The 72,089-nt window shown below is 37.5% G+C and overlaps 3 protein-coding genes across 3 annotated transcripts in view; all 3 read right to left on the bottom strand.

The window, feature by feature from the left end:
- The window catches only part of LOC127430211 (transmembrane 4 L6 family member 1), a 7,254-nt gene extending 2,178 nt beyond the window's left edge, over positions 1 to 5,076 (bottom strand). Inside the window, exons 1-3 of the mRNA XM_051679806.1 lie at positions 4,900 to 5,076; positions 4,153 to 4,221; positions 3,815 to 3,969 (exon numbers count right to left, since the gene is read on the bottom strand). Of these exons, the coding sequence (XP_051535766.1) occupies positions 3,815 to 3,969; positions 4,153 to 4,221; positions 4,900 to 5,076 (401 nt within the window). The remainder of the gene's footprint in view (positions 1 to 3,814; positions 3,970 to 4,152; positions 4,222 to 4,899) is intronic.
- A 13,303-nt stretch (positions 5,077 to 18,379) lies between these two features.
- On the bottom strand, positions 18,380 to 33,324 carry rnf168 (ring finger protein 168). The gene is made up of 7 exons (XM_051679775.1): positions 33,260 to 33,324; positions 32,031 to 32,439; positions 31,691 to 31,761; positions 28,069 to 28,239; positions 21,402 to 21,496; positions 21,197 to 21,272; positions 18,380 to 19,441 (listed from the first exon to the last, which is right to left on the bottom strand). Exons 2-7 carry the CDS (start codon positions 32,365 to 32,367, stop codon positions 18,743 to 18,745), a joined length of 1,449 nt encoding a protein of 482 aa, XP_051535735.1. The 5' UTR covers positions 32,368 to 32,439; positions 33,260 to 33,324; the 3' UTR covers positions 18,380 to 18,742.
- Positions 33,325 to 36,860: 3,536 nt separating this feature from the next.
- ano7 (anoctamin 7) lies at positions 36,861 to 68,835 on the bottom strand. The gene is made up of 24 exons (XM_051679770.1): positions 68,685 to 68,835; positions 61,024 to 61,193; positions 60,655 to 60,712; positions 56,763 to 56,911; positions 55,949 to 56,056; positions 55,699 to 55,835; positions 55,142 to 55,199; positions 54,904 to 55,014; positions 52,457 to 52,622; positions 48,663 to 48,753; positions 48,134 to 48,230; positions 47,764 to 47,907; positions 47,241 to 47,378; positions 47,024 to 47,122; positions 46,129 to 46,231; positions 45,937 to 46,048; positions 45,804 to 45,858; positions 44,921 to 45,018; positions 44,667 to 44,821; positions 42,076 to 42,281; positions 41,799 to 41,935; positions 40,215 to 40,305; positions 38,970 to 39,089; positions 36,861 to 38,567 (listed from the first exon to the last, which is right to left on the bottom strand). Exons 2-24 carry the CDS (start codon positions 61,108 to 61,110, stop codon positions 38,433 to 38,435), a joined length of 2,655 nt encoding a protein of 884 aa, XP_051535730.1. The 5' UTR covers positions 61,111 to 61,193; positions 68,685 to 68,835; the 3' UTR covers positions 36,861 to 38,432.
- Positions 68,836 to 72,089: the final 3,254 nt, after the last annotated feature.

The raw sequence follows: 72,089 nt of genomic DNA, 5'->3' as shown, positions 1-72,089 counted from the left end.
CCAAAATGTGGAGCTGCACTTTTCCTAACCAAAGGAATACACTATCCTTTCTTTCTCTTTAAATAAATAAATGCTTGACCGCATAAAATGCTCAAGGAAAATCATGCATGAACCCATATACTCAACAGCCAGATTTATCTGAGGATGTGAAGCATGTCTTCTCATTTCTGGTTTCTTTGACCAAAGACTTAAGACATGGAGAACTTCACAACAATAGTTAAAGCACTCACATAGCCCTTTTCCACCTAAATTGCGATAGTTCTCGTGCCAAGCCTGTGCTTCGCTGGTTCACGGCCGGGGCAATCTGGAGCCTATAGTAAACTGGCCATGCTTTTCCACTGACCTGAGAGCTGAACGGTAACTGTTCAGAACGGGTTGCTGTCTACGTGATAGTTTCACGTGAATACCTCAAACATAAACAAACATGGTGCATCACAGTGAGTTTGTATAGAGCTTTTACTCTTGTTTTTGAGAACATATTTAAACATAAGGATTAATGCAATCCATCGATATTTCATTGCTCAACAAGATTGTCAGAGACGACATCTACGCTAAAGACGACAGGTAATGTGATTACATTATGTTGTATGAACTATGGCTTAACTTGCTAAGTTCTGTAAACTGTTACAGTGGAATCATTATTAACATTGGTGTAGAAGATGATTATATTTGGATTTTTGCCATAGCATATAATATTATTGATTGAGAATCCCACCGTTTTACTTAACAGATAGCTGCGACCTTCCAAACTTAGTGAGTAGCTGGTCAAAAATCCCCTTACAGAACAAAGCAATGCACAAAATAAGACGACAACAGTGTAAGTAAAGCGAACAAAGTTGGCAAATACAACAACTTACTGAGATCAGCTGCAGAGAACACTGAGCGTTATTGGCTGAATTCAATGCCCCTGTTAGTTAGCAGGCTAGTCTAGAGTCTAAAACGTTGTTGCTCTGTCCACTGTCGCTTTTGCTTATGTCCTTCTTATGGTCCCTGTACTCCCTTAAGTGTTTTTCAATTAGTTTATGATTTGGTCAACTGTCCGATTGAAGGCGGCGTGCATCATTTCGTGCTGTATCTTCATTTTTGTAGAGTATTTTTTTCCTTCGCTATCTGTCTAGTTTATCTCGGATCTTCATAAATACCATATCGCAAGTAGAGCGTTTCGTCATATTACCTGAATGCTTTTGATGTCTGATAATTTTGTGGGTTTTTTATTGTTGTTATAGAGCGAAGAAGTACTCCTTGCTGCAGACGGAAGCTACTGTTGTTGTTTGGGAAAACTTTATTATGGTGACGAAACATTATCCCGCCCTCTGTCCCCTTACGTAATCAGTTCCTGCGTAGAGACCAGCAGGCTTTTGGGGCCGGTGCGGAACCGGTTTTCGGCCCCGGAACAGCCTTTTCTGTGGTGGAAATGCACAGAACAGTTTGAGAATTCTCACCGGACCAGGAACCCACACCCGAACCCGAAAAGGGTTCAAAGAATGCGCAGATTCTGGCTTTTTACCAGCATGTCAATTCGCAGTGGACTACCTTTACCTGGGTTGTTTTTCTTAAGGGCATTGTATAAGATAAAAGACGCTGTAAGACAGTGCATTAACGCGCAGTCTGGTAAAAAGTCTGGAAAAAATACTAATGCTCATTTTGGACGGGATTAAAAGAGTAGCTCTGGTAATTATTACACTGCCCCACATTCCTGTATAAAACGAATCTCATCTGAACAGGGTTTATGATATCACATGGCTCATTGATTCAGGGTTGCGATTTTACTGACAGTATGTCAGAGGATGTATATTATAGAAAGGTAATGCATTTTTGATATTTTGATAACCTTGACCTGTGCTGTTCGACTGTTATCATCCCTCCCTCCCTGGTTTTTGGCTTCTAGGAGGTGAGTAAACTTTTCTTAGGATGACAGACAGCAGCAGAGGTGGGAGGGGGTGATAATTAAAGGAGAAAGTTTAGTACAGTGGAAAAAGCCCCGCTGATTCTGAGACTGCGAGAATAAACGATTTTCTCATTATCTGTAGCAAGTTTCTCATTACAGAAAAAGCATGAAGCACAGCAATGATCATTTTCTTAAAATATTAGGCTAAGACTGATTATTGGGACAAAAGGCATCCTGACTGAAACTCAGTGCGGGTCACAGCTTGTAAATCAGGACTGTCCTGGTTTTATTGGGATGTCTGATCACCCTGAACTCGCTCCTCGTTTGGACTTGTTTTTTTAATAACGCAGCATCAATTGTGATTAGACATGCCGGTGTTATGGACGTCGCCATCTTTGATATTTACGTTAGCCACTGTCTGTCACTGTGGTTACAACTGTTAGAATACAGTTGTGACTTCGGTTGTTTGTTCATGCAGACAGTATTCAAACTGCTATTGTAAACAGTTGTATGAACAGGACATTTAAAGACTTAAAACTTTTAGCAAATATGGTTGTCAATCCCAAACACTGACTGTGTGAACGTAGCCTAAATTTCTCTCGTCATCAGACGGACATCAGATCCCTCCCAGCTAAAAAAGTGCTTCTCTCTCCTGCACCCTGTATTACATTCGCTTACGTGGTTTTACTTTCAGTTCTCGCAGATTCAACTAGTAATCGCATTTTAGAGCTCCTTGTGTGCATTGAAGTGATTTCCAAGTGTATGCCCTCATTACGTAGGCGTAGGACGTCGCGCGTAGTAGATACAGATGCTTTAAAAAAAAATCCAATCTCCATGATACATAAGTCCTCTATTGTTAAGTTATTTATTAAAATAGTTCCTGTCTCTAAAATCTGAATGGATGATCCACATTCACTCTTCAATGTAGTTGTAAAAAAGAGTGAAAAGTGTGTTTTATGATATTGCCATTATTGCAGTTTCCTTAACTTGGGGAATGCTTTACAATGGTTCCATTTGTTAACATTAGTTACCAACATTAGTTAATATGAACTAACAATAAACAATACTTGTACAGAATTTATAAATCTTGGTTAATGTTCATTTCAACCTATACTAATGAGATTTTTAAATCAAAGGTTGTAAGACCCACTTTATATTAGGTGGCCTTAACTACTATGTAATTAACCATTTGATACAATTTACTTATTATGTACATACATGTTGTTGCATTGTAACTACATTTAAAGTACTTGAATTTAATTACATTTGTAGTTACATTGTTAACTTTTCCCCTAACCCAACCTAACTCCAATCCCTAATCCTAACCCTAACCTACCCTTACTCCTAAACCTAACTGTACCTCATCCTCAGTAAAAGCAAATGTGGGAATTTTGCAGAACAACATGTAGTTACACAGTAAATACATAGTCTTGTATGTATTTAATGTAAGTTCATTGTAGTTAAGGCCACCTAATATAAAATGTGACCATTGTATTTGTTATCAATAGTTAATGCACTATGAACTGACAATGAACAATTGTATTTTTATTAACTAAAATGAACTAAGAATAATATATGCTGTAAAAAATACATTGATTGTTTTTTCCTGATACCAAATGCATTGACTTATGTTAACGAATGGAATTGTAAAGTGTTACCAAAACCTGACTTCATGTTGCCTGACAACATCCCTTAACCATGGTTAAATCACTGTAACAGCCTCTCATTGGCTTATTGCTTTAACATGTACTGTAATTGGGGAATTCACGAAAAATTCATGGACACACCATGTTAAGTTTAATGTCTGATTTGTTTGTCTGTAAACCAAAACTAGCAATATTAATGTTTACAATTTTGCCCACTTAGGATAGTTAGTATTGTCTTTGTAAACAGTGGAAGCCTTTGAGAATCAGAGGTATCACTCACCCACTTTTAACTTGTTTTAATGGCCGTTCCCACTTAAGGCCCTCGGTGCCATTGTGCAGACAGAGGGGCCCCTGTGCCAGTCCGGTCCCGCTGACCATGAAACAAAATCCAGCTGCCACCAGAGCCAAACATGTGTACCACAACTTACACAACATCTGAACAAAAGACAAAGAACATTATTAGTGAAAGTTTCCACAAAATTTTGTCCAGCAGTTTGATACTATTAAGAATATTTGTGCAGAGTTTACTTTGTTGCTGAATCAGTTTTTGGTCAGATGAAATAATGGGTAAAAGTACAATAAATAAACACAAACACATACACAAAACAATAGTCTTACCTCAGCTCTAAAATAACAGCATCCTTTCTTTTCAGATTGTGATGTGAACCCTCGAGCAGATATGAGCACCTGATGGAAAACATTTTATCCATTCAGCATGACTATTACTTGAGTCTGTTATGATGAAAATACACTGACACTGTCACATGACAATTGCATCATGTGCAATGAAACCACTACAGATGACTTTATATGGTGGAAGGCGTTTGTGAAACTGAAAGACAACTTAATTTATCTATGCAACCCTTTTTAGGCTAGTGCTTAACCTGTTTCTGTACTGCAGTCCAATAAGGAGGCAAAATGTCATGTAAAACAGTTTAATTTGCTGGACTTTTCATTAGTTAGCAAACTCAAAGTTGCAATTGCATAATTTTTGTTACAACAATAAAATGACAGTGAAAAAGTCAACCTACAAAAATTAAAAACTTAAATTTAATAGTTGCCTTAATTTTCACAGTAAAATTTAAGTGGGGCCACAGTTACAAGCTGCTTCACCACTTTGAATTGAACTGCTGATAAAGAGAATCAAGTTGACATCCTCATAAAATTTAGAAGAAATGAAAATAAAAAATACATAAATGAATGGAAACAACGATGTTTTAATATTTATAATAGTTATTATTTTTTAAAGCATACAGAGAGTGATAGCTTGTTATACATTTTGAAATGTAGTCTCAGATATAATTAGTATTGGATCTCCTACAAACCAATAAAAGATAATAAAGAAAACGTACAATGAGAACTCACCAGAAACCCTGAAGCCCATATACCAGAGCACCACACAGCCTCCTTGGTTACATTGTTCTCCATCAGATAGTGATATTTCATGTCAGGAAATAACAGCAACACATTTGCCACCATGCACATGCTTGCAATGGGAATCAGGGCTATTCCCACACACCTGGAGCACTGAGCGACACACATCTCAAGGAACCCTACAGACACATCAGATTTCACATTGAACTCAGTTTGTGATTGCCATATCTGCATTAAGATTTATTAGACAACATTTCTTGAGTTATCCAATAGCTATATGTAATGTTGTCTAGTGTCCATATACAGTAGAGTAACATCAGAGAACAGACTAGCCACCCTAGAACACTGTTGTTATTTCAATACAGCAACTAATTGGTGCAACTTTGACTGTATATTTAACGGTTCCTACGATATAAGTGTACTGTGTGAAGTCAGTTCTCTTGAAGTTCAGACAAGTGTCCTAGCAGATTAACCATGGGTAGTTCATTACATTATCTATGGGCACGTTCCACTAATGTTTGACAACCAGAAAATACATTTTTGTCTTAATTTTGAATAGTATCTCTATTGTTTTATGATTGAAAACCTAAGCGTTTTCTTGTGAAATGTTTACATTAAAGTGTCCTTGTGCTGTCTCTCTTTAAAATGAAGTGCAACATATTTTAATAATTTTTTCAACAAATGAAATTATATTCATACATTATTGATTGTGTAAAATACATTAAATTAGTGAAAAAAAAAAAAAAAAAACCTACCTGTGCAAAGACTGTTGACTATAGTAGACTGATGACGATGTTTGCAGGAAAAGAAAACTGGTGTTGCCTTCACTAGAATGCACAGGAAGTGATCAAGCTACCAGAGTATTCCAAGATGAGGAACTTTAAATGGACATGGCTTAAATATTCATTGCCTACCCACATTTCTGTGACACATGCATCCAAACAAGGATCTTGAAACAAAAACTCTCATATTGTATGAATGAGAATGCACTTCTTGGCAGAATTCACATGCCACAACGTTATACTTCCCAATGGTCGTCTTATATTGTCAGATGCTTCTTTCACGGAAATTATCTGTTCACTCTCAAACATATCAATGACAGTCACCACAAAATCTGAGCACATTAAAACTGCCTACAGCTGATCCGTCATTTTTGTATAGAAAAAGTATATACACTTTACAAGTTTCTATACATTCATATGTCATTTACTAACAATCAACAACTACAGTATTTTTACAGCATTTATTAATCTCGTATAATGTTAATTTATTAATATAATTTTGTTTATTGTTAGTTCATAATGCTATGTTAGGAATGTTAATGTATGATAGATAGATAGATAGACAGATAGATAGATAGATAGATACCACAGGTCTGTTGAATGCTTGATTCTGATTGGTTGACGGACATTCTAAGGTGTGCAATTATTTTTCAAGTAAACGCACAGCTATGAAGTAGTTCCAGGTCTTGACCACATAACGGTTCCATATCACTTAGCCAAATTATTTCAGTTATACAGGCTACCACAACAAAATAACCAATTAAAACAAAGACATTGGTTAAGTACATTGGATAAGAATGAAAAACAATGTCTATAATATCCTAAATGTATTTAAATTTCGATTGAAAAGCATCCTTGGGCTCCCTCTCTTTCTCTCCCTCTCTTTCGCTCTCATCTCACATGCACGCACACACACACTCACACACACACACCGTCCATGCTACCACAGCAAAATAACCATATAAACAAAGACATTGGTTAAAGTAAATCGGTTAAGAATGTCAAAAAATGTCTATAATATTACATTTATTTCAATTTCGGTTGAAAAGCTCCCTCGTCTCCCCCGCACTTACACACGCTCACACACATACATACGCACGCACGCACACACACACACACACACACATACACACACACATTGAGACTCGTGTCGTGACCAACAAATAGAACCACACTCCCGCAACTTGTATTTCACCCTAATCAGCCTCACATAGCTAGAGTGGAAAGCACCGCGCTAACCCTCCCACTCTTTTTCACTCGTGCACACACACATACACACAACTTTGTTACTCCAATGCTGAAAAGCAGCGCATTCTCCGTTGCTAGTTCTAAAGTGATGTTTTTGAACTAGCAACGAAGACTTGAGCTGTATCAGAGCTAGATTCACTTGATCAATACAACAGTTTCTATATTATCTGAAATATCTGTGGGAAACACCCTTGCGCTCCACCTCCCCCTCTCTTAAGCTCTCTCTCACACACACAACATACATGTATGTGGACACACATACATATAAGTATTACGCACACACTTACTCGAGAATGAAAAATAGAGCCGTCATGTCAGCGCACACCTGCATCTCAATAGGGCTGAAAACAGTTGTTAAGGTTTACATCAGAAATATGGCGACACTCGCTGCTGCTGAAAAGTGCTTAAACATACATATTGGCGATTTTGAAGCGATGTTACTTCTGATGAGAGCTGCAACAAATAAAGGTAATCCAACAGGCAATCTCTCTCAGTTTCTGAGCTTCTCTCTTTCGATCCCTCAAAAACAAACTAACACACACACGCACAAACAACTTGTTACTCCAGTAAGTGCTCCAGTAAAGCAGCGCAAGCCTCACAATCCTCCGTTGCTAGTTCTAAAGTAAGGTGACCAGATTTCTTAAATGAAAAACAGGTACATTTCTAGTTTAGTGGTAAATATATCATTGAAATTTCATGTTACTATCTATTATTTAAAAAAGGAGGACAATTCGGATGTTATGTATTTTGACCATGGTGAATGTAATAATGTGATGAACTATTGTATATCATATTCTGTTGAATATGTCTCAGTTAAATTCTGATATGCAGGTAAAGTTGATCATTTTTAGTCGAGTCTTCTGTTACATATGAGTTCATTCTTTTATACACTGTATACAATAGATGACATAGTGGCATAAAAGTGAACTAAACAAACATTTATAAACAATGATTGAATATAGGAACTGTTGCAGCTGACTCAACAGCACAGGGACACCTGCCCTTGGTCACATTCTTTGCATCACACTTACTCTTACATCTTACTCTCTTCTAAAATTCATTCTCTTCTCCTCTCTTCCTTATCTTTACCTGGCACTTTCCTAAAAAGGAAGACGGTAGGCTACTAATTTGCTTGCTGGCAAACTGGAAGAGGAATTTCAAAAGAAATTAGCTCACTTGACTACCATTTCCCTCAGCGTTACAACTGAAATCAAATGAAACACTTACACTACGTATTATATCAGGGCCTGAAATTCATTTCTGATTTGCCCCCCTTAGATGCCTCAATTTGTTGGATTTTTTCCACTTTGTAGTCATAACACAAAGATATTTAATACTGTATAATTATTATTATTATTATTATTACACTATTTCACCTAACTGTTTCTATCAGTTATCTCATATGGACCTGTTTTTCTTAATTATACCTTTTATTTTGATCAACACTTATGCATGATGATGCTTCTTTTCAGTCACTTCTTTCCCAGCAAAGCGCAATGTAATCTATGCTGTAATGTGATGTCTTAAATTTATTGTTGTTCTTTGCAGATACTTTATTATACATTTCATTTATTTCTATGTTATTAATGTTGTATTCTTATTTTAAATGCATTAATTTTATATAAGACATAATAATATAACTTCTTTATAACATAACTAGTCTGTGCCTCACCTCAAAGCTGTTAACGATGATGATGTTTCTTTTCAATAGACCTTTTTCACAGACTATGATGCACGTTTCCGCCTTATTTATCAGCGTAAATCTCTCGTTTTTTTTATTATATTATACTTTTAAAAAATATTGAGTGTAAATTTATTACATCATGCTTTGTGTTATATTACCCTGGAATTAGTTTTAAAAAATGAATTACCACAGCTGTGAGGGGGTTTCAATTACAGCTTGTGAGAGAGTGACAGTAAATTTGGCATCTTCTCCCATCTGACTGTCTTAATCCACTGCTCTCTATTTTTTAACTCTTCTGGAAAGTCATTCAAACGTAATATTGGATTTTTTCTTTTGGTCTTGGAGCAAATGGGTAAATGAAAATAATATGTGCTGTGATCTTCCATTCACTCCCATTCACCGCTGTCAAAGTTTACCCTGCAAAGTTTACTTCCTGATCCTGTTCTTAATGGCAAAACTGGCACAAACAAGTAATCAGTAAAGGAAGACAAATTACTTAAAGCTGCTATAGCGAGCAGCCCCCTCTGTTGGTCAAAATAAACAGCACACAATTAACCTTGTTGTCGATAGGCTTCAATAGGGGCTTTCTTGCCATGTTTTTTCACTTAGCAGACTGTTTTGAACACGCAGTAAAAACGGAGCATTTCTGGGGACAGCTCCAGTTGGCGACACACCGTCAAAAACCGGGACTGTCCCCAGAAAACAGGGACATCTGGTCACTCTAAAGTGACGTTTCCGAACTAGCAACGAAAGCTTGATCTGTATCAGAGCAAGACGCTGAATCCGTGGCGGAAGAAAGTAGTTCCACACACAAGGGACCAACGTGACGTCACATTAGAGCAGAAATGAAAACCAATCACTTTGAGACACTGTTTTAGATTAATAGAAATATAAGAAAGAGGAGTGGGTGGACTTTTAACATTTTAGGGTGGTTTTGTACACACACTGCCGACTCACATTTATGTACAAACACCATGTAAAAGTGAATTTTGCATAATAGGTCTCCTTTAAAAAAAAAATTCAAAAACCACACATAAACGTTATTTTCTCAAAAATACAAACATGTACATACATGTTGTTCACATATTATTGTAGCCCAGTTTGTGCTGAATACAGTGTTATCAGACTTTAGCCATTAATATGTTTTTAAGCAACTGAAAAAAGCACAAATGTCAAGGCATGTCAAAACTTCTCCAGAGCCCAAAACACCCTCAGACCCCAGAGGGTTAAGGAATAATGTGAATGAAAAGATACAACCCCAATTCCAAAAAAGTTGGGACAGTATGAAAATGCTAATTAAAACAAAAAGGAGTGATTTGTAAATTATATTCACCCTTTGCTAGATTGAAAGCACTACAACTAAACATTATATGAAGTTTTTCATTTTCACAAGAATTTAATTGTTTTTTGAAAATGTACAGTAATTTCAAATCAGATGATTGCAACACACTCTAAAAAATTTGAGACGGGGAAATTTAAGACATAACAATTTGATGAGTTGAAATAACAAGGCGATGTGAAACAGGAGATGTGAAAGGTGAGGCAATCGTGTCATAGTATATAAGGCGCCTCCAAAAACAGCCTAGTCCTTCAAGAGCAAGAATCATTCGAGACTTGTCAATTTGCCAACAGATGCTTCAGCAAATAATCCAGCACTTTGAGAACAATGTTCCTCAAAACAAATTGGAAGGATTTTGGGCATTTCACCCTCTACAGTGCACAATATAGTTAAAACATTCAAGGAATCTGGTCAAATCTTGGTGCGTAAAGGGCACGAAGAAAACCATTTCTGAATGCACGTGATCTCTGATCCCTGAATTCAATTGAATGAGAGAATGTGTGGCGCATTATGAAGCACACCATACGATAATAAAGACCCCGTACAATTGTGCATCTAAAGTGGAAAATTCCACTTTCTAAACTTAACAATATTGTCTTCAGTGCCCAAATGCTTAATAAGTGTTATTAGAAGAAATGGTGATGTTTCACAGTGGTAAACACTCAACTGTTCCAGCTTTTTTGGAGCATGTTGCAATCATCTGATTTCAAATTACTGTACACTTTCAAAACCAATTAAATTCACAAGGTAAAACATCATATAATGTTTAGTTGAAGTGCTTTCAATATGACAAAAGGTGATTATAATTTACAAATCACTCCTTTTTGTTTTTATTAGCATTTTTCAGAATTGGGGTTGTACTTATATAATTTGGTGTAAGCCCCATCCTACAGTTCAGTGCTCCGATGCCGCTTGAACCGTCAGATCCTGCCGGAGGCGATGACGGCAGGGGAGCAGAGCTTACCCACCCAGTACGAGACCTAAACTGGTGGAGATGGGGGGTGAAAACACAGAAGTATGTGAACAATGAAAGGCAGCTGGCAGGCTAATAAAGCGGAGGCTGTGAATGAATCCCGAGCTATTCCTGCTAGAACTACACTTACTGTACACGTACATTTCATGTTAATTATTGGCTTAATGGAAGTTAAAGGTGGAGTAAGCGATTCCTGAGAAAGACTGTTGATATTTGAACTCAACAGCCAAACAAACACACCCCTCCCTTCAGTGCTCCTTCAGAAGCTCCGCCCCCCAAATTCATGCACACGCAATAGTGTTGTGTGGTTCGATCCAATCCACTTTGTTTATTTCCCCATTAACAGAGCCAGGGCTGTGTACAAACACCAGATTTGTTTCAGCGCACACACAGAACGGACAGCTAACGGACCGTGAAGATGTATTAAAATGACTTACTCCACCTTTAACAAATACAACCTTATCATAAAGTCTAACCAAAAAACATGTTTTTGTACAGCTCTTGTTTATAGTGTGTAAAAACATTCGTTTTTACACTGAATTGCCATACACTGTAAAAAGAGGTAACTTCAGTTGTTACCTTAAGAGGTATTTCTGATCTACTCCTTAAAGTTACTTTTTGTGTGTGTAACCTAATGTATTCAGGTTAAATAATATTTTTGATTTGAATCAAACCAGTTAATGTTGATGTTACCACATAAAGCACACTTTTTAGGTCAACAATTTTTTTCAGTGTACACTGTAAGTATTTACAAAAAAATTGCTTCTCGTGGTAACATCTAAATTAATTAGTTAAATGCTCAAGAAAACATTTTTATTTAATATGATTAAATCAATGTGACTAATTAGTTTAAACCAACAAAAATAATTTTTATGGGTTAGATCAGGGGTTCTCAAATTTTTTTTGATGAGCGCCCCCTGCTTCATTCCCTTACCCCAGCCGTTGAAGCTGAAGTAGTGATAATGTTTATTATCAGTCTATTTCTGCCTAAAGTATTGTTAGTGTTACTATAGTAAATTCAAGCATGGTGATGTAGAATTCTGTGCCAAATTCAAATGGTTTCCGCTTCTCGCGCCTTACTTCTCACTGATTCTCACAAAGCTGCGAGTTTAAGAGCTTGAGCTTTAAGAGCTTTGCGCTCGCGCTGCTCTTTCCATTGTAGTGTTGAAAACAGAAGCTTGATGTAACAATCGCAGGTTAACACTTTTATCAGTGTATCCAAATCTGCACCCATCTTACAATCTCGATAATTTATAGTTTGCATTAGGGATGTGACGGTATCAAATTTTCATATCACGATAATTTTATAAATTGCTGAAGCATTAATCACGGTATACGGTATTATCACGGTATCATATTGAATTACAAAACAGGTTGAAAGATAAATAAACTTTATTGTTCTTAATTACAAGATTTAGTTACTTGTTTTGTACTTTTTAAATTATAAGATCACAACGAAAGTAACTTTGCAAAGATCAAACTATATAAGATTCAAAGAGACATGGTGGCTTTCAAAAGTCTGAGTCTAATGCTTCTATTTTGCATTTATCTAATGTATTATGGTTTATTTTAATTAATTTAAATGTAACAACTATGGTATCATTAAAAAAAATTAAAATGAATTTTAGAGTTTCCTAGTAATTTGGTATGTGTTCCTATTACTGAGTTAGTGTGTTGGGAATTTTGATTTATTGATGGAAATGCAACAGTGTATTCAGAAAAATGTAAACAATTTGGTTAATAGACTATCTATAAATTTTCACTGAATATTAAAGTGCTCACAATAACAATATTGTGTATGATAATTATCACGGTATAGCTTATTATTGAATAATGGCAAATGTCTTTTGCATCCATCAAATCACTGGTTGGCAATGAATTCCTTCAATAAACCATTGTATTACTAAACCTTGCACAGGTAACAGCAGAGTCATACCCAAGATAAAAGATACAATGTGATAAAGATAACTTGGCATATTATCGTACTTGTCTGAGCTACTTTTACACCTACTTATGTCTGCATAACAGCTGCGCTTTAGTCCGTTTTAAACTTTATAATTATTGTATGTACAGTAGAATGTGTGACAGTAGCATGAACTTCTCGATTTTGATACTAAGAAATTGCTAGTGTTAGAGTTCACCAGTCTTAATAAGCATTAAGGGGAATAAAACTTTGACACATATTGAAAGAGTTTAGGCATTTCCTCATACTGTTATTAGCTAGCTATTTTAGTTAGAACAGTAATCTTAATGGCTAGTAATATAAGTAGGGTAACCACACGTCCTCATTTTCCCGGACATGTCCTCTTTTTCGGACCTTAAAAAAGCGTCCGGCCGGGATTTCTAAATTTGCGCAAATGTCCGGGATTCGGCTTCAGTTGCATTATGATGTGCATCTGGTCTAATACTTAATAATTAATAATAAGTCCCGCCTTCTCGCACACCAATTGGTCGATTATTAGAGGCTTACAGCAACTATTGGCCAAATTCTCTCCGTGAATGCGTGAAGCGCTGTTGTGTTCGACATCAAACAGTTGTTTGACAAAAGTAGCAAATGACAGCTGAGTGGAAACAATGCCCAAACGAAAGTGCAAATTTACAGAAGATTTGTACAAAAAAATTCCCATGCTTTCGTCCAGGTCGAGATCCGTGGGAAGCGGAATATATGACATGTAAAGCTGGCACTTATGTGTCAGTTGCTAATAATCTCTGTGAAGCATAAAGGGTCAGCAAAAGGTGAAAGTTCATCAGGTAAATTAACGGACTACTTTTTGCAACCAGGTTAATTTGTTATCACATTGCTTCATTTTCCATGGCCATTCAAAATAATAGTAATAGTAAATGAAGGTACACTCATGGCATCAAATATTTTATTTTAGTACATGGACATTCAAAAGAATGTTGGAAATGTTTATTTATTTATATATATTTATGTTATGCTAATAGAGTGTATTTTTCACTGTATTAAAGTTTGCATTCATAGTAACACTGTTTTGAACCCTATTATTCCACCTCACCCCAATCTCCTCTTTTTGGAAAACCAGAATATGGTCACCCTAAATATAAGAGATGGATCATGAGTTGACATGCCTTAAATGAAGAATTTATGCTCAATTTAACATCAGTGACCTTGCAACCTACATTCCTGGTGATAGTTAAGATTCAGTATTTCATCAGAGACGAAGTGAGATTTATTTATAAAAAAAAAATTAAAAAAAAGCTATAAGATATGCAATGGGCATACTGAAATGAAGAACCATTGGCACACTGAAATGTGCTATCTTCCTTGTTCAGTGTTCTTGCTCTGACTTCTATAATGAATTAATAAATAACAATTGTCATTTTTTATTAGGCCTAAAGAATATTAGCATACAGCATTGATTTCAAAGCACTTATAATTATCAGATCATGCACCAATAAAAGAACATTATAGTAATTTAAGATGATAGCCTAAATGTTTAGGGCTTGGGGTGTAAATAATTTTTTGTTTAATCTCATGTAAAGATTGACCCAGAAACTGGACAGAAAATGTGATGTCTGATTCAAATTAATATTGAGCAAGGCACTTAATTTCAGATTGCAACTATTTTTTTCCATACAGCTATTCTAAGATCAGTCCATATTTCAGCTAATGCTCTTACACTGAGATGACTAGATAAATGAGCCACAGATTCTCTCTGTGACTGGCTGAGAAGCAGGAAGCCAAATGATGATGCAGCTCAGTTCTCATGTTAAGAACGAGTCAAATGATCAGATCTCAGTCACTGTTAGCGGCTTCACAAGTTCATGAATCAGGCTGCCGCAGGGGAATTTTTGTGCATGCCACTTAACCTCGTAAGTAGCGAATAAATCATTTTGAAGGGCCTCTTAAAGGGATAGTTCACCCAAAAAATTATCTCATCATTTACTCACCCTCATGCCATCCCAGATGTTTATAACTTTCTTTCTTCTGCTGAACACAAATTAAGATCTTTAGATTTTCAAATCTGTAGGTCCATACAATGCACGTGAATGGTGTTCAGACCTTTGTAGCTCCAAAATCACATAAAGGAAACATTAAATTAACCCATATGTCTCCAGTGGTTTAATCCATATCTTCAGAAGTGATATAATAGGTGTGTGTGGGGAAAAAATTTATATATATATATATATATATATATATATATATATATATATATATATATATTAAGTCCTTTTTACTCTAAATCTCCTCTTTAACTTTCACTTTCAGATGTTAAAGTGTAACTAAACAGGCACCACATGTGACTTTCAGATGTAAAAGTGGAGCTTTTGAGTAAAAAAGATTTTATATATATATATATATGTTGATAAACCCTGTCACAGTGTGTTTGGTATTCATATAATTTGAATAGATAACCGTAAAGGAGTAAATTCTGGTAGTATCGTTTAGTTTATTTATTTCTTTCTTTTTGCCTTGCAATATATCACACTTTATCATAAAATAATTACATGACATTTTTCTTTCAAAACATATTCTGAACAACATCCACTCAACCCTGCTACATTCAAAATGTTTCAGGGTTGAACATTATATGTCAGTTAAAAATAGGCCAACATGCTTAAAAATGAAGTGTGCAATTTTTCTTTTGTTTAAAACACTCCTATTTCAATTTAATATACAAACATGTTTGTTTGGGGTGAGACTGTTTGTGCGAGATCTGTTTGTCTTATGGAAAAACTCTTTGAAAACAAATTATATTTGCAGTTCTATTTGGTGACACTAGAGTCACCTATATTCAGTCACATTAAACTAGCAAATATCATTGCACTACACACTATATTATAAAAACCATATAAAACACCCATATATAGAAAATAGAAATCTGCTTGGTTTCATCTAATGTCAAGCTTTTCTTTGAAAGCAGTGGAGGAATTTTTTTATTTATTTTTTGTCTTAAGGAATCAGCAGGTGTTCAGAAGTGAGGAATATTACTCATGCTGTGTAGAGACAGAGGCACGAGACAGAACTGAGAAGTGCTGCAACAAACTTAAAACCACAAATATAGGAAATACTAAAAGAAGACCATACTAGGTATGAGTTTGGACAAAAGGAAGGAACTATGTGACTTGGAGTTGTTATTACACTAAAATAGTGAAATATGATGAGGCAAGCCAAGTCCAAACTTCAGTAAGTTTCCTGGTCATCTGATAGACTTCTCTTTCTCAGAGTTCACATGACATTTCTCAGGGTAATACTTCTTAACATGCAATGTTTTGCCCTCATTGCAAAACAGGTGTGTGCCTTTCTAAATTATGTCCAATCTAAATATGAATTTATCACAGGTGGACTCCAAACAAAGTGTAGAAACATCTCAAAGATGATCCAGAGAAATGGGATGCAACTGAGCTAAATTTCAAGTGTCAGTAAAGGGTCTGAATACTTATGTTAATGTGATATTTCAGTTTTTTATTATTAATACATTTGCAAAGTTATCAAAAATCTGTCAATTTTTGCTTTGTCATTATGGGGCATGGAATGTAGACTGATGTGAAAAAAATAATAATTTAGCATAAGGCTGCAACATAACAAAATGTGAAAAAATGAAGGGGTCTGAACACTTTCTGAATGCACTGTATTTGAACCAGATTGGCCCTATTAACGTCATCAGAGTAAATTACACAAAAGTGCATACTTCCACTCAAAGGAATCACATCAGGTATGCACAACCAGAAGTACATAAATATACTGTAAATGTATATAAGTATACTAAATATACTGCCTAGAAATAGTCCCACCATTAAAAAGACAGTTTAGACCATTTTACAGCTCAAATAGTACACATTTTTGTATAAAAGAACTAATGTAAGCGCTTTTGCAAAAATACATGCATCACAATTCGGGTTTTAAACCCTCCGGAATACTGTCGCATAGACTTCCATTATAAGTGCATTACTGTAAACGCAATTTTTGCTGCTTTTGTTTTTTTAACTGAAGAGACCAGGTGAAATTATAGTCTGTAGTAATAATGAATTGAACTGTTCTGGTTCCTTAACTGTTCCATTAACAAAAACTTTTTCAAAACATTTCAGGAAGAAATTCATGGATTTATTGTCCTCAGCAGCCTATTACCAAACGAAGAGATGTTTTTTGGGTTTCAATTCTTGGAAAAGGTGTGTATACAGACTTTTAATTATTTAATCAATATGTTTTTATAAACATACCACTAATTACAAAAAAAACTCATTATGTATATCTTTTACACATTGTCACATCAACAACCACCCAGTATTTACTATGATATAAGTCTCACAAGCTTTAAGGACCAGTACACGTAACAAAAAGCTCTTGGTTTATTTCAAGTCGGACATGACAAAATGGGTGGCCTGCGGTTCATTAAGTTTTTCATTCACTAAAAAGAACCAATTAATAGGAGTCATTTGTTTAAGAATCGGCCTACACTGGTCGTGATGTATTTCACACTGTAGACTCAAAAGAAACAACTCCTAAGAGTAATTCATTTGGAAAATGCATCACACTAGTCGCACTGTGTGTTTTGCACTATAGTTTCAAAATTACTGGCTCAATTAAGTCATTTGTCCAGGAATCAGACTACACTTGTCGCACAGAAAATTCAAAAGAAATGGTTCATGAGAGTCATTTGTTTGAGAATCCGACTACATTGGTCGTGCATAAAGTTCAAAAGAAATGGTTCATGAGAGTCATTTGTTTGAGAATCGGACTATGTTGGTCGAGCTGTATATTTTGCACAACAGATTCAAAAGAACCGATTCCAGGAATCGGACTGCACTGGTTGCGCTGTAGATTCCAAAGAACCGGATCATAACAGTCCTTTGCTCGAGATTCAAACTATAAGGGTCACACTATTGATTCAATAGAACCGGCTGATAAGAGTCATTAGTCCAGGAGTTGGATTACACTGGTCACGCTGTATGTTTCAAGGTGTAGATTCAAAAGAACCAGCTCATAAAGAGTCATTCATCCCGGAATCGGATTACACTGGTCGCACTGAATGTTCTGTGCTGTAGATTAATAAGGTCCTGTTCATAAGAGTCATTTGTCTGGGAATTGGACTACACTAGTTGCGCAGTAGATTCAAAAGAACCGGTTCATAAGATTCATTGGTTCAGAACTCATTATACAATGGTCGCTGTGTATGTTTCACACTGCTGATTTAGTAGCGGTGTTGCTGAATGGTAGAGCAGGAAACACTGACAAGAGTATTTTAGTATGGTGATCTGTCCACATTGTCCACCAGATTGTATGTTCGAGAACCTTAAAGGAACCAAAAATCCACTAGGTTCCGATATTTTTTTTTCAAATGGAACGGATTATTGGTTTTCAACCCTAGTGGTAATCAGCATACAACAGCATGCCACAGACGCTGTGAATAGAACAAAACTTATTTGAAACCCAACACAACATGCTTGTTTTCTGCTTGTCAAATAACCACAAAATACAAAGGCAAATTTTCCTTAAACTGATGTTTCCTTTAATTCAAACAAGTGAAAAATGCCTGCAAATGCTTACCAAAAAAAAAATAAATAATAATAATAATCTTCTTTTGCAGCATTCACATCATTGAAAACTCTAAACTAGTCATGACTATTTAAACGCTCTGTGTTGTAATTACTACAGTATGACCATCCTAAATATACAATTCAGAAAGGCACTGAAGGGGTCTTAGCAACATTTGGGCTGAAACTGATGAAGATAACAGAACAACTAAACAATGTCCTTTAGTAGCAGCGCTGCCTCTTACAACATATGTTGTAATTTCTACTCCATGGGGGGCTTAAAAAACAGTTCAAGGCAGCAGAGCATTACTTCAATTGCCCAAGTTGGGGAACATCTCGGTCAGGGTGGTCTGCTTAATCCCTTTCTTTAGGGGAGTGGCTGGGACCGTTGTTGTTGAAGACATGGGACTTTTCCCAGGCGTCTTTTCCACTAGCTGGGCGCTCTTTTCAGACAGTCTCTTTCCAGTTTTCTCCCTCTCCTCCTTCCATCCCGTGCTGTTCCTTGCAGTGGACCGTGTTGTACTACCATTCCCTGTCTTGTTTTCCTCTTCTGGCTTTGCACTTGTGGAAACCGGAGTGTTTTTTTTCCGGAGTTGATAGCTGTCTGCCGAACCCTTCCTGCGGTCCACACTGTAATCGCGGTTCAACTCTTTCTGAAGTTGCATCGCCATCCGTCGGTCCTCCTCCTCTTGCTGCAAACGACTCCGCAAGGTTTCCTCATACCACGCCATCTCAGATAGAAAAGGGCTGTCGGGTAAATCCAATTCACACTGTGGAGCAGCACATGGCCTCTTGAGTAGATCTGTTTCACTTTCAAGCTCTATCTCAGAGCTCTTCCGTTTAGATGAGATGTTGTTAGGACTGTTAAACGTGAACATCTGTACTGAGCAGCTGGGATTAGAGTTGGAGGTTGATGGTTTTCCGTAGTAGTCCAGGGCTGGCAAGGTTAGTTCAACTCTGTCTTCTACAGATTGTGACATGAGGGTTTTTGGGGGGTTCAGAATGTTTTCCTGTTAAAAGCCAAAGATCAAATATCAAACTACATTTATAACCATTTTAGAAATGTTTATAACTACTACCACCGCAACCTAAAAAGAGTCAAGAATGTCTTTCAAATTTAACATCTTAAAATTAGTGACATTTTAAATCACATATACAGTGCATCCGGAAAGTATTCACAGCGCTTAACTTTTTCCACATTTTGTTATGTTACAGCCTTATTCCAAAATGGATTAAATTCATTATTTTCCTCAAAATTCTACAAACAATACCCCATAATGACAATGTGAAAGGAGTTTGTTTGAAATCTTTGCAAATTTATAAAAAAAACACAAAAAAAACACACACGTACATAAGTACAGTCTTTGCTCAATACTTTGTTGAAGCACCTTTGGCACCAATTACAGCCTCAAGTTTTTTTTTTGAGTATGATGCTACAAGCTTGGCACACCTTTTTTTGGGCAGTTTCTCCCATTCTTCTTTGCAGGATCTCTCAAGCTCCATCAGGTTGAATGGGGAGCGTCGGTGCACAGCCATTTTGAGATCCCTCCAGAGATGTTCAATCGGGTTCAAGTCTGGGCTCTGGCTGGGCCACTCAAGGACATTCACAGAGTTGTCCCGGAGCCACTCCTTTGTTATCTTGGTGGTGTGCTTAGGGTTGTTGTCCTGTTGGAAAATGAACCTTCGCCCCAGTCTGAGGTCCAGAGCGCTCTGGAGCAGGTTTTCATCAAGGATATCTCTGTACATCTTTCCCTCGGTCCTGAATAGTCTCCCAGTTCCTGCCACTGAAAAACATCCCCACAGCATGATGCTGCCAGCACCATGCTTCACTGTAGGGATGGTATTGGCCAGGTGATGAGCGGTGCCTGGTTTCCTCCAGACATGACGCTTGCCATTCAGGCCAATCAATCATTCAATCTTTGTTTCTCATGGTCTGAGAGTCCTTCAGGTGCCTTTTGGCAAACTCCAGGCGGGCTGTCATGTGCCTTTTACTGAGGAGTGGCTTCCGTCTGGCCACTCTACCATACAGGCCTGATTGGTGGAGTGCTGCAGAGATGGTTGTTGTTCTGGAAGGTTTTCCTCTCTCCACAGAGAAATGCTGGAGCTCTGACTATGGCCCTTCTCCCCCGATCGCTCAATTTGGCCAGGCGGCCAGCTCTAGGAAGAGTCCTGGTGGTTCCAAACTTCTTCCATTTACAGATGATGGAGGCCACTGTGCTCATTGGGACCTTCAATGGTGCAGAAATTTTTCTGTACCCTTCCCCAGATCTGTGCCTGGATACAATCCTGTCTCAGAGGTCTACAGACAATTCCTTGGACTTCATGTCTTGGTTTGTGCTCTGACATGCACTGTTAACTGTGGGACCTTATATAGACAGGTGTGTGCATTTCCAAATCATGTCCAATCAACTGAATTTACCACAGGTGGACTCCAATCAAGTTGTAGAAACATCTCAAGGATGATCAGTGGAAACAGGATGCACCTGAGCTCAATTTTGACTGTCATGGCAAAGGCTGTGAATACTTATTTACGTGTGATTTTTTTCGTTTTTTTATTTTTAATAAATTTGCAAAGATTTCAAACAAACTTCTTTCACGTTGTCATTATGGGGTATTGTTTGTAGAATTTTGAGGAAAATAATGAATTTAATCCATTTTGTAATAAGGCTGTAACATAACAAAATGTGGAAAAAGTGAAGCGCTGTGAATACTTTCTGGATGCACTGTACACACACACACACTGTACAGACAGTATATAAAATCACCTTATTAGCCATCAGAGAGGAGTCTGGGCTGCTCTCAGAACAGCTGGGCTGTTTATAAGCCACTGGGCACAGAAATCTGAGAAATAAGAGAATGTAGACACACTTAAAACAACACTATGTTCTTTAAAACCATTAAACAATAGCCAGGTTTAAAAAGACGAGTCATAATACTGATATAGCAGGCCATACAACAGTAGATACGTACTTTTCAATATCCCCTGCATGTGGTTTCTTTTTCTTAGCTGGGGTTGCATCAATAGGTTTGATGTGCGAAGGTGATTCAGAGATTGGTCCTGAATTCTGCACAAACAACAAAAAGCATTACATTACAGTAAGAGTTTGCTGGCATTGATATTGAAGGAACACAAAACTGCAGCAGTGTGAATAAAGGCTTTCTGTTTCTTCAAAATATAAGACTTTCTAAACATCAAGGTCTTTATTGTTTCTTCAACTTTGGGCAATTGTATTTCCCAGGGTTTGTTTTTATTAAAACACAGATAAGTTTTTATTTATATATATATATATACTTAAATGTTTCAGATCATCAAACAAGTTTAAATATTAGTCAAAGATAACACAAGTAAACACAAAATACAGTTTTTAAATGAAGGTTGTTATTATTAAGGGAAAACAAAATCCAAACCTACATGGCCCTGTGTGAAAAAGTGTTTGCCCCACCTGTTAAAACACAACTTAACTGTGGTTTATCACACCTGAGTTCAATTTCTCTAGCCACACCCAGGCCTGATTACTGCCACACCTGTTCTCAATCAAGAAATCACTTAAATAGGACCTGCCTGACAAAGTGAAGTAGACCAAAAGATCTTCAAAAGCTAGACATCATGCCGACTCCAGAGAACCACAGTGAGAGCCATTATCCACAAATGGCGAAAACATGGAACAGTGGTGAACCTTCCCAGGAGTGGCCGGCCGACCAAAATTACCCCAAGAGCGCAGTGACGACTCATCCAAGAGGTCACAAAAGACCCCACAACAACATCCAAAGAACTGCAGGCCTCACTTGCCTCAGTTAAGGTCAGTGTTCATGACTCCACCATAAGAAAGAGACTGGGCAAAAATGGCCTGCATGGCAGAGTTCCAAGACAAAAACCACTGCTGAGCAAAAAGAACATTAAGGCTCGTCTCATTTTTGTCAGAAAACATCTTGGGGAAAATACTCTGTGGACTGACGAGACAAAAGTTGAACTTTTTGGAAGGTGTGTGTCCCATTACATCTGGCATAAAAGTAACACCGCATTTCAGAAAAAGAACATCATACCAACAGTAAAATATGGTGGTGGTAGTGTGATGGTCTGGGGCTGTTTTGCTGCTTCAGGACCTGGAAGACTTGCTGTGATAAATGGAATCATGAATTCTGCTGTCTACCAAAAAATCCTGAAGGAGAATGTCCGGCCATCTGTTCGTGACCTCAAGCTGAAGCGAACTTGGGTTCTGCAGCAGGACAATGATCCAAAACACACCAGCAAGTCCACCTCTGAATGGCTGAAGAAAAACAAAATGAAGACTTTGGAGTGGCCTAGTCAAAGTCCTGACCTGAATCCTATTGAGATGCTGTGGCATGACCTTAAAAAGGCAGTTCATGCTCAAACCCTCCAATGTGGCTGAATTACAACAATTCTGCAAAGATGAGTGGGCCATAATTCCTCCACAGCGCTGTAAAAGACTCACTGCATGTTATCGCAAATGCTTGATTGCAGTTGTTGCTGCTAAGGGTGGCCCAACCAGTTATTAGGTTTAGGGGGCAATCACTTTTTCACACAGGGCCATGTAGGTTTGGATTTTGTTTTCCCTTAATAACAACAACCTTCATTTAAAAACTGCATTTTGTGTTTACTTGTGTTATCTTTGACTAATATTTAAACTTGTTTGATGATCTGAAACATTTAAGTGTGACAAACATGCAAAAAAATAAGAAATCAGGAAGGGGCTAAACACTTTTTCACACCACTGTGTGTGTGTATATATATATATATATATATATATATATATATATATGTGTGTGTGTGTGTGTGAATGAAGGTCTCATTAAAACTGAATTAGAAACTTGCCTTTTAATAATTGTTTTTTCTGTTTCAGCCTTGTCCCAGAACAAGACCTTTAATATTAAATTACGAAAATTCATTATAAAAATACAACTGTGTTTAAAATAAGTGTTTAAAACTATGATAATTTAAACAAAGAGTAAAATAAACAATTTCAACACATAGTGTAAAATTATTTCTATTAATTATTCAAAAATTATGATTGACCCATAGTTGTGCCATCATTTCTACCACAACAAACAACTTTGCCCCTAATATTATTATTTTTTTCTCTCCAAAACCTAAACACAAAAACGTCAGTGAAGACATATGGGGGGAAAAAAAGAAAAAAAAAAAAGTTTCCATTGGCCATTTTCCCAAATTACGCAAAAAGTCATCTATAAATATAATTTGTGTATATTTAGGATACATAAAATGTTGGCTATGAAATTAGCCTTACCAAGACAAAGAAATTGGCCATTTTATTTCAAAACCTTGTATGCTGTTCATACTGGGCTAACACTATACTGTTCCAAGACAAAATTGTACTGGAACATTAAGTGTCACCCGATTTTTCCAAAACATGTAACAGTACATTTATTAACACATTTTGCGTTACAACTCTCAACTAACTTCTTTCATAGTTACTAGGTACATAGGTACTTCATGGTCTTTAGACCTAATTTACCATTAATTACACCATTCATTTTTTTAAATACATTTTTTTTTTGTTACCTTCACTTCAATAAAATCTAAGTTGAATGATTATGAAATGACTGTAATGTGTAATGCATTAGGGGTATGTGCTGTCATCTGCTGGAAAAAACATGACAATTTAATGGAAATAACAAGTATAACCTATTGGTAGCCTTAAAGTTCCCCTTATTGTTCCGCCTTTAGCTTTGATTAAGGCGCGCATTCGTCGTGGCATTGTTTTGACAAACTTATGCAATGTCACAACATTTATTTCCTTCCAGAGTAGCATTAATTTTTGGCCGAGATCTTGTGTTGATGACGGGAGATTCGAACCACTCCCTAAAGTCTTCTCAAGCACATCCCAAAGACTTTCAATGGGGTTATGGTCAGGACTCTGTGGTGGCCAATTCATGTGTGAAAATGATTCCTCATGCTCCCTGAAGCACTGTTTCCCAATTTGAGCCCGATGAATCTAGGCATTGTCGTCCTGGAATATGCCCGTGCCGTCAGGGAAGAAAAAATCCATTGATGGGATAACCTGGACATTCAGTACGTTCAGATAGTCAGCTGACATTTTATTGCCACATAATGTTGCTGAGCCTAGACCTGACCAATTGAAGCAACCCCAGATCATAACACTGCCTCCAGAGGCTTGTACAGTGGGCACTATGCATGATGGGTGCATCGCTTCATGCACTTCCCTTCTTACCCTGACACACCCATCGCTTTGGAATAGGGTAAATCTGGACTCATCAGACCACATTACCTTTTTTCATAGCTCCACATCCAATCTTTATGCTCCCTAGCAAACTGAAGTCGTTTTTTCCAATTAGCCTCACTAACAAGTGGCTTTCTTGTGGCCACACTGTTTAGTCCCAATCCTGTAAGTTCTCGTCGCACTGTGTGTTTGGAAATGCTCTTAATTTCACTATTAAACACAGCCGTGAGTTCTACTGTCAATTTTTTACGATGTGACTTCAAGCGTTTTAGTGTTCCCCAATCACGATCATTCACTACCACATTTCTTCCACGAAGCTGACTGTTCACTACTATCCTTCCATTGTTTAATAATGCGTTGAACCATCTTAACCCAATTCCAGTGATTTCAGCAATCTCCTTAGTTGTTTTCTTTGCTTGATGCAGGCCAATATTTTGACCTTTCTGAAACACAGTTACATATTTTCCACGAACACGGGATACGTCTTCCGACATGGTTGTTTAAGAAATGAGAAGCTACACACTGCATCAGTTAGGGTTAAAATAATTGTTTCCGGCTGAAACATATTAATCACTGCAATAATGATCCAATAATAGGCTCTTAAGTATCTGCTTATTTAAATCCAAACCCCAACTTCTTTTTTTTTTTTTTTTGGCCAGGCAGTGTATTTAGGCATTCTAAAAGACTCTCTTTTTTTTTTGTCAAAGTTTAGCTATTTTTGAAACTACCTGCTCTGAATATTCAGTATTTGCAATAATGCCACATGTAGTGCTAAATGTACAGTCAAACCTGACCATGTTGTTATAAAGAGAAGACTTAGAAAAAGTATTTTGTTATTTATAATTTTTTTTGCAAACATCATTCAAAAACATCAATCGCGAGCGGGGTCTGACTTGGGGTGGCAAAGCTCATTTTTAAGGTGGCAGCTGCCACCCCGTGCCACTCTTCTGGCCCCACCCCTGCGAAAAAGCTATTTTCGGTTTTCTGCTGAAAGAGAAAAAAGCAGAAAATCTTTTTTTTTTGTCTGGAGCCCTGATATCTGCAGCAATAAACACTCCTATGGCATTCGTTATCGCTTCAGCTCTGTCTGAGCTTGCACCGAGAGGTTGCTTGAATGCCGTGGTAAGACTAACTTGCACAGGCTGTTTATGCTATGCTCTCTCCCATAAGCTCAAGAGACACATGTCGCGGAGGGCCTGGGTAGCTCAGCGAGTAAAGACGCTGACTACTACCTCTGGAGTCGCGAGTTCGAATCCAGGAAGTGCTGAGTGACTCCAGCCAGGTCTCCTAAGCAAACAAATTGGCCCGGTTGCTAGGGAGGGTAGTCAAGTTGGGTTAACCTCCTCATGGTGGAGCGCGTGGCGAGTTGTGTGTGGATGCCGCGGAGAATAGTGTGAAGCCTCCACATGCGCTATGTCTCCATGGTAACGTGCTCAAAAAGCCACATGATAAGATGCACGGGTTGACGGTCTCAGACGTGGAGGCAACTGAGATTCGTCCTCCGGCACCCGGATTGAGGCAAGTCACTACGCCACCACGAGGACTTAGAGCGCATTGGGAATTGGGCATTCCAAATTGGGGAGAAAAAGGGGAGAAAAAAAAAGAGAGACATGTCGCTGCAAATGATTCATCATGTCAGATGTGCTTACTGAGACATATACCCGACTTCAGTGAACTTCGTCCTGTTCACTACTCGTTGCCCAGTATTACTGTAGTTTACTGCGAAACCATAATGCTCCCAAACAACAGATTTTAGAGATGGGAGTGGTTCTTCAATCTCTGGCTTATTTAAGTCTGACATATTTATATTTTGTTTAGTTCCATCACAGTTGGGAAAAATAGCGAGCTAGTTAGTATAAACTTCACATGCATTTATCTGATCTGCAGTTTCTACTGTACTGAGCGGCGCTCTGTTTTGTTAAGTTTTGGTTTCGTGCTGCTCCACAATCTTTTTTTCATTTTAGTTTTACATGGTTTATGTTGTTCATTATATGTTGTTTTAATATTGGTTTCACACATGCTAATACATGTAATCATTTGTGTGACTGCGTGTACCGTACCAAAGGCCGTGTATCCGTTTGGTTCACCGCAGATACATGTACCGTTGCAGCCCTAATTTCACATCTATACATCAGCAATATTTAATTAATTACATAATTATTTGTCATGAGAGGGCATGGTCTAGGTGGTGCTTTTGTCTAGAAATTTAGAAGCATCGACAACAAATGTATTTACATGGTGTAGAAATACGAAGGGATTTGCATGTTTTGCCCAGTGATGCAAATAGAGCTCTAGGCCCTCCATCAATAACAGACACAAATATGTTTGAGTTAAACTTATTTTAGTATTTCTTAACATTAACATATTTCTTATGGGAGTTTCTAGAATTGTGGACAGATGCCATTAAACAAATGGACTGTTTCAAAAAATTATAAACGGCATCCATGTGTAGTAACAGACCAGACCAATTATATTTGTGAATCAACGACACAGAAAACTGTCTCAAAAGTTATCGCAAAAGTGCATTCATTTACAGTTTTGAAGCAGAGTACAAAATCGATTTGTGATTCTAAAACTAACTGTTAGGCACTAACGCAATGTGTTCGGCATTTATGTGCAGATTACTTTGTGAATATGAAATTAGGTGTATTTGTGCATTTTGATGCATCTGATGGACAAAACCTTTTCTAAAGACAGTGACATCTGGAATACTATATGACACACAGAGTGATAATGTAAGTAATTAAAAAGTGTTCTTTAGGAGTTGGTTAGATATGCAATGTAAAGTTGAGAAAACATGCAAGCATACCCTACAAGTGCTTCTTAAGATGCGTTGTGGAATTGTTTGCAGTGGACAGGATATCGAGTTGTGGAGGCAGAGTTTACATTGCACAGTTATGTTTTTGCCCAGTGTTTTTCTAAAAGTGAAATGATTTTTGTAAATCCAGTGGTCAAATGCTGAGCAAGACCGCTTCATCTTTAGTGTAATTATAGCCACCTGGTTAGCCACACAATCCTCTCCCTCACTCCCGAAAACACTCGAAGACTGAACGTATATCAGCGGTAAGCAGATTCAGAATGAAAATTCAAAGGCTAAAAAAAAGAACTACGGGGGTCAGTAAATTACAAACATTTTACTACCGTTGCCTGATTAAGAGCCTATGTAATCATGTAATCCATAAAATATGAACTGTAATCTGAGAATGAGTATTTTAAAATGTAATTGAATCTAATTACAAGTACTTCATTTTTGTAATCTAGTCCTTTTTTCAGATTACATGTTATGTTACTACCAAGCACTGATCATTCAGCTTTCTCATCTAAATGTAATGCTGTTTAGCGTTTAGTTCACAGATCTTTGAATTTGCCACCTATAAACAATGCCAGAATATGTCATCTCTGATGTGTGACCTCACCAGCTCTTGGCTGAGCAGTCTGGCAAGTCTCTCATCACCCTCTAGCTGTTGCTCTTCCTGTCTTTTCCTCTCTTCCATCAGGCGCTCCTCCTCCTCAGCTAGGAGGCGCTGGATGTACTCCGCACTGGCTCTCCTCTCTGCTTCCTCCAGAGCTCTCTTCTCCTCCACCAGCTGTTCAATACAAGCAAAGTGTAATAATTGCTTTTGCTAGGGGTGGGCAATGTGAACAAAATCTTATATCACATATATAAAATTACTTGTATATTATATATATATATATATATATATATATATATATATACACACATGTATTTTTATATGTATACGTATCACAGTAAGGGTATATATTTATTTATTTGCAGGAAACTGTTTAAATGTTTTAATTATTACATAAACCATATAATAATATTTATTTTTGCTAGTCGGGGTACATTTTTTATTTCATACCTTTTTCTCCCAATTTGAAATGCTCAATTCCCACTACTTAGTAGGTCCTTGTGGTGGCGTGGTTACTCACCTCAATCCGAGTGGCAGAGGACAAGTCTCAGTTGCCTCCGCATCTGAGACAGTCAATCCATGCATCTTATCACGTGGCTCGCTGTGCATGACGCCGTGGAGACTCACAGCACGGGAGGCTCATGCTACTCTCCGCGATCCACACACAACTTACCACATGCCCCATTGAGAACGAGAACCCCTAACTGCAACCACAAGGAGGTTACCCCATGTGACTCTAGCCTCACTAGCAACCGGGCCAATTTGGTTGCTTAGGAGACCTGGCTGGAGTCACTTAGCACAGCCTGGATTGGAACTCACGATTCCAGGGGTGGTAGTCAGCGTCAATACTCGCTCAGCTACCCAGGCCCCCGTAGGAATATGGAATTCTTACTGCATTTACTGCTCTCAGTAGTCTTTCACCAAATAATGACAAACATTTCATATTTTACCAGAACAGATTATTGCAAATGGTGTGTTTAATCATTACAAAAAAAAAAAAAAAACTCAACATTTGCTCAATATCATATCAACTGCCATCCAGTAATGACTATTCTAGGTTTAAGTCAGACATAAAACAACTGAGTGAATTGCAGTTCATTAAGTTTTAGATTCACTAAAAAGAATAAGCTGATAAAGTCATTAGTTCGTGAGGATGCCCTTTATGTTTTGTGCTGTAGATTCAAGAGAACCAAGTCATAAAGGCATTTGCACACCAAAGGCGACGTGATTATTGGAGGCGAAAACATGACGAATGGCCCTTTCACATAGAAAGTGATGCGAATGATCGCCGTTAACACAAGTAGGGATGTGCGAGACCAGTCGACTAAACGGTACTGATGCTGCTAGTCGACACAGGAATTACTAGTTGGTCAATATTTTTCCCCATCAAAATGTTGAACTGTTTTTACACATTTACGTTTGGCTTTATATTTATATATATATATATATATATATATATATATATATATATATATATATATATATATTATTTTATTTTTTTTTTTCTACAATACAATATTTTTTTTTACAAAGGCTGAGCTTAAATTACTGTCATGTTAATGTTACATTTATATTTCTATTATATATCTATACAATAAATATAATTAATAATACAATTAGTAAAAAAAGAGGATATCTGGAGCAGATGTATACAAAGTTTCATTTCATTTCCTCTCTCACTCGAGGCACATGCAGGAAAATGTCCTCTCGCAAGACGAGCAAACTCAAAGTAGCTATGAAATCACTTTGGTGGTGGTACGGGAAGCGGATTTCCGAAACGTTGGCTTGCAATTTGCTATTGAAGTTTTCACATTCGCGTCTTCTTTAAATCTGTGCGTGCTTTCAAGTTATTTTCCCACAGAGCGGGCTTTTTCAAGTGCAGGATAATCGCATACAGTGCATCCGGAAAGTATTCACAGCGCATCACTTTTTCCACATTTTGTTATGTTACAGCCTTATTCCAAAATGGATTAAATTCATTATTTTCCTCAAAATTCTACAAACAATACCCCATTATGACAACGTGAAAGAAGTTTGTTTGAAATCTTTGCAAATTTATAAAAAATGAAAAAAAATAAATAAATAAAAATCACATGTACATAAGTATTCACAGCCTTTGCTCAATACTTTGTTGAAGCACCTTTGGCACCAATTACAGCCTCAAGTCTTTTTGAGTATGATGCTACAAGCTTGGCACACCTATTTTTGGGCAGTTTCTCCCGTTCTTCTTTGCAGGATCTCTCAAGCTCCATCAGGTTGGATGGGGAGCGTCGGTGCACAGCCATTTTCAGATCTCTCCAGAGATGTTAAATCGGGTTCAAGTCTGGGCTCTGGCTGGGCCACTCAAGGACATTCACAGAGTTGTCCCGGAGCCACTCCTTTGTTATCTTGGCGGTGTGCTTAGGGTCGTTGTCCTGTTGGAAGATGAACCTTCGCCCCAGTCTGAGGTCCAGAGCGCTCTGGAGCAGGTTTTCATCATGGATGTCTCTGTACATTGCTGCATTCATCTTTCCCTCGATCCTGACTAGTCTCCCAGTTCCTGCCGCTGAAAAACATCCCCACAGCATGATGCTGCCACCACCATGCTTCACTGTAGGGATGGTATTGGCCAGGTGATGAGCAGTGCCTGGTTTCCTCCAGACATGACGCTTGCCATTCAGGCCAAAGAGTTCAATCTTTGTTTCTCATGGTCTGAGAGTCCTTCAGGTGCCTTTTGGCAAACTCCAGGAAGGCTGTCATGTGCCTTTTACTGAGGAGTGGCTTTTGTCTGGCCACTCTACCATACAGGCCTGATTGTTGGAGTGCTGCAGAGATGGTTGTTCTTCTGGAAGGTTCTCCTCTCTCCACAGAGAAACGCTGGAGCTCTGTCAGAGTGACCATCGGGTTCTTGGTCACCTCCCTGACTAAGGCCCTTCTCCCCCGATCACTCAGTTTGGCCAGGCGGCCAGCTCTAGGAAGAGTCCTGGTGGTTCCAAACTTCTTCCATTTACGGATGATGGAGGCCACTGTGCTCATTGGGACCTTCAATGCTGCAGAAATTTTTTGTACCCTTCCCCAGATCTGTGCCTTGATACAATCCTGTCTCGGAGGTCTACAGACAATTCCTTGGACTTCATGGCTTGGTTTGTGCTCTGACATGCACTGTTAACTGTGGGACCTTATATAAACAGGTGTGTGCCTTTCCAAATCATGTCCAATCAACTGAATTTACCACAGGTGGACTCCAATCAAGTTGCAGAAACATCTCAAGGATGATCAGTGGAAACAGGATGCACCTGAGCTCAATTTTGAGTGTCATGGCAAAGGCTGTGAATACTTATGTACATGTGATTTTTTTCGTTTTTTATTTTTAATAAATTTGCAAAGATTTCAAACAAACTTCTTTCACGTTGTCATTATGGGGTATTGTTTGTAGAATTTTGAGGAAAATAATGAATTTAATCCATTTTGGAATAAGGCTGTAACATAACAAAATGTGGAAAAAGTGAAGCGCTGTGAATACTTTCCGGATGCACTGTATGTATATATAGATGCCTTTATATTTTAAGAAGGGAGTCCGATGTAAGGAGATCATCATATTTGGTGTTCAAATATGCATATACTGCATTAGACAATGCTGAATCACCTTACTGATCTGATCCTCATACTCTCTCCTCAGCTCTCCTGGCTGACTCACGCGAGGTCTTGGAATCATCACTGGAAGAGGGAAAACTGAGTGCATGAGCAATCACAATCGATACGATAAAGATGTATTCACATGAAATATTTGTTACTCATACTGATGCAATCACACTCCATATAATTTCCAGCTACTATTGCAAATAAAAAAAAATCTCATTTTCTAATATTAGATCTAACACAACCCAATCATGCAAAATAATTGACATTTTGAAGCATCTAATGCCAGCATTGACTTTTCTACTGTGCTGTCAAGAGGTTAATTGTTGAGACACAATGTTACTCACTGCCAGCATCATCTTCATCTTCTATCCCCTGTAATCTCCGCTCGCACTGGGTGGGAAAAGCATCCTGAATTCGTCTCCACAACTCCATATTCACCAACGTTTTGTTCCGGCTGTTGAGTCTTGCCCAAGTGGACACTCGTTTCCGGCAAAGCGGACAGCACATGTTGGACTTGTCAACGGTCTCCAAGAAGCAGGTTTTGCAAAACGTGTGTGTGCATGGCAAACTGACCGGCTCCAGGAATATGTCCAGACACACGGGGCACAAGCAATCTGACCGTGTAAGACCCCCAGAGCTTTCTTCAACAGGACCTGTGTCCACTTCAGACACAGGTGGCATTCTGCTGCCTGTCCCTCTCTCAATGACTGATGTTCTTCTGTCTCAAGTTCAAGAGCTGCATATGACAATCAGCTAAGGGACAGTACAACAATAACAAAGAAATTCAGGGGACCCTCAAAGATTGATTTTCAATTACACATTGCCAACAGAAATACATTAGATCTAGAGTCTTCATAGAGAAAATATATAAACAACATCCAGAATATTCTTGAAGACATTTCTAACTATTTGAATGAACTAATGATATGATTAAGCTGGACATAGTGTAATAATGTTGGTTAATGTTCCTAATGACAGTTAACAAAGTCTTATATAAGAAAAATCTACTTTTTGGGAGGTCCCTGGGTTGTCTAAGTGTCCCAGCGTCTTAAACTTTGAATGATTAATTAATGACATATTAAATCGAGTATGATTTACACGTAGGCTACTGGTTATTTGATAAACAAACCGCTAGCACACTTGTTGTCATACATGAGTAGTATTGCAAACCTCAAATCGTGCACACAAAATAGTAAACTGGCTATTACGATAAAGAAAGAAAGAAAATGTATTAAACCACCCAAAAGACAATATTTAACCATTTAACCAAAATGTTGTTTTCAGTACAGAGAGTTTGGTTTTGCCATGATTTCTTTTTAGTAGCTACTACCATAAAAATATATATAATGTCAGAATCGATACAAATGAACAAAAGTGCATTTATATTCTTATATAACTTCTTATTCTAAATGCACATCTGCACAACTAGCCACCTTTCAGCAAAGATATTGCTTATTGAGGGGTAAATGAAAGCTACACGTTACTCTTAAAAAATGTAACGTCTCAACATTTACAATTGTATTAATATGTGTGTCAAAATGCAAATAAAACTGTTAAAAATCCAGTTACTTACTAGGCCCCAAAATCCCGGGATTTTTTTGCGCCCTGTTTCTCACACGTGAAGCCATAAGAGCCAATGACAGAATAGCCTTTCAAAATAAAAGTCCCACAGTTTGGCAGTAGCTGCAGCTTATTTTTTATTTTAATTTGTTTTTATTTGTATTATTTTTAACTCATGATTCCATTTCTACAAAGAAATAAAGTAGTCATTATCTGATTTTTTTATAACCATTTTATCTGGTAACTAACTTAATACATAAGGTGCACTCACTAATTAGTTCTCTTTTAAAGGGTTTTTACTGCAGTGTACACTATAGAAATTAATATTACTTTTGAAAAAAAAATTAAAATCATGTATATTCACATGAGATGAAAACTCCAGACATTAAACCTGTTTTAGATGACTGCAATATAGGCCAGAAAAATAAAATAAAATAAAAAATAAATAATTATTATTATTATTATTATTATTATTATTATTATTATTATAACAAATACATAAAAAATACGAAGTGCACCATTAAGTCATTCGCTAAATCTTCCTGTCTATTTCCAGGTTTAAATTACATTTTTAAATCCCAGATTTTCAAGATGAACTTTTAAATCCCACTGTTCATAGGCTTACATGCAATGTCATACTTTGATGGATGTCTCCAGTGTGTCCCAGCCTTAAACAGCAGCTCAATTGCTGTAGATCTTGCTGTGATCATATATTTATAAATGACTAAATGGCACCCTCTGGTTGTTTTAGTTAAGCATTCATTAATGCACTGTAAACAAGCACCAACCAGATTTAGGCCAAAAATACTGCATAAACAATCAATCAATAAATAAATACTTACTTTACTCTCTTAAAAATACAAGACTTTTTCAAAGACAATGGAAATCATTGTATAGAACAGTATATACAAAACTATTACAAGGGACAAAACACACTTCTGCAAAACCTGTGCACGTTTTTAAATATGAGTGAGAGATATTTTGACCACAGACATTAATCATTGAAAGTTTGTATAATGAATGTTTCTCTTAAAACTTTTATTTTGGTGGTCGCTCTCATTTATCTGTAGATAAAACATTGCAATGAGGATTTTCCATATAATTGATCCCTCTTCACCAACCATTCATGTTTACCTAAAAAACAAGTAACAAAACTCGAAATTTGAAAACTTCGAAATGGTTCTGAAGAGAGCTCATCATTCATGATGATCTCGTCTATCATACTGTTGTGATATAGTCCTTTGAACAGCAGAGGGCACTACTGCTTAATAAGTCAAAAACAATTGTAGCGCAGCATACTTATGCAATAATGGTGATGGCAAAGTACATTGAGTGTGTAGTAAAATTGTAGTTAATATTACGTAGAAGACATACTGTACCATTATAAAATCTTGATTCCATGCCGCATGATTTATGAATTTGGCATCTAAATAAATTCATTACCTTAAAGGGTTAGTTCACCCAAAAATGAAAATTCTCTCATGATTTACTCGCCCTCATGCCATCCCAGATGTCTATGACTTTCTTTCTTCACAAAAGAACACAAAAAAGAAAGTCATACACATCTGGGATGGCATGAGGGTGAGTAAATGATGAGAGAAATTTCATTTTTAGGGTGAACTAACCCTTTAAAATTCATTGTTACATCAATTTTAGATATATTCATTTAAAGACCCCATGAAATAGCTTGATGACCACAGTTTTTTTCCTGTCTTGAAATATTTCCTTTTGATACAGGAAATTGGGGTAGGACATTTCGAAGAACCTGTCCTTCAAAAAATAAAACAAAACAGCCAATGGAGCACAACAGTGCCCGCCCACTTATTCAGCCATCTGAGTTCCGGAAGTATTTTTCCCATTCATTTTCCCTATAGACTTTTAATAAAAATCCTTCATAAAAGAGTTGTAAGCCATAAACCAAACCAACCAACATCACAAACTTTGTTTTGAGGCAAAAAACTATTTGAAAATCAGACAAAAAGACAAAAGTACAAGGCTGTCTACTTACCGTCTTTCACGAGGGTAGAAACTACAATCCCATGAAGCACTGCAAATTATGTCATTGAATAAAAAACTATGGGAATATTGAAAACTATTGGCGTTAGGTTGTTGATTATAAGTATAGAAACAATATATTTTAAATGAATTCCAAAAATATTCCGATATTTAAAAATAGATAAGTATTTAAGGGTGAAGAGACACCAACTCGATTACATCATTCACAGTGCGTCACTGGCGTGGGTGGTCCTGGGTTATAGTTTCACGGGCTATGTTGGCCGCAGTTCTCTGATTGGTGGAGCTTTCTCTGCTGGACCATGGTTAATGTAGTTGTTCACCAGGAATTCCATTATTAAACACGGTTTTCAATCAGTGAAGTTGAAATAATGCAGACGGATGACTTCAACAGAAGCATTTACCATTGATGTCTTTAAAGGTTTATAAGTTATCTTTGTAAATCAATTAATCTATGGAAAAAATAAAAGGAATTTTTACTTCCGGAACCAGATTGTTGTACTCTTTAGTTTACGTAACAACCATTAGCCATGATTTGCTCAGGGGTGTAAAAAGTACTACGTATAAGAATAAGAAATAAGAAATTATACTTAAGTGAAAGTATGGATACTGAGTGTAAACTGGTAAACTGGTATTGAGTAAAATTATCTAGCCAAAAACGTACTTGAGAGAAAGTAAAAAAGTATTCAAATTATATTGTACTTAAGTATTAGAAAAGTAAAAAGTATCTTTTTTCCAAGCTAAAATGAAATCAATAGAGATTTAGTAAGAGGACTGTGTTAAATTCTGTTGTTTTGTTAAGTCGCCTTTTTACTGTCTCTGACAACTGTCATATTTCTCCCCCAGTGGCATTCACAACCTGGTCAAAGTATCATGTTACAATAACTACATTTTTGCTAAATTATTTTGATGTGGTCTTTTCCTGTTTTACGTAACACGGAAATTTCCTGGTGGAACGAACACTAGAGGCGCTAAAATAATGACTTTTATTTCACTTTTAACAGTAGATTATCAGTTCATAAACACATACTTTTCACTTTGTTCCTCACACAATGCTATCTTATGACATATAAACGCTTTTACCATAGTACATGACTCATTTTAACGTATGCATTACATAACCAACTACATTTACAAGCTAGTTCAAGTGTGATCAAACTGCGCGGTAGCTCAACTGGGGTATGAGTCCTGAAGAGCACACTAGTCCACACGTGAGCCAAAAGTGTTATAGAAGCAACACAAAATGACTTGGTTGCTTCAGAAATTGTGTTTTTCATCTCACATTTACTTTTTCTGACACTGTCGGTTAGGTTTAGGTTAGGGAGGTCGGTTTTGTGGTTTTAAATCTCATTAGAACATTAACCTTAAAAAGCTCATCTGTTTGGGTGAAAATTTAACTTGCTTTTAGCGCCACACAGTGGACATTTCACTTCGGAACTACCGCGATACGTGTAATAAACCATATAATTTTATTTTGTAAAAACATTGCCACAGTCATGCAATGTTCATTGCATGGGAGAATACACTCACAAATTGTGATGTCAGAGCACCCAGCACCTTGAGACAGAGAAAGATAAAAAAAATCAAAATAAGCTTTGAAGAAGTTAGTAATGTTGTTGGTTTTATTAATATTTTCTGAGGTTTGCTACCAAACCTTGCTGTTGAGCAGATGGATGAATTCAATAAAATTAATATTTAATTATAATTAATATTTACTCAGATTCCATTTATTATCATCATTATCATTGCTGGTTTTAGAGTTATTATTATAATTAATAGTTGCCTAACAACAACAACAACAACAACAACAACAACAATAATTCAGCAAATAGGGAGTAGAAATTCATAGATATGATTTAAATATAAAGGCAAGTGTAGAAATAAATGACATGTACACAATTAATTACAAAAGCCTTTTGTTTTCATATATAAATATATTTGCAACGTGAATTATAATTTTGGACTTCGTAACTGTCCAATCTTTAGAAGTAGCAGATGTTTGGAATAAAGTTTAGGAAAAACCCGTCAGTGTTTATCACTTTGTGCTCATAGTTTTGCATGAATGCGTTACATTCAGTTGAGCGGTCACATATGGTCTAGTCACACAAATATATCAACGTATCCAAAGCTCAAACCAGATCTGAAATTCCGGCTCGGCAGTTGGTCGGAACTCCACACAGCCGCTGTGCGACACTGCAATTGAAATGACTGACCTCTGGTTTGTCATCTGTCATCAGACGCAGTGAAAAGGTCCAGTAAGACAAAAGAAAATTATCTGCAATAATGTAGTGAGTACTTTTCAAGTTTAAATAAAATTGTAAGGAGTAAAATGTACTATATTTTCTTTGGAAATGTAATTAAGTAAAAGTACAAGCATTCTGTTTAAATTACACTCAAGTACAAATCATAAAAAAATAATACTTAAGTATTTTTACTCAATTACTTTACACCACTGGATTTGCAACATGCTATAACAGGTTGGTTAAGGGTGTAATAGAACAGCCATGAACCATATAGTACATGCTATAACCTGTTGGTCAAAGGGTGTAATAGTGGGAGGGGAAATTTCCATTTCAGTAAGTTTAAGTTTTACAGAAATCTGTATATGCCCCTAAGTGCAAGAAGATTCCTCAATATTTTTGGTCTGTTTTTCTGCAAGAAAAGACTACTGAACTTTAAACGTGTGTGTGTATATATATATATACATATATATATATATATATATATATATATATATATATATATATATATATATATATATATATATATATATATATATATATATATATATATATATATATGCTAAAAGTTACTTTTGCCAACTTTTGGTAGTGTAGGCATGTAATAAACAATTCCAATTTTGATTACATCTTTAAAAACTGCTGTTGAAGATTTGGCATCACATTCCTTGCCATTTATCTTCAACAGAAAAAGGTGAAAGAGAACCCTAAAAAACATTTACTGAACCTTTGGCATACTATTTTTTTTAACAAAGTATGATTCTAGACACACTATTTCACACTATTTAAGATAGAATGTGAATTGGACAGGGTAGGCTTATTAATCACAATGGGATCAATGTTGCGGCATTAATAATCAACAGTTTTCAAAAACATCTATTAATTGTGGTGTCACAATAATTTGTCTTATCAAAAGTCTCAAATGACAGACTGTCAGAGTGGAAGTTTGTCTTCATGTTCAGGAAATGGACAGAAGGAAGAGGAGATATTGTCTGCAGGATTCTGTAATCTGTGTCGCAACTCAGAGGTTTGCCTCTCCATCTCCTCCAGAACAGATTTGCTCAAGGACTGAATGACAGAAGGACAATATGTAACTGGTGAAAATGCTTCTATTGTGTATTATATTATGCATAAAAAAATAAACATTACATTATTAAATTAACAGCATAACAATTTGTGTGAAAAGTTCAATTTAAAAATTGACCATGAATGTCAGAATTTCTCAGTATTTTGTATGTGCTTTGCTTTAATGACAGCATGCACTCATTTCATCTGAAAGAGGTCAAGAAATGTATTTTTTGATAAGAAATGAATACATAATACATTGGGTACTATTTTGGAGTATATATTTAATGGATTATTAAAAGAGGCAATTGATGCATTGATTTTTTTCATTGTCAGATCGATGCATTGAGCATTCTTACACCCCTACTGAATATAAATATTATTTTATACCTGTGTAAAACTCACCTGATTCTCAGCTAGTGCCTCTTTGGCCATATAATGCTCTCTTTTGATCTTAATCTCCACCTCCTCTGGAATGTCTGGCACCATCCAGTCAATAATTCGTCCAATCAGGAGTACAACATGCTTAAAAAAAAGAAAGAAAAAAAAGGGTTCTGTCTTCAAATGTTGTCAAAACAATCTTATGATTATCTATATCAAATCTATGTTATGATATGCAAGATGTCATAAAATTAAAATTGACATTTATTCCTCTTAAATACTTTAAATGAGATTGGCCCTGGCTGTGCAGGTTGATTGTTAACTCTCAGTTCATTCAATCAAAAAACAAGGTTGATCCAACAAACTTTGATAAAGCTCTCAAAATAAGTAGGTAAATTGTAAAAAATGTTCTGTCAGGTATAACCTAAGGTAAGGTAGTCTAAATTAACTGGTTTTATTTAACGTGACTAAATAAATCTGAATACAATATGAGTGAGATCAAGCAGATTTCTTTAAGGTAGCAATTGCACATTATACCCCTTTTTTTTTATTTTTTTTATTTTTTATTTTTTTTTATTACAGTGTGGCGAGAGCACGGCTGAGTGTCCGTCCAGGGAGAAGGGAAGTGGTAAGGATTCATCCCTGGATGATAATTAGGTCTAACAGATGTTTCTTGTTGCAGTACTTCAGGAAGAGCAATAAGAGTGGCCCACGCCAGAGCCGAGGGACAGAGAGAGTGCTACCCAGCTAAAACCCGCATGAGAGTGTTTGGAAGTTTTACAGAGTGTTTTTGAGTTAATAAAACAATGTGTCATTACCTGAACCCCACTTCCTCATTCCTACAACAACCAGTCCTGTTACATACAGCTAAAGGTACAATAGAGAATTTGGTTTATATAATAAAGAACATACAATATGTTTAGCTTTAGAGCTAATATCTGGGGTTCAAGTCTTTAATTAATATGAATTATTTTAGATGGATCAGTTTCAAGTAAAAAAGAAAAGGATATTTTTTTTCTTGGAAATTTACGGAAAAGGGAAATTTGCTCTCTCTTAAAAGATTTTATAATCTAACAGATTAAAAACATATTTTGAATGGTGCATATAGATCAAATTGCTCAAAGGCATTAGTTGCACTAATGAACTGGGGTTTACACATATATATTTGTAAGAGGCATATAAGTCATATAAGGGCCTAATTTGCAATCTGAATTGAATGTGAAAAGCTTACATAGTATTATTTAGTATTACACTTGTTACATACTGTACCTCAAATATGATGACGAAACTCAAACGTATGGCCAGCAGGTGGAAGTAATCCTGTGTGAGCTGTCCTTTCTCATCTCTCTGGCCTCGATATCTGAGAAGGAGAGCATCTATTCAATTACAACATTTTATGATTCAAATATTAATATATTTTTACACAGCAATACAGACAGCAATTACAGCAAGCAAACAAATATGTCAGGGACAACATAAAGAGGTTTATTTGCAATAAAGCTGACTGTATATTATCCCACTTATTACATGGCTACTTACCAAATTAAGAAATAAATGGACATCAAATGTTGATTTGAGTTTAAATAATTTTATTATGTGAGAAGAAAGATACCATGGAGGGATACTAGAGACGTGAAAGTAGCACAGCTATATAAGAAATGGGTTGGCTGGGACAACGGTCATATACAGTTTAGCACTTATTATACAAAAATATTTGACCACAGATTGCCATGACTCATCGCTCAAAATTAGTTATTCCAGGGATATTTTGAAACTTTATTGTAGCAATTTTTGTCTCCACTAAAACAACTTCAATGTCAAAAGGTTCGCAAATCTTCAAATATTAGGCTATTGTGTGTTTAACCACAATATTGTCATTTTGTAATTATAAACACAGTATATTTGTTTAGTTACCTTACTATTATAGAGGTATTTCAGATATATGACATTACTGACGTCAAACCTGTCTTAACAACTGTTGAAGCGGCAATTTTTAAATGTTTAAATGAGTGTGGGATTGGAGTGTTATGGCCCCCTGGTTATGGCGGATGGGGACGATGATAATTATTTATTGAATAAAGACTTAAAGGAATTGTTCAGCAAAAAATTAAAATTCTCTCATTTACTCTCCCTCACCACTTACTGGGCAGGGAGGAGAATTGTTAGTAAAAAAGGATTTAAATATTGATCTGTTTCACACCCACACCTATCATATCATTTCTGAAGATATAGATTTAACCACTGGAGTCTTGTGGATTACTTCTATGGTGCCTTTATGTGCATTTTGGAGCTTCAAAGTTCTGGCCATCTTTCACTTACGTTATATGGACCAGCAGAGCTGAGATATTCTTCTTAAAATCTTTGTTTGTGTTCAGCAGAAGATAGAAAGTGATACACATGGAATGGCATGAGGGTGAGTAAATGATGAGAGAATTTTCATTTTTGGGTGAACTGTCCCTTTAAATTTGGGTTTGTTCCTCACACAAAGCTATCCATTGGCTTTGGAAGACTTGGAATATAGCACATGAATAGAATGGGTTAGTTTTATGATCTTTTTTTATGGTTTTTTTTTTTTTTTTTTTTCATTTTTTGTCCCATGGCAAACAAATTAAAACTTACAGTAAATAATAATGCAATGAGTAAATGATGACAAAGTTTTCTTTTCATTTCATTTAATATTTTTGCCATGGGTAAACTAATGGAAACCTCCGGAACGAGTTGCAACAAAGTGACATTTAATATACAGACCAAAGGTGACGTTTAGGCAATAGTGTAGGCAAAAGTTTCTAGTGTGATGTTGCATTATGAGATTCTGTTGCAACTGTACTCAAACAACAACAACTCTGTCTTTACCTGCATGACATTTCGCTCTGGGTGAAGTTTCCTTGGGCTACTGAGAGGGTGAAGTTGATATAGCCGCTCATACTGCCCTTGTTGTAGCGGTAATAGAGGCGCGGCAGGAAGTCAGATGTAAAGGCAATCAGGAAAGCCTGGTGAAGGAACCAGAAGTCAAACATGCCTAAACAGAATAAACAGCCTCTCTAATTAACTCCACAAAACAAATAACATGAGTGAGTACTAGCCACAACAAACAGATATTATGATGACCTAAAATACAGAAGACGCATACATTACTAATGACAGCCAGGTAGGAGATGAATTGTAGGATGATCAGCCAGATGCCAATCTCTTGTGCTCTCTCCACAACAGGCCTGCGGTACTCACACACAAACTTCTGTGCATCAAGACGCACTTCCACCCAGTTATTAATCAAGGCAAATACCGGAGCCAAAGGACAGGCTGCCACAAAGATGGTGATGAAACCAAACTGCAGAACTAATAAGATAAAGAGTTATGAAATGAGCGGTCCAACCGAGTCAAACTTGGTCCCATTTTAAAAGCCTATTTCAAAGTATCCAAAATGAAAGTTTTAGAAAAGATAGCCAAAAATGATAAATTATTGTATTATTTTAAGAGTAAAAACATAAATATAACAAGTTATAAATACTTAAGGATGTGACCACATATTCAGGATTGGGTCAGGGGGCAAATATTAATTTAAGAATCAACCATTTTGTTTATGCCGATTTGATACTATAATTACACTTTTCTGTGTGGAAAAGTACTTTGCATAAGCTCTAAGAACTTTTTTAGTTTCCCAGCACTCACATTCTGCTTTCAAATTTGTTTCAGCTTATAGGAATAGTTCGTCCCAAAATGAAAATTCTCTTAACATTTACTCACCCTCATGCCATCCCAGATGTGTATGACTTTCTTTCTTCTGCTAAGCAAGAAGGTAGTGAAGGATAACAATATTTTTGAGAAATTAAAGTCAGGTTTCAGAGTAAACCTCTTAGATCTTCTTGTCATGAACTGTTGGCTGTTCCAAGGACCAGATGCAAAACAAAAGATGATAGAGTGTTTGTAGTGAACGCCCCTCGATTATGGAACAGCCTGCCCTGGGATATTAGATCTGCTGAATCTGTGTCTGTTTTTAAGTCTCGTTTAAAAACTCAATTGTGTTGACTTGCATTTATTACTATGTGAATGTGTTGTGTTTTATTGTGTGTGTTACTTTTATTACTATGTGAATATGTTGGGTTTTACTGTGTGTTTTTAATTTTATGTTTTGTGAAGTGCTTTGTGCTTAATCACTAAAAGGTGCTACTGTATACAGTATAAGTAATTAAAAAAATAATTATAAACACAAACTTTTAGAAGAATATCTCAGCTCTGTTGGTCCATACAATACAAATGAATGGTGACCAAAATTTTCAAGCTCCAAAAAGCACAAAAAGACAGCATTAAAGTCATATGACTCCAGTGTTTTAATCCATGTCTTCTGAAGCAATCCAATCAGTTTTAGGTGAGAACAGACACCTTTTTTACTGTACATCTTACTAATGCAGTCTCTAGGCACCATCATGATTTCAAGCTCGATTACACATCCTAGTGCTTGACGCATGCACAGAGCTCTAGATGGTGCTGCCGTGCTAGGAAGTGTAATCAAGCTTGAAATCATGATTGCAAAGGAGACTGCTGGTGTCCAGATTTATAGTGAAAAAGGAGTTATATTTTGATCTGTTCTCACCCAAAACAGATTAGATCAGTTTAGAAGACATGGATTAAACCACTGGAGTCTTATGAATTACTTTTATGCTGCCTTTATGTGCTTTTATGAGCTTAAAAATTTGGGTCACTATTCACTTGCATGGTATGAACCTACAGAGTTGAGATATTCTTCAAAAATCTTTGTGTCCTGCAGAAGAATGGCATCATAAATTTAATTATGATAAAGAATTTTCATTTTGGGGCAAACTATTTATTTAATGCTTGTGTGTTGTGTACAATCTTTTTTTTTTTTGTCAACCACTTTTCTGAAAATGGGGGGGGGGGGGGGTGGTATTACACTGTAAATTATCAATTCTCACAATCATGCATACTAGTTAACTTTCTGTTTGTCTGTCCAATTGCAAACAGTGGGAGTGTTTAGGAAACTGGTTTAAAAACAAACTGATCTCACAGTGAATTTGGAAAGAGTAGGTTGACTGTTCTTGAACTAAGGCCAGCCTATGCTTAACGAAATTCAAAGCAGTGCCCCCAGTGGCCAAAGCTGGAAGTGTTTTAGAACATAAGGACTGTTATTCTATGAACATGCACTACACGCTTTCACTGGTGTACATCGTCTCTGTGTTATATCAGCATCTGCTGCTGGACATGTTTAGATGCGCTCTCCTCTTGAATGTCAACGCGGGTCAATAGGGTGGCAGGCACCGCGAATGGGGCCCCCAGGAGTTGTGGGCCCTGAGCTTTAGCCTACGTAAGCTCGTGCATTAATGTGCCCCTGCTCTACCCCCCAAACCCCAAACCCAAAAGTCATCACTCATTATGCAAACGATGTTACTTCTTGGTTTCAACATGGGCAACGTGGGATGTGAACCAGTCTCCCACGATGCGAGGGTATTGTCTGTGTTCCGCGACTGCTATCGAGTCCTTGAATAACGTATAATGTGTGAGGAAGAGCAGCCGGTGGAGCTTCTGGTGCCCCCCAAGGGTAAGATGGTGCCCCCCTAGGGAGTTGGTGCCCTACACAGACTGCATAATAAGTGTATAGGGAGCAGTGGTACTGGTTTTCATATAGCTAGATGAAGCAAACAATATGTGTTCCCATGATGAGTTATGCCTTAAATTATACATAATAGAAAAGACTTGAGGACTTACCCATCTCCAGATACTCATCAAATAGCCCCTCACATACAAGCAGCTGATAGTCTGCTACCCACGGGCTGTTTTCTGGCTTAGTGTCTGGTTTATCTATCAATTCTACACTGGGAGCTGGCTTCAACTTCCTCTTGTGCCACCATGTCTTTAATTTACTGTTGTGAAGAAAAAAGAGATCATGGAATAAACCTTCATACGATATACTGTAATGAGTTAACAAAATCTTTATGAAAATGCATTAGACAAAGACCTACGGCAAGACAAATTCCTGGATGTTGCTGATGACCTGTTTGCCTACCATGATGACCAATAGCTCTTGAGCAAGTTCAATGAGACATCCAGAGGAGCCACACTGGACAAAAAAAAAAAAAGAAAGGACAGAACAACAATTGAGACATGTTAATAGGTTAACAGAGTTATTCCGAGGCCCACGCACAGTCTGGACACTTTCCCCATATTTTCTCTGCTGACTGTAGTGAAAATTCTACGAATTCTGTGGAATATAATTCAATGTGGTAGAATGTGTTAAATGGAGCAAACGGTACTACACTCTTTTTGGCTTACTGTGATTTTTCCAGGTAGGACATTTTCCTCGATCAGTTTCCTTGTTGGTCCTGGAACAACATGTCTATCCACCAATCAGATTGTAGGGTTATCTTAGGGCTGTATTTATAGGCTTGAACAACATTCTAATCGACCAATAATTTCCTACAGTTTTAAGGGGTAGTTTATTGGATTACGGGTAGGATGATATTTCTTTTTCAGGAATGTTGTTCCAGGCCCAACAAAAGATCCAGAAACACATCCAGGAACACTGTAAAAATCACAGTCACCACTCTTATTGGTATCCAATTAGGCTAAATATTTATTAAACAAATGTTCAAGGGGTGGATAAGTGTAGAAATTTGTGAACAACGGATGTTTGTATTCTACAGAAATATTCAGAACATTCTGCATTAATCCGTAAGACTGCACATTCCATGCAGGCTTAGTTATTCCTACCACAAACAGACAACAACAATATATTGTGGTCTGATTTAGGGGTTAATCCATCAAGAATGGAGAACTAGGCAAAAAAACAACAAAAAAAAAAACACAAGATGGAGAAGATGTATTACCAAAAGTGTAAATACTCACATCCTCATTTCGGATTCCAAGGAGATTGTTGTAGTTTCCAGGGTATCCAACAAACCTGTAGAAACAGATAAAATATTAGATGTCTGTTGAGTCTTCATACATATTCACTCATTCTTACCATATAGCTACCCACCTGCCCTTGAAAAAGGCAATGTAAACAGGAGATGAGTAGAAGTTGACAAACTGGAAGATGAAAACCTTGAGGATGAACGCGTCCTCATATTTAGTCTGGGTGCGATGCATTTCTAATAGAAGGAAGTGAGTTAAATTTTGTTGTGTCATTAAGAAATACATATATCATATGTGTAGTTCTGAAATAGCTCACCCCATCTTGTCAGAATTTTGGCAAGGTATGTATAGAGCCGTGACAGCAACAGAATAACCAGCAAATTTAGCATTGAGCCAGTAAGGCTAGCTATCCTCCCAGCCTATATGGAGAACAAGACAGCAAACTTCTCTTAGTGAATGGAGCATTTTGTAAAAATAAGTGTTGAAATATCTGATCTAAGCTATGGTTGATTCACTCTTTGATGGAAAATCCTGCTAACATCTGCTTAATGTGTTAGCTGTGTTTTGAAACATGGTAGCTGGTTTCTAGTTGGCACAGTACCAGATGGTTAAGGTGACTGGTCAACAGAACTACCAGTTGGTGGGGATTGGCTAAGCTAGTAGACCAGTATGGACAAGCAACAAACCAGCTACCATGTTACAGAATCAGCAAGACAACCTTAAGCTGGTATTACCTGGTTTTTACAGCATAGCCGCCATTCACCATGATGGTCTACTATAATAGGTCAGTCAGGTCCCCAACGGTTGATAGTTACATGTCAAAAATACGTCTTCTATGTGTATTTTTATTTCAAAACATGAAATAAACATCTGGGTGTAATACGTGTGCTATCTAGGTACTGTTTTACTCTTATTTTGTCAACTTACCCTTCTATTCTAGCTTTTATTTTCTAGCCAATTTTGGCACACTGTTTCGCAGCACTTTTCATGTAACTGTCACCCTATCATGAATCACTTCAAGTATTCCTCATTTGTAAGTCGCTGTGGATAAAAATGTTTGCTAATGTAAATGTACATGTAAATGTATATGCAAAAGTATCTGATCTAAGAGACGAATGGAATAGTTTTAGCAACTGTCATTTCACAGTCTTTCATCATTATGAAAATCATATTGCAACATGGCCAGGTATGAGAAATGAAAAGAAACTTACCGAGAATATGAAGAAGGCACTATGTGATCTGTAGATAATGATGCTTAGGATAGTTCGATAGAGGATAATTGCAATTAGGAATATCAAAACGATGGCAATCTGCACGAGCCAAGAAAAGTTTTTAAAAGTGTGAAATGGCCTGTTTCACATGAATTAAATTTATTGTTGGGATTGTTAAACATTATTTTCTCAGAAAAGATTTGGGGCATTGACTAACCATTAGAAGGATGACCATATTGCCGGTTAGAGAACGACTCAGTCGTTGACTCTCTGGGAAATAGGGCTCCTCAGCCCCAGTCACAGGATTACGAACCATCATTGGGGCCATTGCTGTGAATTCTGGCCTTGGCCTCTCCTAAAATAATTTTTTAGTATCAAATGAACAATTTAGTATCAAGGAAGGCAAAGCTTTATATTGTGATTAGTGCATGTCTATTAACAAAAGCATCTATAGTTGTTCTCAATCTTGGTTCAAGAGAACCCTAGCATTGCACAATTTAGATGTCTACATTATCTAACACACCTGATTCTAGTGATTAGCTCATTAGTAGAGATTCCAAAACCTGAAATGGGTGTGCCAGATAAGGGAAATATCCAAAATGTGTAGTTATAGGGTAGTCCAGGACCAGGATGAAGAACCACTGATTTCAAGAATGCATTAAAGGTTTCAACACAGAAGAATATGCTCTATAACCCAAGATAATTCATGAATATCCATAGCCATCTTATGTTCCCTTCACCTCTATCTCTTCAAATTCGGAGCAGTCCCATCGGTGGGCCAGTATGGAGCTTGTACGTTTCCAGTACTCCAGGAAGGTGACAGCCCACAAAGACATGAATATGCTGAAGAACACGGTTCCTCCATTGTCAAATAGCAAGCCTGCCTATTGAAAATTGCGAATAATGCATTAATGTACAAAATGTGATAATAATCTGAATTGTAATAAGAAAAGTTCGATGAGAGAGATTTTTTTTTATTTAATTTTTTTTTATGTTTAAGTGGTTTATTGGAAATTGCAAAAATCCTAAAGAATGTTACCCAACCTTGGTTACCCCATGCTAACAAAATCAGATAACTTTAAAAGCTTGGTGAACTTGCAAAGCAGTCACCTTGTAGGTGTAGCAGATGCTGGAGAGGTTCCAGTAGCTGCAGATGTTGCAGAGTGGACACATGACAAAGGCGTCTTCACTGGAACAAAGCTCTTCTCTACGGAAGAGATATCAATACAAACAAGGGAGGTCAAAATCAAGTGTCAGGATCAAGGCTAGATCTATCTTTCCATAATAATAAAGAAGAGTAATTTTCATTGTTTGGCAGATTAACATGGACCCCTAGTTACCTGGTAGATGCCATAACTACACCATTTCAAAAAGCGTCTTTCTCCTTTGACAGCCATATTAACATGCCATGTATTCTGATAAACTCAGCATTGTCATGACATCGTTTAACTGCAGCTCTAGAGTGATTAGTTGTATTGCATTGATGGCACATGTCGCATACTTTTGGGGAGTCATGTAATAGGCTAGCTGTGCAATTGCCACTGTGATGATCAAGGGTGCTAACAGCTTTTTCCAGGTGTAAAAAAATCTCCTTGGTTATAAACATCACAGTTTCTAACAAGTTAATGATCATACTCACGCTGGCACATCAGTCACCATCAGCCAAATTCCAAACAAAAATATGATGAAACCCACTACTGCTGCTGGTAATAACCAGCCTGTGTAGAAGCCTACAGACAAGAAAAAGTGACAGAAAGTCACAATTTGTTATTGATTGAAATCACAGTCTATTGTGGTTAACAAGAAGGGGTTCGACCACTGTCACCACTACCCTATAGTTGTGTTATTGCACCTCTTTTCCATTGAAAAGCTCAACTAATCTTGAATGCATATTTCTGTGCTTTCCTACTTGTAAAATTTTGAAAGTATGCTGCCATAATTCTCTGCAAAGCCAAAAAATAGTAACCATTTTTGATTGTCAAGCCCAATAGGGATTATCAAATTTTCACACTCAGCTTCTCTGATTCTGAGCATAATTGAGCCAAACCGATGTATTTGTATTTAATACGTTTTGCCTTTGCAAGGCAGTATAATTGGTAGTGTAAAAGCTTTGTTCTTTTCCCCCAAATACTGTTGGTTCAAGGTAATTCCACTGTTAACAATACCCAATTAACAAATTAATTCAGCCAGTTCAATTGAATGATTTGTTATAGTACTTAAAGAATAGTTCACCCAATGACTTTCTTTCATCTGCTGAACTAAAATCAAGATTTTTAGAAGAATTTGTTAACTCTTTTGATCCATACAATGCAAGTGAATGGGTGCCAAAATTTTGAAGCTCCAAAAATGTCAGCATCCATAAGACTCCAATGTTTAAATTCATGTCTTCAGAAGTGATATGATATATGTGTGTGTGAGAAACAGATCAATATTTAAAGGTGCAGTAAGTAAGATTCAGAAACCCTTGTTATTAATAACACCTGTGGCCGTTAAGTGAACTGCAGCCAGCTACCTGTTGCTCGTGCTCGTGCACACACTCCATAGAGATGCGAGCGCTGAACGTGATTCACCGGCATCATGCTGACAGATGAGGTAGCATAATTCAAATTAAAGTTATGATTGTTTTACTACAAACTTTGAGACTAAACTAAAACTACTTATCAGCTAACATAGCATACTGATACACACATACAACTACATACTACTGAGTTATACCAGACAGTTTACTGTTGCACTGCACTGTTATATTGCACTATTGTATGTTTTGTATGTCATATGCTGTACTACGAATAAGAAACCAGTGTATTTGATTAAATTTATCCTGTATACCTGACTTTTAGTAAAGAGAAGATCGTTGAAATTATTTGAAAGTTACGAAGCAAGATAGCTTGCAATTCGTCAGCGTTAGCAGGCAAGATCAAGTTAGCTAAAATTACACAGATCAATCCTTATGGCACTATATTTCACATGCTTTGCAGTAATGTAGGCTTACCTGTCCTATAAGAAGAACGCCAATTCAGGGTCGGTTTTGATCCCCAAAACCGAACGAAGGTCCCTCCAGGATTCAAATGCCCTGCCGATGTTCACTCTAGTTTTCGCGCGACCACGATCATGTTCCCACTTAGCCAGATAGGATTCAGTAGATAATTTTTTCTTTTTTTTTGGCTTACTCAGAGTTTGTGTAGGAGTCGGTGTTGTGCTGGGAGCCAGACGTTTGCTGGATTCCATCTCTAAGATAACGTTACCTAGTGTTGCAGTTTGTAGCGGAAGCACTGAGCCAAGGCTCTCAGGAGCGCGCATAAACATCACATCCTTTGGATTTTCCCGGCAAAAGCGACCCGCTCCCTTCGCATGAAAATCAGTCTACAGGCTTTAATAGGCAACCTAGGAAGTCCGGAAAGGGCTCATTTTTTTAAGTTGCTTTACAACTTACAACTTTTTACAACTTTACAACTTTTTTTTTGTCAATGTACACACATTGACAAAAAAAAAGGGTGAATATTACATGAAAATTGTTACATATTGCACCTTTAAGTGTTTTTTTTACTAAAAATTCTCCTCCCTGCTCAGTCAATATCCACTTTCACATTTTTCTTCTTGTGATTCACATTCTTCATGCATATCGCCCCCTACTGGGCAGGGAGGAGAATTTCTTCCAAAAAAGGACCTAAATATTGATATGTTTCTCAACCACACCTATCATATAACTTCTGATGTTTTGGATTAAAACACTGGCATCATATGGATTACTTTTATGATGCCTTGATGTGCATTTTGGAGCATACATTTTTTGGCACCCATTCAATTGCATTGTATGGACCTACAGAGCTGAAATATTATATATATATATAAAACATTTTATTGATTCCAACAAAGACAAGAATAAATTTAACAACAGAATTATCCATGGGTGCCAAAAAACATGGGTTGTATCCCCATCTTCTGATTGCCAGCAGATGGGTGTGTCTTTAAGACCAAGCCTACACAATCTAGAGGGGGTCCAGTAGATTCGTTGCAAAATCTTAAATTGCATCAGATGCACAATTGCATCTCTAGATGTAGACTTGATGTTTTTTAGAATCCTAGCCCACACTCCCTCCTCCAATACCAAGTTTAAATCTTCCTCCCATAATCTCTTGAGAGAAGTTGAAGCTCCATCCCCCAGACTCTGAATTAACAGGGAGTAATACACTGATGCCTCATGACCTTTTCCAAAGGCAGTAATCACCACTTCCAGAGTGTCTGCCACTTTAGGGGGGTGTATGCTACCTCCAAAAATAGTACAGAGCAGGTGGTGCAGCTGTAAATACCTAAAGAAAATATATTTTTAATATCTTTATGAAGGACATTGCTTGCTGTGGGCATGTAAATATTTTGTGACCATCCATAGTATCTCTTCTCAATTTTGCCGGGAACATCAGTGCAAAATTGACCTTCCGTTGATTTAAGAGTTTCTTGCATTCCTTGAATTGATCACGTTTCTCTCTTGTCGAATTTGCAAAGTCTGGAAACAAGAAAATGCTGTGGTTCTTCCAAAAAAGCCTTCCTTTACTCCTCGCCTCGCGTAACACGAGATCTTTATCAGATGATCTCAGAAATTTGGCCAGAATTGATCGGGGCCTGTCTCTGTGAGCTCGCTTGATTTCCAGCTTATGGCATGTTATGTAGAGCAGACTCGGGAAGAGCTCGTCTAGGAATTTCACCATATCTCGGCCTTCTTCGTCCTCGGGAATTCCAACAATTCGGACATTGTTTCGCCGGTTACGATTCTCCAAGTCTTCCAACTTTTCCCAGATGCACTCCAAATCTGCCTTGATCGCTAGTGGGTTAGCAGCTAATTCCCTCTTCGATGACTCCAGATAATCCGTTTCTCAACATCCCCCACTCTTGTAACCATCTCAGTGAATTTTGTCTCCATGGCAGCGATCAATCGACGTATTACAGCAAGATCCTCCAAGTCAGCAACGACCTTTGTCAGCATTGCCAACACGTTCCTCAATTGATGTCGAATTTCCTTCACTTCACCATCCAAATTTACTACCGGGCTTTCGGCCTGCTGCTCAGGGGCTTCAGCTTGAGCATGTAAGTGTCTTTTAATATCTCCAGAGCCCGAGAATTTTGAAATCTTTGACATATTGTCTTCCAAGAACAGTTAAGAATCAGGGTGTATCAAATCTCACCAGTTTATGACACAAAAAGTATTAAAACTAGCAAAGTGCGCAGAGCTCGCCGTTCACATGTCCGAACCTCGCATGGCGCCACGCGACTCCTCTAAAAATCATTATTTGTTTCTGCAGAAAAAAGGAAGTCATACACATCTGGGATGGCATGAGGGTGAGTAAATGAGAGAATTTTCATTTTTGAGTGAAATTAATTAATTATTAGTCTTGGTTATAGATTGAATGTAGGTGTGTAGATAAGGTCCAATCATACCCAACCAGGCAAAGTAGAGGGCTATTTTCTCGCCAAAGTACTCGCGAATGTGATCCAAAGGTTGGTATTTCCTCCAGCAAGCCCATCGAGCCCAGTAATGATGCAGAATCTGTCTCATATTCAGAGACTTTGGATCTACTGGAGCCGTCGGCATTTTAAATGGACCCTAATCGGACAAAGACAAATCATATTTGATATGGATATTTTGGGGAAAGTTTTTCCTGTTTGTTACTATTTTGACTGTCTGAACATCACCAATAATATAGATGCTTGTATTAGCTGTTGGTAGTTAGTGTGAGTATCAGGCCCGGCTCCTGCCAGCTATGCTAGGGTGGGCTGGGGGATATCATAGGTGGGCATTTAATGTCTCATAGGTGGGCATTAAATGTCTTTAATTGGCATAACATGTTAAGATCATAAGGCCCACTATAACTATATTTTACACTTATTCCCCATATTAAAAATATATTGAAATAAATAAATTGATAATCCTTGTATATAATATTGAAGTATGCCCTGACAATCTTATTCTTAGTATACCTTCATGACTAAGAAATAAAGTAAAGCAATACACTTTCAGAGTAATTAGAATTACAACCTTAAAGCAAATTACAAAGACATAGAGTCCCCACAAATGCAAGGATGGAGTGGAAAGAATTATATAAGATGGAGAGATCAATAACATAAGATTAAAAACCTAAAATGTTATACAGATGGGAACTGCTTATGTAATTATATAATATTAAATGATGACAATTCTTTCTGTTTGACTTTACTGTTTGACAGAAATGTAATAAGCAGTTATACTGCCCTACAAAGGCTAAACGCATCTGTCTATTTATGTTATGCTGAATTATTATTGATGTTGTTGTTGTTGTTGTTGTTGTTAGGCAACTATTAATTATAATAATCACCATAAAACCAGCAATGATAATAATAAAAATGATAATAAAAATAATGGAATCATAGTAAATTTTAATTTTACTATTAAACTTTTATTGATTTTATTGAATTCATCCATCTGCTCAACAGCAATATTTAGAATCAAACCTCAGAAAACAATTCACAAAACCGCTAACATTACTAACTTTCTTCAAAGTTTATTTAGAATTAAAAAAAAACAAAAAACATTTTTATCTTTCTGTATTTCCCAAGGGGCTGGGTGCTCTAACATCACAATTCGTGAGCATCTTCTCCCATGCAATGAACACTGCATGACTGTGGCAACATTTTTGCAAAATAAAATTATATGGTTAATTGTCTCAGGGCAGTTCTGAAGTGAAATGTCCACTGTGACAGCACCAGGCTTCTTTATAGGCACTAAAAACATGCACTGCAAAAAAATATCTCTTATTACCATCCTCGCTCATGAGACATCTCTGACTCTCTGGTTTGCAGCCACTTTTGCCAACTATTTTCAATGAAAAGTAGCTAAAGCCTGCTCGAAAAGTTGCTAAATGTCGCTAGATGACGTCATGTGCTAATTAGCATATTCATAACATCATCGTGTCAGATTTGTATTCTGTATAGTGTCAGCCGGTGTCAGCCCTTTACATCTGTTTGCCTCTCTCCTACACTTTGTGCTCACATACTGTATTTTAATGTTGCCGAATTCCCAATTAAGCTGTTCTCATTTACATATTTTTCTGTTTCTGTTGTCAGACAAAGGAGCAAGTATGAAATAGTGACTGAAACGTGGTCCATTAAGACTACATGTTAACCAGCAGTCACTTCCAAGTCATTTCCAAGCTGCTGCTCTGCACTGCTAAAATCCTGATTTTAGAAGAAGAAAAGCCCACCTCAGCCCACCCCTGCCCATGCCTACGTCTGGACCCGGTGAGTATGATTAACGTCTTTAGGGTATAATTATGCTCCCATAAACTTCTTTGATAATTCGACCAGTATGTTTTTACAAACAAAAGTTTATGTACCTTGCTGAAATTATCAGCTTAATAGACCTGCATGAATTTCCATGCTTATTCAGGCTGGTTTATATTGGTTAGTGCTGGTTTGGTGCTAGTCTCCCTGGTAGACCAGTAAAGCCATACTGTTCACCAGAAACACTTATGTAGGTCAGGACTTTTTAAGAATTGTATGACTGCTGATTGTATCAGGAAATCATGTGGATGTTAAATAGAATGGTGTCAGGTGGATGAAAGGGAGGGGTTGAAAAATAAGATTGACTGATGACAAAGTTGTTTCAGAGGTGGCACAAATTTGCTCAAATATTACAAAAACAAAAGTTTTTTCCTTCTTTGGAATAACCTGTACCAATGCACAGTGCACAATGACACCAGGAACATGTATTAAGAAAGTAAATATAGGTGCTGTACACAGGTGCTGTATATTGTGCTGTACACAAATGTAAATGAGAGAACTGTGTGGATATGAAGTGTATTTGTTAAGATTAAGTTCATATCTAAGGATCAGTTATGCTATGTTCTTACCTCATGTAGAGGAAAAGCAGCAGTCAAAACTTTTTCACTAACAAGCCTGCCAACTCCAACCTCCCCTCTCTTCAACGCTCCAAATGGAGTCCGCGCTAATATCTCATACAACTTTAAAACAAGGACAGAGAAGTCAGAATATCGGATCAGTTACATTATGTAGTGTGCACTGTGGATATTATAATGGTCTATAGTAGAGACAGTCTGCAAAGTTTGCTAACAAGCTCTCCAAACTCACTATCTGATGCCTTTGTGTGGTCTTAAAGAAGGTGTCCTTGTTCTCATGGCCAAGAAACCTGAAAGCAACGTTAAAGATTAGTGTAAGATATGAATTTGTGTGTGATTAATGTGATCATAGGAATGTATATACAGTTGTTTATGTAAGTGTTTGAGTATGTACAGTTATTTTTGGGTCAGACAGTCATTTTGACAAAGTAAGCATTTTGCATTAGTGCAAGGAAGAGTGCAATCTGTTTGTTAAGGAGGTGGTGTACTCTATGCAAACACTTAAGTGTATGAACAGCATGTTACATGAGAGGGTCAGATCCTCTTTGTTAAGCAGGCAGGATTTGCATGCTCATGAACATATTTACTGTACACTATATTGTAATTAACTTCCTCGGAAGCACATTAGTAAATGTTTTCTAACCACAAACCATCAACTTTTTAAATTAGGGATGAGGTGCATGTGATTTAAGATCATCTTTGTCCAATAAAACTCCACAATGGAAAATATTGTCCTTTGTTTTGGGTATGGAGACCCGCTGCTATAGAATTGGAAGAATGGATCAGTACCTCTCTAGTTTGTTGGTGCGAAACTGGCAGGTATAGTAGTCTGGTGGAAGGTTGGGCACATCCTGAGCCATGATGTTTGGAATGTGCAGTTTGTTCAGGATGTCCTCTGACCAGTTTGATATTGGAGTTGTCACAACCTGAGAGCACCCAATAGAGAGGAATATTTTAGATATAGTAAGTAATTGTACAGTGGTGTATCATTTGCTTTGTAAAAGCCTGTGCATAAAAAGGTAAAGGGTAGGGGTATTACCTGCAATGGCACTCGAAGGCTGATCTCTTCAGCGTAATAACACAGAACATTCCAGGTGGCGCTCAGAAGCACATAAGTAGTCTTTGTTTTTCCCTGAAAAACCTCTTTCTGAGACACATTCAAAGTGAGGCAAAGACATTAAATTACAAAGTGCCTTTCAGTAAGCTTGTCCCTAACATTGAATTCAAAATAAATGTATTAGAAAAATAATTTGAAAAGAGTGAATCTGTCTTTTAAGGAACCATTACACAGAAATGAAAAGTGTGCCTTTTATTCTCATGTTGTTAAAAAAACGTATAGCTGTTTTCTGTCTGTGGGAAATAAAAGGAGATGTTTTAAAGAATGTTAAAGCTGCATTTTTCCATACAATCAAAGAATACAGTGAAGATACCAGAGACCAGGTTCTGTCAAGCTCCAAAAATTACAAAAACAGCTCAATAAAAGTATCATAAAAGTTGTTTATAAAACTTGTGTACAATATTCCAAGTCTTGTGAAGCCATATGATAGCTTTGTGTGAGGAAAAGGATGAAATTTAAGATGTTTTTCACTAAAAATATTCCCCTTCGCTGCAGCTCTCAAATCTCTTCATATATGCACATACCTCTCTATTCAGACCTGCTATGTCAAGACATGCAAGACTGAAAGACACTGGGTAAAACACAAGTTGGATGACGGTGCTGGTGCTGTAAGTGTTAAGCCTACATTGTCAATATTGACTTTAACTCTAATTCATTGAGCATGTACAGTATTTCACTGTTCCTGATACTGATAGGGAGGTGATCTTTCAACACATATCTTTAGTGACATTTGTACCATCTCCTGATGAATGCCGGCAGTCCGGAGTCTTGAAAGGAATTCTGTCCTCCACTTCCTGTGAATATCTCGTGAGGAACTGGAAGATTCTTCCTCTGAATCGGCAGACTTTAAGGGGTTCACAGACTCTTCCCAAACCAAGACAAAATCTGCAAACAGATCAATAGTTCTGTCTCTATTTTTCTATAGAAAATATATTTATCATACAAATAAATGTATTATAAACAGAAATATAATATATATATATATATACAGTGCATCCGGAAAGTATTCACAGCGCTTCACTTTTTCCACATTTTGTTATGTTACAGCCTTATTCCAAAATGGATTAAATTAATTATTTTCCTCAAAATTCTACAAACAATACCCCATAATGACAACGTGAAAGAAGTTTGTTTGAAATCTTTGCAAATTTATTAAAAATAAAAAATGAAAAAAATCACATGTACATAAGTATTCACAGCCTTTGCCATGACACTCAAAATTGAGCTCAGGTGCATCCTGTTTCCACTGATCATCCTTGAGATGTTTCTACAACTTGATTAGAGCCCACCTGTGGTAAATTCAGTTGATTGGACATGATTTGGAAAGGCACACACCTGTCTATATAAGGTCCCACAGTTGACAGTGCATGTCAGAGCACAAACCAAGCCATGAAGTCCAAGGAATTGTCTGTAGACCTCTGAGACAGGATTGTATCGAGGCACAGATCTGAGGAAGGGTACAGAAAAATTTCTGCAGCATTGAGGATCCCTATGAGCACAGTGGCCTCCATCATCCATAAATGGAAGAAGTTTGGAACCACCAGAACTCTTCCTAGAGCTGGCCGCCTGGGCAAACTGAGCGATCGGGGGAGAAGGGCCTTAGTCAGGGAGGTGACCAAGAACCTGATGGTCACTCTGACAGAGCTCCAGCTTTTCTCTGTGGAGAGAGGAGAACCTTCCAGAAGAACAACCATCTCTGCAGCACTCCACCAATCAGGCCTGTATGGTAGAGTGGCCAGACGGAAGCCACTCCTCAGTAAAAGGCACATGACAGCCTTCCTGGAGTTTGCCAAAAGGCACCTGAAGGACTCTCAGACCATGAGAAACAAAGATTGAACTCTTTGGCCTGAATGGCAAGCATCATGTCTGGAGGAAATGAGGCACCGCTTATCACCTGGCCAATATCATCCCTACAGCGAAGCATGGTGGTGGCAGCATCATGCTGTGGGGATGTTTTTCAGCGGCAGGAACTGGGAGACTAGTCAGGATCGAGTGAAAGATGAATGCACAAATGTACTGAGATATCCTTGATGAAAACCTGCTCCAGAGCGCACTGGACCTCAGACTGGGGCAAAGGTTCATTTTCCAACAGGACAACGACCCTAAGCACACCGCCAAGATAACAAAGGAGTGGCTCCGGGACAACTCTGTGAATGTCATTGAGTGGCCCAGCCAGAGCCCAGACTTGAACCCGATTGAACATCTCTGGAGAGATCTCAAAATGGCTGTGGACCGACGCTCCCCATCCAACCTGATGGAGCTTGAGAGATCCTGCAAAGAAGAATGGGAGAAACTGCCCAAAAATAGGTGTGCCAAGCTTGTAGCATCATACTCAAAAAGACTTGAGGCTGTAATTGGTGCCAAAGGTGCTTCAACAAAGTATTGAGCAAAGGCTGTGAATACTTATGTATGTGATTTTTTTTTTTTTTTAATAAATTTGCAAAGATTTCAAACAAACTTCTTTCACATTGTCATTATGGGGTATTGTTTGTAGAATTTTGAGGAAAATAATTAATTTAATCCATTTTGGAATAAGGCTGTAACATAACAAAATGTGGAAAAAGTGAAGCGCTGTGAATACTTTCCGGATGCACTGTATATATATATATATGATCAATGTTTTATATATTTGAAATGTTTTATATTTAATGCTTATGCATTATAAAATGTTAATATGTTAGATGTTAAGCGGCACAACAAATCGATAATGAATGATAATGGATTGTTTTGTCCCACTCCATGCCCTATGGATCATTTTACTCTTTAATGATGAAGTTTTACAAGTAAAAGGACTGTTTCGCATATGTCCTGAAAGTAATAGTAATAATAAATCCAAACGTAACTTTTCATGATTCAGGCTTTGTTCAAAGTTTTGTGAGAGTATAGAATCGTGAATTCAGTAATGTAAATCAAACCAAATCCTTATGCCCTTTATCATATCAGTTTGAAAAATCATACTTTAATAAAATACAGATTAATTAATTGATTAATCGTAGAAATAATCGAAGATTAATCGATTATCAAAATGATCGTTAGTTGCAGCCCTAATATTTATACAATATCTTGTGCCCGAAGCCAAATACCTTATTCGGAAATGTATAGATAATAACTTCAAAATGAATAAGGGATTCATCTGAATAATATAAAAAATATTAGTTTGACTGATTATCCAAAAAGCACAAGGATAAAGCGACATTTTAAATAAACATATCCAATATTACAACAAATGTATGAATCTGTGCAGCCAATATTTCTAAAGTGTAATGAATGAAAATGCGCACATTGTGATTTCAGATCGAATGGCCGGGGTCTGGACTCTGTTTGCGGTCTCTGTTTTTTTTTGTTTTTTTTTTTGTGCACATCTGGAGCTTATCAAGTGTAACATTAACTAAGATATGACATCATATACACTTCCCACTTCTTGAAATGTCTGTGTTAATGTATCACACGATTCACAGTTGATTCTCATGTCTTTATTTTTAGTCTAAACCTGAGCGCGATGTTAAATTCCTGACCTGAAGTGATGATTTCACGTCAGAGCTCGTCTAGCTGTCTCTTAAAGTTGACCACATTTATATTCACATCAGCAATTAACATAATTAACTGGTTAAGACTTTACTCCGAAAAAAGTTAAAATGCTCCATAAAGGTTTAGATGCTCCATAGAGCATCATCTATTCGAAATATTCCTCATGTAAAACGAAGAAACTGAAACATGCTTTTCTTCTTCTTCTTCTTTAAACTGTGCTAAATATGAAAATGTTATTTTAATTTCTTATTCACTGCAAAAATGTGTGCTTGACATTTCACATTTTGCTTGACACCTCTTGGCTCCAGAAATAATGTTATACATGCACAGACAAAGGAAAATTCTGTTTCATGCAGATATTAATATCTGAAATACCAGGAGAAACCACAACATATTCCACAGTTAATGTAGCCTACAAATTCAGCTTAATCTGGTAAGAAAAAAGAATAAAATATATATTTTTTAAATAATAATTGTATATTATTATTATTATTAGACTATTATTATGAGTATACAAGGCATATACAAGGCATATTTTATTAATAGAAACTATAAATGTAAGAGTAATATTTAAAAATGGGTGTTTCATTTAGTTTTGACGCACTTCCGATTTAAGCCTTGCCCACATCTGGTTCTGTCGAAATACAGATTTAATTTTGTCATATAAACAGATACAGATATAAATACAGATAATGGCTCTGCTGCACAACCCTAATATCTAGTATATTAAATATTAAAATATCAAATATTATCAATTATTTTACAACTTATTTTGTGGATAAAAACTTTTAACATAAAAAAATGCAGCTGCATCTACTGGGCACATCTACATGGTAATTTTTATGAGTAGGAAAACAAGAAAAATGTTCCTAAAAGACAATAAAAAGAACAACATTTTAGTCCAATTGTGTGTGTATATCAAAATTTCTTTGAAAGAACTCTCAAGATATTAATATAAATTAATATTGTAATATTCAATCAATTAATATGTGATACTGATATCACAGAATTCAGGACTTAAGCATATTGCATTTACTGGTAAAAGCATGCAAGTACATTTCTTTAATCTTTCTTTTCCGTGTTCTTTCTTTAATACTCACCAATGTGGGTAACCCCATCACTAAATACGTTTTTGTTTTCCTGAGGTGCTGCACTCATCTGTGAATAAAATGTAGACATCTTCCTTACAAACATACTTGAATAACTAATGCACACACAAAATCACGAGAACTTTTTTTACAAGAGAATTCCAAGGAAAAGACTTTAATCAGTGTCTTATCAAGAATATTAGGGTGGAGTCTTGAAAAGTGAGTTCCTTGAAAGCAAGGAAATTGTAAGAGTTTGGCATGTTTATGTTGTATTGTTAACTCATAATTAGCTTCCTCTCTTTGTAACTGCTGATGATTTTTGTAAACAACTAGGACTTTTCCTTAAAAACCAAATGTGGAGATAACAGGCTGTTCTAGTACCTCTGTGCTCCCGTAGGTTTGTTCAGGGTGGTCAGAGAGGGCGAAGAGGGTCGTGCTGTCCTCCACTAAATTCTTCTTCCTTTTCATGATTACCCCAAAAGAGCCTTCGTACCTCTGTTTTGTCCAAGTGCTGATCAGTGAATTCTTTCCTCTTTCAAAACAGCACACATCTTCAAATGACATCAAATGATGCAAAGGTTGAGTTGTAAAGAATGTTATAATATTGCACATTTTCTAACCCTTGTGTTGTGTTGAGGTTAACTATACTGTCTTTGTGTTTGGGTCTCATAAAACCTAATAATGTACATGTAAAAACAATAAGACTATTTTTAAAATAAACAGTATTTGCTTTAAAAAACAAACAAACAAACAAAAAAAAAAAAACATTTATTTATTGTTCCCTATCTGTCACTCACTCGACGTTGTGTCGATGTAGTGACACTAGGGGTCACACTTGGGAGTCCCAAACACCTCTGCTTTTTTGAAAAAAGGCCAGTGAGAATTGGCGAGTGGAATTTGCATGCCACTCCCCCGGACATACGGGTATAAAAGGAGCTGGTATGCAACCACTCATTCAGATTTTCTCTTCGGAGCTGAGCGGTTCTATTCATTGAGCTGAATTCACCCGCCGAGTTCATTCACCTCATCTGCTGGATCTTATGGCGCATTTCAGCGGCTTCTCCCCCTCTGCACCCGTGGAGTGCAGAGATCGCCCCTGGGCGCTTCGGCAGAACATCAAAAAGAGTATATTTTCAAACTCTAAAAGAGCAGCACGCACGGAACTTCTTTTTAAAGATGTCTTTCTGTTTGTGTGTTATTCCTGGTTGCGGTCGTTATCTCTCCGCTTCTGACGGCCACGATCGCTGTCTGACGTGTCTGGGCGCTGCCCACGTGGAAACTTTGTTTGTGGATGGGTCTTGTCCTCATTGCGAGAACATGACCACAGCAACGTTGCGGTCGTGGCTTGCCTTCATAAGAAAGCAAGCCACCCCAGCGGCTCCCTGCCTCGGTCCTTCTATCTACCAGTATGAGGCCACGTCGGTTAGCATTGGGGCCGATTTTGGGACTCCAATGGGACCACCTCCGCCGGGTAACCCCCCTCGGACTTTCCATTCCTCAGCACGCTCGCTTACCCCGGTCAGGCTCTCGGATGAGACCGCCGGCTCGTCTTAGAGCGAGTTCGACCTCTTATTAGTTATCGATGAGTTATCAAGCGCAGCATCGGAGAGCGGGCTCGTCCACTCTGACGCGGAGGCTTCGGCTGGGCTTCTCCCTTCGGGCGTGGTCGCCCAGTCTCAGGCCAACGCGGAGATGATGGACATGCTTTCCTGGGCAGCCACGAGCGTCGGGCTAGAGTGGAACCCTTCACTCTCCCCTGAACCCTCATGGCTCGATGAATGGTTCCTGGGCCCATAGCGCCGCTCACGGCCACACCCCACCCCGGTTCCTTTCTTCCGCGAGGCCCCACCCGCCGGTACGTCCAAACGTGATTATCCCCTTGGTTTGGACGCATGGCTCGCGCTTTCCAACCCCCCGCGATGGCTGACCCGGACCGTCCGACTCAGCTACGCGATTCAGTTTGCCAGGCGCCCGCCCGTCCAGGTTCAGTGGCATCCACTTCACCTCGGTGAAGGGCGAGAATGCCGCTACCTTGCTTGCAGAGATAGCTACCCTTCTACTGAAGTGTGCGATAGAGCCTATCCCTCCAGCCGAAATGAAGAAAGGGCCCCTACTTCGTTGTACCAAAGAAAGGCGGTGGGTTGCGGCCAACCTTGGACTTGTGAGTACTGCACCGGTCCTTGCACGGACTCCCGTTCAAGATGCTGACACAAAAACACATTTTAGTGAGCATCCGGCATCAATATTGGTTTGCGGCGGTAGACCTGATGGACGTGTACTTCCATGTCTCGGTCTTACCTCGACACAGACCCTTCCTGCGGTTTGCTTTCGAGGGCCAGGCGTACCAGTACAATGTTCTCCCCTTCGGCCTGTCCTTGTCCCGACAGACAGAAGACAGTGGTTCCACTGAAATTTTTTGGAGGCTCCTGGGGCATATGGTAACCTCAGCGGTTGCCACACCGCTCGGGTTGATGCATATGAGTCCACTTCAGCACTGGCTTCAGACTCGAGTCCCGAGTTGGGCATGGCGCCACGGGACACATCACGTGGTCATCACACCGATCTGTCACTGCCTCTTCAGCCCTTGGACCGATCTTGCATTTCTACGGGCAGGGGTTCCCCTACAGCAGGTCTCCAGGCACGTCGTGGTTATGACGGATGCCTCCAAGACGGGCTGGGGTGCCGTATGCAAAGGGCACACAGCCACCGGCTCCTTCTGGTCACGCTCAGGGGAGAGTGGAGACTCCACCCCCAGGTGGTCCAGCTGATTTGGAGTCGATTCGGTCGAGCACAGGTAGACCTGTTTGCTTCCCGGGAATCCTCCCACTGGATTCGCTGGCTACGAGGCACACAGTGGTCTGCCCGTCTCGCACCACCAGTCCACGTAACACAGTTCAGCTAGTTGTGGTGTTTTGTATAGGGACTCTAGTGTCACTACATCGACACAACGTCGAGTGAGTGACAGATAGGGAACATCCTGGTTACTTTCGTAACCTCCGCTCCCTGATGGAGGGAACGAGACGTTGTGTCCCTCTTGCCACAACGCTGAACTACCCCCTGAAATGGCCGGGACCTTGTCTCGGCTCCTCAGCACAAAACCTGAATGAGTGGTTGCATACCAGCTCCTTTTATACCCGTATGTCCGGGAAGGTGGCATGCAAATTCCACTCGCCAATTCCCATTGGCCTTTTTTCAAAAAGCAGAGGTGTTTGGGGCTCCCAAGAGTGACCCCTAGTGTCACTACATCGACACAATGTCTTGTTCCATCCATCATGGAACAGAGGTTATGAAAGTAACCAGGACATTACTTTCTCCTAATCAAAACTTTTTCAGAACTATTACCGTTATCCAATAACTTTAGAAATGACAACAAATATTTTGGGGTGGGTCAATTTGCTCCCAGAAAACTTCTGAAATGTGTGCACCATTTAATATGTAAAAAAGAATTGGATTTCTTTATTATTTTATATCTTGGGCTTCTGACACTCCAAACAATATTTTTAGTTATGTACATTTTTAGTTTTATAGTTTTAGTTATGTAACATTGTTCATGGTTCCCCTAATTTGACACGTTATCAAGTTTGTAATTGTTTATAATGAGTTCTCAGAAGATTAGGAAAGGAAAATCGGTTTCAAACAGATACTGCAAAATTAAGTACATTTTGAGGTTTTAAAGGGTTCTTGGGTTCTCCCAAACTCTAAATACAACATAAAAGTTAGTTTTCACAGTTAAATTTTACTGTACAAAGTGTGCCTAATTCAATACATTATTAGAGTGACTTATGTTCCCATATACTTTTTAGGGCCACTGTACTCCAAGTATTCCAAGTATATGAGTCATGTTCTGTATCAATAACACCAACCAGATCTCAATCCAGATATCTAAAAAAGAAAAAGTGTTTTGATGTACTTTAGAACATTATCATGCAAACCTATCAGTAGAAGTTCTGAATGAATTTAAACTTTGGGCCATATTTTAGGAGTGCTAGCACTAAGCGCAGCGCTATGCTCTAAGTGATAAGCTCAAAGTTAATGCAACGCAAAGCACTAATGGGCTGGAACTCTGGATATATTCCTATTCAGGAACTCTGAATAGGGAAAGAGGCACCAGGCGGATAAGAGACGCCTCTGCTTGTCAAGCCCGTTCACGAGAATTAAATCACATTTCCATGCTGGACTGTTTGTGGCACACACTGCGAAAGATAAAAATACTTTATCTTTTTGCGGCTGACACATGTCATTGACAATCACAGGTGACTGTAATCAACTGGTTAGTTACCTTCAGAACAATTTGAAATCACTCCCTATTCTGTAGCATTCACTAAAGAGAATGAATTAACGAGTGAGTGTTTTCTTTCACAGCCAATGCGTGCCCACCAGTCACATTTATTTAAACCAAGTTATGTTTGTGGTTAACTGTTTTATGGAGAAATTAAACATTTTATGGAGATACAAAAGTAATATTAACATATTGCAAACAGGTAAGAAGGCAACAACCAGGGGCGGACTGGCCATAGGGAGAACTGGGACTTTTCCTGGTGGGCCGGCCGCGAAACGGGGCCAAACTGGCCTCAAAATGGCGCTGCTATATGCTGAAGGAGGCCACGACATGCACCTACCAAAATTTTTTTTTTAAATTATGTTTATTTGTTCGCTGTTTGTGCCTATGGTGTTGTCTTTTGGTTTTCATGCACACTACCAAAATAGTGCTACACTACAGTATGCTACACTACTTTGGGGTTTGGGGGCGGGGTTTGGGGTTATGTTTGCATAGGTGGTTGCCTAGGGCACAACATTTATTTTATTTTTTTCAGAAGTGCACCATCTTGTGATGACTGTGTGCCCCTCTATCCATTTAATGAGCACTAGTGCTACACGATTATATTATAAATGGATCCTTATCATTTGTGGACAAAATGAGTGAAAAATGAACCAAATTATCAGGTGCACAAGGCAGGAAGCGGCACAAAGAAGAGGAGCAGAAAAAAGAGCAATATAAAGGTAAGAATCACAAGTTAACAATTGTTCATGTCAGCCATTGATGTTTATTTCTATTTCTTTCACTTCACCAAAAAACTCAGAAGTGTCTTCTTTTAAAAGAGACCATGATTAGGACTGTAGTCTAAAGCATTCATGCTAAGCACCCTCAAACGAACCTTAGAGCACCCTCAATTGCAGACCAGGGCAAACTACTGCCCACGGGTCGATTTATCATTAACGTTTTTTTATTAGATCTTTCATTTATCTTTGGGACCTATCACACTTCCACAAGCTTTTAATATGCTCAGGGTTGCCAGATAATAGATGCAACACCCCAATCAGAGATTTATACATGCACAAATAGGAAATACGTCACCTTATGAGTGCGCTCTTTCCTCTTCAAAAAAACAAAAAAAAAAACAAAACAAAAAACTTAGCGCTCATTTGAGCAATATTCTGCTTAAAGAAAAGTGTGATGTAGCCACTCCGTGTCCATTCGTGAGGCTGCGTGTGCTGTTTAGTGGCAAGTCTGTGAGCAAACCTTTTCAGTGATGAACTTAGTAAAATCCCAATAGATCTTCACATCATTCACACACGGAGGGTACACGCAGGCAACACCAAGTGAGAGAGGAAAATGTTTGTTCTTTGTGATATTTGTAAAATGCTGAAGTCCCTCACACCTGTATGTGAATGCTACTCTGGCAGTAATCATTTATCAGTGTCATGCAGCCTGTATTATTCAGCTGTGTGCTGAATGGGATGCCAATCGAGACCCACATCATGACCCATCAGTGTGTCAAAGGGTTGATAATGTTTTGAGAATAAAACAACTTTATCTACTTTGCGGTAAACATTAAAATAAGCTTTTAGAATCTATCATTTTAGAATATATATAAATCAGACTCCTGATGTGGAGTGTTAAATTGAATACTAAATTACCACTGCATTGAAGTATGGTAAAATAATCAATTAATAATTTTATTCAGTTTTACTAACACATGATAGAAAGTATAGCAAAACTTCAAACAATCGCAGAATGGTCCCATCAGTCTGTGTACACTTCAGATTCAGATTCAAATTGTGCAACATTCATTGAGTGCATGAGTGCACTACTACTTCTGGTCTTAAAAGATACAACTATGCAGAATTTTTATCTTCTTTCTTCCAGGATCTACTTAACGGCTGATGTGGCCCCTGTACCAAAATAATCTCACACCCCTGCTCAATTGAATATGTAAGACTAATACTGTAAATTGGCAAGCAGATTTCCGTGAATCCCAGCAAACACACAAAAATCCCTGCATTTTGTGAACACACAAAATGCTGCATCAATGTATGTCCCAATCTGCAGGTGCAGCATTTTGCTGTCATTTTCAGTGACAGATCATGTATAAAAAAAATAAATAAATGAAGCAATAAATGTTTTGTACATGAAAAACTGTTCTTTACATTGTTTTAGTAGCATTTAAACATGATTTAATCTATTAATTTTTTTTTTAATTACAATACATCTCCACTTTATACAGAGCACCCCCACTATTTTCAGAAGCACCCTCGGTGATTTTGATCTTGAACCGGGCCTGTAGCTGGCTAACATCTACAGATACATTCAACTATATAGCCTAGATTTTGTAGGTCTATTTTGGGCACATATTTCATATTGCTTTCTCTTTTTTACCCTTTGTTTTATTAACTACTTGTGCAACCGTAGGCACAGTTGTTTATGTGTGTGTGTGTGTGTGTGTGTGTGTGTGTTTGCTCGCATTTCTTTATTTGGGCCTGGGCCGGCCCTGTTTGGGGGTACAGTTGATATAATATGCATTCCTCTTCACTGTATTACATCCTAGTAGGTTCACTGCACAGACTATGTAATATGCATACAGGGAGTGGCAGTACTGTTCAGTAATACTACATTGAAGATGAATAATACTTCAGATTGTCCCTTACCACATCCTTCACATTTTTAGCAATAAATGCTTTTTGAGTTATTACTAATAGAAAGTGTAAATCCTTTCTTATATGACTTTTAAAAAATATACAATTATTTTTATGTCTTTGATTATATATCTTCTTTATCTTATTTATGTATGTATACATCTGTGTTTTTATATGTATTTTTTATTTATACATTTTCTTCCTTCACCTGTACTTCTTGTCTTTATGACTCATACATTGTTGGATCTGTGTAATTTTGTAAATTTTATTGAACATTATATTGAACCTTCTGTTTTCAATAAAAAACAATCCAGTTTTAGCACAATGTGTGGACTTTGCAGATGGTCTCTTACCCACTATATGAAAAATTTCCAACTTATATCAATGTTAAATTAATGATCTGGAACGATTTTGCCATGACGCCATCTGACCAGTTTACAAATCGCATCCCGTATTGATTTGATACGGGACCCATCATTTCATATTTAAATACGGGACAATCCCGAAGTTTATGGGATGGGTGGCAACCCTACCTGGAGGTCTAATATATTCTCATGAGCAAAGTGTGGATGGGATTATCCTTACAAGCAATTGAGAGTCAAATAGACTATGAATTTGTTCATAGCAATTATATTTGCATTTATTCATTAGATAGTTACACTCTAATCAAAGCCACTTACAAAAAAAGTGCACTGTTAATTGATATGGCATTTTTCATGGCCACATTAATTGAGAGACTGAACAAGTAAATGGGAATATATGATTGAATATGTTGTTACATATTATTAAATAATATGCAGCTAAAGTACCTTCCCTTCTACACTGATACTCTATAAAGTTTAACCTAAAATGTTGATGTTGATTAAAAAGTCCATGGAAATGTTATGCATCAACTGATATAATTTAAACTGAAAATAACCTCAATATAAGCTCAATATAAGATCTATTAGCACAATATAAGCCCTACTTTAGTCATTAATCAAATGAACACACAAGTAATTATATAATGAAGCTAATATATCTTCTCCAAACTCCAATTTCCTGTAAATATGCATGTCTCATACTTTAAGGCAGTGTAATTTTTGTGTCAAATTTGCCCTCTTGGCTGTCATTCTCCCTCTGCTCACCTGTTGTTTCCTTCCTGAAGCTGTCTCCCCTCCTGTCTGCATTTGTTCAGCAGGTCAAAACTGTTTACATTGTCTTTAAATCATTTTTCAAAAGATTTCAAGTGTCCAGTCTCAGGCTGTCTACCTCCACGGTTCCAGAGCTGTAGCAGGATATAACTGTGAGTGCTAAACTCTTAGTCAGGAAAGGAGGAACAGAGTATAAGTGATGAGGAAAAGGAGGCGTAGAGTCTGTTGTGTTTGCTGTTAAGGAGTTTTTTTTCTTTCACTTCTCTTACATACACATTTGCAAATATGGACACACACACACGCACATACATGCACGTGCATGCACACACAGTCACAGAAACCAAGCAGTAATGAATAAATAAATGATATATCAGTGTTCCAATCTTGTCAGAGGAAGAGTTCTCTATGGCCACTTAAGTCAGCTCTGGTTTTAGTTCTCATTTGCAGTTTTAGGTAATGCTGTTTTAACATTTAGGACTCTTGCAGTTGTAAATTGCATCCAGTGTTCTTATTTCATATGGTGTTAATATCTGAAAACATGTACTATATATAGCATGTAGACCTCAACATTACTAATTAAATTAAGACGAAACTGGTTTAATGAAAGACCTTTGGACTGAATTTTAATTACTTTGTGGAGTGCAGTGTTCTGCTCCAATACACTACCAGTAAAAAGGGTGGATACATCTACATTATTTATTATGTATTACTGTGTATTACTCTTTTCTACATTTTCCACAAAACTATTAAATAACAGAAATGGAACTGTGGATATTATGTAGTGACCAAAAAAAAAAAAAAAAAAAAAGTTAATCATCAAGTTATATTTCTCTTCACCAAAGTAGCAACCCATTGCCTTACCGCTCTGAATATGCATTCTGAGATGCTTTTTAAACACTATTGAATGAGTTTCCATGTATGCTCAACACTTGCTGATTTTCCTTCACAATCTTCTCCAATTCAAAAAGAAAGTCTCATTTAAATTGTAAAAGGGGCAAGCTTGAAAATTTTCCTTGATCTTTTGGCCAGAGAATGTGGCCGCGAATGTGGGCGGAGAGACTGGTTAATGGCGTCTGCCCGTTTAACGCGTCTCCGCTGGTACGATAACTTAGGGACAAAGCTGGACTCTATCGCCAAGTTTTCTGCTCGCCAAATGTGTGTGCGGGTATGTTTGTGAGGGGTTGTGGGTGTGTGGGGTTAGTACGAGAGAGAGAGAACAGAGTGACGACACCGAAGCCGGTTTTAGCGATCGTGGGAGAGAGGGCAACTGTTATTTTATCACTCAGTGACGCAGTGAACGGCTCGTAATATGTCCGCCGCGGTCGTTGGTTCGTTATTGGATAAACTCAGTCTGCTGGTCTCACCCGCAATGGCAGAAATGCACAAACAGTCCAACTTAGTTGGACAACAACACAGCAAATCTCATTCGTGGTAACAGTAAGTTACAATAATCCCTTGAGTATTATTAGCAGCAATGAGCGGACTCAGCAGTGAATAAACTGCACAAGCAATAACCTTGATACACAAGAATAACACACTATAATAATCTGTCTCTGCCCAGACGTAAACCTCTTTCTTGAGTCGCATGAGGACTCGGGTAGAATGAGTGTTCGTCCGTTGTTTGGCTCCAACTTGGTTCCTTGAAGCTCAGGTGATGGCGGGAGGCCATTTCCTCACTCTGTCGCCAGGCGGTACAGCGGCTGATTCTTGGCGGGTTGATGGAGATATCAGCGAAGTCGACTCAGTTGAAGAAGGAATATACATTTTCTTTCTTAACTTCTGCAGGCAAAAGTGTGAGACGCAGATTGCTCGGCGGTCTCCTTCAGATCCGTTAACGTGCTCGGTGGAACACGGAGGAATCTCGGCTCATCCAGCAAGATTGAGATTGTATGGTCAAAGTTCAGGTACGTACGTTACTTCCTTGGACAACGAGGCTACACCTGGGAGCAGCAGGGCTGCAACTAGATGCGGCGCATACTGTCGCTGGAAGCAAAACGTATCAGGAATTTCCAGGATTTATACTCTCGATGACGTCATGGTTGAGGGACGCGTCCTGTCGTGCGTTTCATCCAATAGGAAATGAGAGTTCGATCCTTCAGAATTTCACACATAGGTGTAAAGTGAGCAAGGCTTGATGGGATCTGTAGTCTGTTTTGGACTCTCTTTGTTTGATTTTGGCACCATTTTGTGTTATCAGGCTTTGAGTGTTTCTACAGGCTGCAGTCAGTCTTTATGACTGTGTGTATGCCTGCCTTTTCTCTTATCTGAGTACATGAAGCCCAACAACCTCTAAAGTTTATTTTTCCACCATAGGGCATTACTTTTGCTGAAAGGTAATCATCAACTAAAGAACACTGTTTTGCCATTCTTTGATCTCTGATATGGGTCACTAGATGTAAGTAAATGCATCAGCTTACAGTTCATTCTAATCTTCAGGTTTATTCTAAACATTTCTGCTTTTAAAGGGAGGTAGCCCTACTATGAGTTAATATGCCATTTCTTTTAAATGAAACTTTTATATAAAAATACACATTTGTTTTTTGTTTTTTATATTGTGACTTTTCCCATTTCAAACATTAAATGTACAAATTCGGTGGAGTCCGATTAAGTATGTATAAATGTGTATATATGTCATGTTTATGTGTTTTGTTCTTGTTTTCATGTCTTTTTATTTTCAAGTTGAATTCCTGTTCCTGTCATGTCATATGATTTCCTGTTCCCTCATGTGATCTTGTCATGTGTTTCCCCTGTTCATGTGTCTTGTTTTCATTGGTTCATTGTTTGATTACTTTGTTATTAGTCTTGTCTTTTCATTGGTTAAAGTTCAAAGTCTTGTTATCGTGTTTATAGTTTAGTCTTGTGATTGGTTGTCTTGATTACCTGTTACCCATGTCCATGTATTTAAGCCCTTATGTTTGCCATTGTCTAGTGTCAGGTATTGTGAATGTAACTTTGTTGTATCATGTCAAGTTTAGTAAGTCATGTTCATGTTCAGTTCACGTTTGTAGTCAGGGTTTTGAGATTCCACGTTTGAAAAATAAACTGCACTTGGGTTCATCAAGTCATCGTCTTCATCGTCTTTGCCAGCATCGTTATAATATATATTGAGCGACGGATTGCACAGAAAATATCATCTATTTTTGTTGAAATTTGATCAACTAACTGGTTGGAAATTGTCAGGCCTTTTTTTTTCTTTTTTTTTTTTTTCAAACGATTGTTTATTAAACAAAATGTTAAATAAATGCAAATAAACATGCTTTTTGCCATTTTTAAACATTAAATGGTCAGTAAAATGCCTAAGAAAAAGATTTTCAAAAATTCCTCAGACAAAAAACAGGCATATAATTCATAGTCGTGACACGATGAAAAAAAATTTTCCTTGATCTTTTGATGAGTTCA

This window comes from Myxocyprinus asiaticus, chromosome 39 (assembly GCF_019703515.2).
Source record: "Myxocyprinus asiaticus isolate MX2 ecotype Aquarium Trade chromosome 39, UBuf_Myxa_2, whole genome shotgun sequence".
Taxonomy (NCBI): domain Eukaryota; kingdom Metazoa; phylum Chordata; class Actinopteri; order Cypriniformes; family Catostomidae; genus Myxocyprinus; species Myxocyprinus asiaticus.
The sequence above is the reverse complement of the archived record's forward strand: the minus strand, read 5'-3'. Positions and strand labels throughout refer to the sequence as shown.

What these genes read in the sequence shown, in the direction of transcription:
- rnf168 (XM_051679775.1), bottom strand. Translation starts at nt 32,367, where the DNA reads ATGCCACCTGTGTCTGAAGTGGACACAGGTCCTGTTGAAGAAAGCTCT. An exon ending in AGATGAAGATGATGCTGGCA is followed by an intron (nt 31,762 to 32,030) that starts GTGAGTAACATT and finishes TCCCTCTTCCAG; the next exon opens with TGATGATTCCAAGACCTCGC. An exon ending in ATGAGGATCAGATCAGTAAG is followed by an intron (nt 28,240 to 31,690) that starts GTGATTCAGCAT and finishes TGTATTGAACAG; the next exon opens with CTGGTGGAGGAGAAGAGAGC.
- ano7 (XM_051679770.1), bottom strand. Translation starts at nt 61,110, where the DNA reads ATGAAAAGGAAGAAGAATTTAGTGGAGGACAGCACGACCCTCTTCGCC. An exon ending in GCATCTGCTACACCTACAAG is followed by an intron (nt 47,908 to 48,133) that starts GTGACTGCTTTG and finishes AATTTTCAATAG; the next exon opens with GCAGGCTTGCTATTTGACAA. An exon ending in CCGAATTTGAAGAGATAGAG is followed by an intron (nt 47,379 to 47,763) that starts GTGAAGGGAACA and finishes AAATTATTTTAG; the next exon opens with GAGAGGCCAAGGCCAGAATT.